Source organism: Pleurodeles waltl, chromosome 9 (genome assembly GCF_031143425.1).
Source record: "Pleurodeles waltl isolate 20211129_DDA chromosome 9, aPleWal1.hap1.20221129, whole genome shotgun sequence".
Classification (NCBI taxonomy): Eukaryota; Metazoa; Chordata; class Amphibia; order Caudata; family Salamandridae; genus Pleurodeles; species Pleurodeles waltl.
In genome coordinates this window covers 516,066,870-516,138,958 of record NC_090448.1, presented here as the reverse complement: position 1 = coordinate 516,138,958, position 72,089 = coordinate 516,066,870, and positions in this window count along the sequence as shown.

Genomic DNA, 72,089 nt, shown 5'->3' with positions numbered 1-72,089 from the left:
ATCTTGCCAGAATTGTAGAGTTATCAGCTTCATGTGATCCAAGCGGGATTTTCCTATACAATTGAGCTTTACAAATGGCTACAAATGAATCTTCAATAGCTCATTCAAATGCTATTCCTGTAGACCTGAAATCAAACAAAGAACTCTGGTGGTGGTTAAATCATTTCAATGCTTGGAATGGCAGAGCAACTTTAGCTTCTGTCCTAAATCTAGTCTTAGAATCTGATGGAAGACTTAAAGGGGGAATGCAAGGTGTGACCATTTCTCCACTGGCAGATCATGGTAAAAAAAAGGATACACTCTGCATCTCAGCTTTCTAGAGATGCTTGCACATTTATTTGGCCTCCACTGTTTTGCAAAGAAGTGTGAAATGTGCCATAATGTCTTGCATGTACAAAGTAACAGCTGTGATATGTATGAATCATCTAAGTGGCATACAATCTAAACTGTGGCAAATGTATTTGGAATCCTGCCTACAGCATAGGGTTTCTGTGCAGTCAGATACTTACCAGGAAACAATAATTCAAAAGCAGACTGATATTCCAGAAATTCAGAGGATTTTATAGATTGGTGTCAATGTCCTTCAATATTCAACAACCTTTTTTTTTCTCTCTGGAATCCCTTAACAATAGATTTGCTTTTGTCCCCATCAAATTGTCAAGTTTCAGAACTTTTCAATTGGAGACTATACCTTATGACCTTAGTGAGAGATGATTTCTTACAGGACTGGTAGGTAGAAAATCATTACGTTTCCTCCTTTTTTAATGATCTCCAGAGTTCTAGCTCATGTCAGGCAACTGAGAGAAATATTAGTCTTGATACTCCATTATGGTAATGCCAGGTATAGCCCACACTACTGAAGAAGTCAATGGAATGCTCAATTGTCATCCAAATTTCCCCCAGTGTTCTAATGAATCATCAAGGACATTATTACATCTTAATTCTACCAGCTGGTACCGATGAAAATGTGTTGATCCCTTTTCGGTGGATTTCACTATAATTGTGAACTTTTTGGCACCTTTAGGTAGACAGAGAAAGTCTTACACAACAGTAAACATTTATCATTCAGTCATATCTGTGAAATATACAAAAGTAAACAACAGCCCTCTTGGCGAACATTCTCTGGTATATTATCTCCTTCGAGGGACTCATGTTACTAAGATTGCTAACTCAAAATACTTTGCAATGTTTACTTGGTTTTCATTGAATTCATATTCTGGGCAAATACTGAAGTCGTATACCTTAAATCGATATTTCTGTGTTAGTGATGCTTCTATGTTTAGTTTCCATCAATAGAATTTCCTTTGTTAGTGCACTGGATTTTTTCACCAGACAGTTCTCTCTTACCTTAGTGTATTTCAGTATCTAACATCTAACAAAAATAAATGTGATGACTGTGGAATATCTGTATTTTCAGATAAACCAAAGTTGTGTGTATGTGGTTGCTTAAAGGCGTATGTACAGAAAACACAAGGTTTGACAATGTCCTCTTCTTCTCAATGATTGATTTCATTCAGAAAAACTAATTTACCTATATCTTCCCCAGCTTCTGCCAGGTGGGTCCATTTAATGATGAATCTTGCTGGTATTGACACTGAGTGGCAGATATATCGAGACTTTGGCTGATGCAGGGTCACACAACATGACTGAAACTGGCACAAAGTATTCTACTTGCAGTTGTCAGGTAAGTGTATGTGTCAGGACATCCAGCCCTAGGACTTTGACATTGCCTCCATGGATGTGTAAAGGTGTGTTCAGTGCCTAAATAGTTAAAAGGATAAGTTCAGAGGACACAATTATTTCATAGGACTTCACTTCTGGTGCTGCCAAAAGCTCAGGTTAGAGAATGCCTGGGTTGCTGAATACTACTGCTGCCTACTGATAGTTTTCACATCATGACTTTCTTTCACCACCCTATACTTCATGCCTCTTTATTTGACCATTCGACCAATATCTACATACCATGATTAGCTCACAAATGTATTGCTTCCTTCCTTGATGAATGGGAACAGACAATGCCCTTTGAGGATTTTCAATCAATATTTATTTAGCCCCATTGGCTAAACTAATTGGTTCTCATGGTTTTGCCACAGCAGCATATGCTGACGATACGCAGGTTGCGGTTTCGATCCCAGGCAATGCTAACAGAGTAGCCGAAAGGTTTAACAATTGTATGAAAGCAATAGCAGGTTGGATGACCTCTAATTGTTTGAAACTTAATTTAGATAAAAACTGAAGTCCTAATTTTTGGTAAAGAATCCACCTGCTGGGGTCACTATATTTGGCCCCCAAGATTATGGTCGTCCCCTGCTCCGACCTCCAAGGTAAGAAACCTTGGGATGACTTTCAATACAGATCTATCCTTCAAGGAGCAGGTTAACACACTTTCATCCTCCTGCTTTTTACAACTCAAGATCCTAAAGAAGGTACTTTCTTACATTCCTTTTGAGCAACAAGAATCTGCTATCTTAGCTGGGGTCATGTCTAAGATTGACTACTGCAATGCCTTATAAATGGGGGAAAGACAAGCAGTCCTCAAAAAATTAGAGATAATGCAAAATGTAGCCGCAAGCCTCCTAAAGAAAGTGCTGAAGTCTATTTCACCAGCTAATGTGCTAGTAGATCTTCATTGGCTATGATTAAAAACCTGTTGACTTTTAAGGTACTGTGCTTGGCCCATAAAGCCTTGTACTGTATCAAATCAGGCTACTTGGCAATAAAAATCAGGTAGCATTGACCGTCTCAACATTTGAGATCGTCAGTATCTTACTTCTTATCAACCACTAGAATAAACAAAGTTTCCTGGGGAGGTTGTGGGTTTGTCCACATTGTTAGTCAACTATGGAATATAATGCCACTTCATCTAAGAAATCAACCTAGTCTTTATAATTTTTGGAAATTACTAAAGTCCTGGTTGTTTACATACCCTCTTTAAGTGTCCGTCACCAGGCCAGGAGCTGTTTTTCCAGTTTGTTCTAGATCATCAGCACTAAGACACCCACGGGTATTCGCACGCTTTATAAATCACGCTTCATAAATCACGCTTCATTCATTCATACATTCATTTTTACTCTTGCAGATTCTTTAAAATAACTGCTTTATCCTTTAGTCACAGATTTTCTACCTCTTCCTCCTTCTATTTTCTTTTCTCTCTCAAAAAAGTTCACATTTCCAGAAATGAGGGCCACTGCCTACTATTTGTAACCAAGGACACAAAGTAAGGACTAGTGGCCATATGTACGAAAGCTTTTTCCCATAGACACAGAATGGGTAAAATACTTTCGTACATCTTGCCCTAGGAGTGTTGAGACTGACTCCTTTTGCCACCTAAATACGTTTGTTGCTATTTTGCATGCTTGAGGAGGCATAACCACTTTCTAATATGCACTGCTGTTATAGACATTGGCCCATATAGGGAATGTGTTGCACTATTGGGGATTATTATTTTTGCAAACTATATGGCTTTGGTGCAGTATATCAATACTGGTGGTCAAATGATCAACAACGGTCATCCTTCCAATGATCTCTCCTGCAGGCTTTCTAAAATATTTATATTATTATTTACATTTTTATTTACAGGCATGGACAGAAACCATCATCTATTGCAGATGAAATGTTACAAAATTGGACTATTTATCTCTGTCTGCATGGATGCTAGGAGGCATGCAAGTACCGCAGATTCTTGTTGGAGTATTATGTTTCTGTATAATGCAGACACTGTTCAAAGTGAGGCTAAAAAAAGAATGTGTTTAAAAGCAAAGAGTCAATCCTGAAATCAGATGCAAGGACAGTGAGGAATGAATACACACAGCCGCTGGAACCGGGCAAGCAACGAGTGAGATAGAAATATATCAGATTTCTTTAAGATGAATTTGCTAGTGTACACATCTATTATTTCTATCCTGTCACTTTTGCAAGGTCATATCAAAGATGTATATTCACAAACAGACCCAGGGAATGATAACATGTAAACATTATATGATTCCATAACACGTTCATTACTAATAGACACATTTTCGACCAATAAACCAGGACATCCCTATGTGCCACACACAGTACATTTACAAATCAGCTTTTTGCATCTGTAAATTGCACTTCAAATAATACCCGGCATGTTTGAAACAAGTTTGCTATAAAAGGTAAATATAATTTGTGTTCATTCATAGACTGCTCAAGTTGAATTCACGTGAAATACTTAGAGGAAAGGATGCCCAGAGGTAGTAATAGTTGTACAGTAGCTTTGGGGTAAAAGGAGGGTCTGGAGAGGTGACATGCAGCAAAAGAGGTCTGCAGACATTTCTGTTTTGTCGTGTAGAGATTTTGAGCTAAGAGCAAACGTATAAGGAAGAACAGCAAGCAACATTAAATCATTTCATCCCATATGATGTGGCTGAATGGTGCTCTGGAGCAGCAATACATTGCACTATTTTGAAGTAGTTTGTGGTCAATCGACTGATGCATTTAAAGATCACGCTAGTTATTTTAAGATCGACTTTTGCCATAGCCAGGAATTAATTATCACTAGGATTTTGTGAACCCATGAAGTACTGTTTGTAACAAACATGGCAAATGGCACTCTTAACCTTCAGTGGCTGAGGATGTGTTTAGGAAGGGTGCCTGCAAAATTGAAAATCCATAATTAAATAATAAACACGGAGCCCCATAAGGGATGAGTTTACATTTGGGCTCATGTGATCGCAGATTTATCTAAAAGACGAAATGCAATGTGTCATAAATTGAAGCAACGTCCACATAAATATATGATTTACAGGGTAAGAGTAACGAATCAAGACTTTCAGAATTTGACCATAGTGCCAATGGAGGCCATAACAAGGAGGAGGAGGCACACTGGACGAGGTTTTGAAATTCGACACAGTTTTTTCAAGAGGTTATGTAGATCTCGTAAGAAAGATTTCTGTTTTATAAGTAGGGCTCAAAAGTCAACAACGTCCAAGACCTAATTTTGTCAACATATTTAGCCACTACATAAAACTTTAAGAAGTGATCAGCAAAAATTGTAAATTTTAATAGTAGAATAGTGTCATTGATGTAGAAACCTTCACCTGGCATATGTAGATGATGAGAAAATGATCCCATGTACATCCTGTCGAGAGAAGATTATGAAAAATTCTCCAGGTTGCCTACAGTAAATCTTGCCTCCATCAGTATTAGGCCCGACTAAAATTTCAATTAAACAAATGTAATTCACGGAATTTCCTGCATTTGGCATTATGCTTTTTACATGAAATTCCACGGAACGGGACTACTATACCACAAATCATAGTTGTAGTTCTCTCGTTTAAAAATAATTCTCATACCAGTGACCTGGAACAACGGGAACAGATGGAATGTGAGTGGCTCTTGTTATCCTCCCAGCTCCCTAATATTCCCGTAAAAAAATTGTTGTTCAAAGATTTTCACTTTTGATTTGTGCTTTTGGATCATTAGAGAAGTAATTTGGTTTGAGTAGACATTGCTGATTCGAGGCCAAATTTTTCGGGACGACATTTTTAAAAATGGCGGATGTGTTGCAGTGATGATGTAATATTTCAGGAACACATATATATCCTTCACATTCAGGAAGACATATATATATATTTCATTTTTGTGTCAAAACATAGGTTTTAGGGGCCATGAAGACAGAAAATAACTTTTCAGAGCAACCCTTCTGCCATTTTCCAAAATGGCAGCCATAATAGAGGAAGAAGAGACTTATACCGAAATTAAACAAATAATATTCGTTTTTAATCCTTTAATGTATACACCAAACAATGTTTATGATCTGAATATGAAAAAAATAATATTTATCACTCCTGTTTTAGACACATTTTCATAGTTCACTTTATTTATTTGTTTTGACAATTGCTTGTGGTACATTTGCAGAATGTTGAATATTCGAGAAGAGCATATCGACAGGGACATCTTTTTGTAGCACAGGTTTTACAAGTACATGTATGTTTAGGTTCTGTGGGTAGAGGTTTTAGAAATTTCATAGGTATTAGCACCCCATGAATATCTTCCCAACCAAATTCACATGGATCTTTCTCTACATATGCATGATCCAAAATGTTTACACATCTTCTGATCAAGTAGAACGCTCTTTTAATGTGTCCATGCACAGAATATGACGTCAGTGGAAGGTCACTTGGCGGGACGGATCTCTTGAACTCACTGTATCGAAGATCATCAAACATATGACAGTCAGAACTTGTTTTCCACACATACAGAAGGTATTTTTCTACGTCTTTAAAGTCAATTTCTTCTTCTGTCTCAGCAAATCCTTTTACAAACTTCACAGGTTCAGCAGTTAAAGCTCAAAGCGTTGTTCAAATTTTGCTCATAGTGTCATCACCCATAAGAATATGTGCCTTGGAGAACACTGGGCATCTCTGGGTAAAGTTTCTTGTACAGAATATGAAGAGGGATTAAGGCCCTGATTCTGACCTTCGCGGACGGCGGAGGCCGTCCGCCAAGGTACCGCCGCCAAATGACCGCACCGCGGTCAGAAGACCGCGGCGGCCATTCAGACATTTCCTCTGGGCCGGCGGGCGCTCTCCAAAAGAGCGCCCGCCGGCCCAGAGGAAATGCCCCTGCAACGAGGACGCCGGCTCAGAATTGAGCCGGCGTAGTTGCAGGGGTGCGACGGGTGCAGTTGCACCCGTCGCGTATTTCAGTGTCTGCAAGGCAGACACTGAAATACTTTGCGGGCCCTCTTACGGGGGCCCCTGCGGCACCCCCTACCGCCATCCTGTTCATGGCGGGTTTCCCGCCATGAACAGGATGGCGGTAGGGGGTGTCTGAATCCCCATGGCGGCGTAGCGCGCTCCGCCGCCATGGAGGATTCCCCCGAGCAGCGGAAAGTCGGCGGGAGACCGCCGACTTTCCGCTTCTGACCGCGGCTGAACCGCCGCGGTCAGAATGCTCGTGGGAGCACCGCCAGCCTGTTGGCGGTGCTCCCGTGGTCGGTGGCCCTGGCGGCCACCGGCCGCCAAGGTCAGAATGACCCCCTAAGTGTCTTTTCTTGCCTGTTCCATAACGTATCCATAACTCTGACATTCCTTGACTTATGAACTTTGCAACAAATCTAAGTAGCATACTAAAAACAGCTATGTCATTTCACAGAACAATGACTCAATCAGAACCATTTCGAACAGCCCACTCGACATGTGGCACAACATGGAGGTCAGCTTCCTCTCAATTTGCTGTTAAGTTCTTCAGCAATATGGCCAGTACCTTTTGAATATATCTCTGCAGGCACCAACTCTACATTGTCAATCATTCCACTTGCAACAATTGAGAATTCAGTGTTCACTGAAGTATCAGCAATGTTTTGGTGACTTTACATCTCTAAGTTCATCTTGTTCAATGTTGACCAGAATTTATCAAGTTACACAGGTATAGGTGTCGAAGTTTTGATGCAGACAAGGTCAATTGTTCCACTTGTAGACATTTGTCTGATTCTCTCTGATTCTCTCACATTCTTTGGCAGATAAGTGTCAAAGACAATGTGCAGTTCTTGCAAGGTGCACAGTGACTTTAATTTCTGTAGAACAGCCTGAACGACCTCTCCAAAGCTTTGCATGGGTGAAATCTTGACCATTCGCAATTGTGACATATAGTCCTCAACAACAGCAGCTTTCAATGAGGACACATTTTTGAATTGAAATTCTTCAGGTGGAAGATTTTTTTTCGAGTTCTTGTATGGGTTTGTGCTTCACTGGTTTGGTTGCAGCATCTTCATCACATAATGCATTTGTTGGAAGAAGATCATGCGACAGAATGTCCTTCATAAATTCATCCCTTTCTTTTTCTACCTTCATCTCTCTATGCGTTTGCTGCAAAAGTTGTATTTTTGTGACCTGTTTTGTAGTGGCTGGTTGGGCGAAACTCTTACTATGGCAATTAAAGCGTGGAGCTTTAGCTTTAGTGATTATGTCAAACAGCTTTTTCTCTTTCAATAAAATCTCTCCTGCTTCAGTTTCACATAGTTTCCAGAACATCTAGTAGACGTTTCTTTATATTGTTAGCCACATATTGTTTGGTCACAAAACAGTCTAGTCGTACAGGCTCAGTCATTTCAAAGGGGTTTTCTTGCTGCCACATAAAATGAAGAAAGCTTTCAACATGTTTATTAAAACGTTCCCCTCTCTTTCCCACAAGTTCATGGTGAGGAACAGTTCATGATGGTCCATTAATTTTGAATTTGTCATCTCTCTGAAAACTTTGCAAATAGAAATGACTTCATGGTGAACCAGCTGCCATTGAGCAAAATTCACTTTTATGTGTCTGACCAACAATACCCTTGGGCTTCACTGTGATCTCTGGATCATCTGTTCCAGTTTTATATCTGGAGCCACTACCTTGAACCTTCCCTCCCTGTGTTTTGATGAATTTTCTGTAGAGGTATGGTTTTCCACCTCTAGCATCTTCACCTCATATTGACGAAACACAGTAAGCAGTGACTCCACAGTCTTCACGTGTGGCTCCCAATCACCTTCCCAGTCAGCATGTACCAAGATTTTCACTAGAGCTATCATGTGTAAAAGATTTCACCAGTACTTGAAAAGTTCTGATTTGTCTTCACAATCTTTGACAAACTCTACAATCTTGTTTTTTAGGTTTTCTGATTTTGAACTGAGTGCATTGAACGTTGCCTGGCTTTACAGTATAGCTTTTCAATGAAGTGCACCCTGTGCCTGCTTCACTTCTGAGATAAGGTATGCAAAACCTAATTTGTCATTCTTGTTCCAGAAAGCATTCTGACACAATGTTTCTACAGCCTCATTATGATGAGCATACCTTGTCAAAAATGAACATAATGAGTTCCCCTAAATACTGACTGGACAGTTTTGTTTTCAAACATTCCATCCTCAATAGGGTATCGCCTATGCCACATCCACTGAGATAACTTGCTCCACACCGCAGCACAACTTTTGTCATGTGGAAAACACCCATCATTAGATAAATATCATCAATCTCTACTGGATTGTTCATAAAAATGTCAGCTACAATACAGAAAACATCTTCATCGCAGAAAATTGATAGGATAGGCTGGTTTTCAAGCTGAGCATCCACATTTTGGAAATTATTTAGAGCTGTGTATACTGTGGCATAGTTTGTGACTAGATATGCTATTACTGGTAAAAACCCAACCTCCTTTAGTGGGCTGGTATTCTGGGAGATCAGAGCATGAAATCCAGCCCACAGAGGAACCGGCTTTTCTTGATCCTTCTGTCCACACGAATAAGTGATATGATAAATTCTGTTAAATCAGCTTTGTGGATCGCATCATCAGGTAGAATAAGGTTCATGTCCTCAGCCACTTTGACACTTTCTGGTAGACTGGGACTTGTTGATGGCTTCTAGTGATTTTGCACATGTTAGTACCTCTCCAGCACCCTTGGAAAGCAAAGAAGACAGTGCGCATTCCAAGGGTGCTGGGTAGGGTGCCCCTGCAATGTGTTTCCACCAGGCTTTCTCATGGCTGAGTCCCCACCATGGAAAGGCTGGCAGAAACAGTAGTTGTAATCATCATGGTGGCACTGGGTTCAGCACCACTGTGGCTGAACACGAGTCTGACTGCCGCCAACCCATCTGGAACCTTGTTAGTCTGACCGCCTGAAGTGCAGCAGTCCAACCGTCAATGCGAGGCTAGCGGTCTGAAGGCAGCCAGCCTCGTAATGAGGCCCTAAATTGTGCTAGATTAAAAAAGGGTGTAAAAGAAAATAAATAACTGTGATATGAAGATGGTTGCAGATGAGTAAGTAGGGGCCATACAAACATAGGAGTTTTTTCTCTACCAGGACATGTAAAACTTAAACCCACGAGTCCTGCTTTTACAATACAATACACCCTGCCTTATGCCCCTTTAGGGCCTACTTCAGTAGTGAATTATATATATAAAAAAATGGTCAAATGAACAGTTTAACACTGCAATATAGGCTGCAGTGGCAGGTCTGAGATGTTTTAAAGTGCTACTTTGGTGGGTGGCACAATGAATGTGACATTTAATTTACCGGACCTGGGTACATGCAGTACCACTTTACAGGCACTTACAAGTAAATTAAATGTGCCAATCAGGTGTAGGCCAATTTTACTATGTTTAAGGGAGTGAACACAAATGCATCAGCACTGGTTAGCAGTGGAAGAGTGCACAGAGTCCTAATCCCAACAAAAATACATAAAAAAGGAAAACATCTGGGGTAGACCCTGCACAAATGGCCAGGTCCATTGATATTTTTTCTTAAAAACAATAGTATGGTGAGACAACTAGAGCTGCCTCCAAGGGCAGGCCTAAAAAGGACCTAAGACACTCTTTGAGAAGTATCTCTCATCAGCGCCCTCTTCTACAAATCCTGATTTTGAGTTCAAAATGGTTATTCCTGTAGTAACAGCAGATAGCTATGTAGATGGAGCTTGGGTTTCCCATCTAGTTTATGCCAGTTAAAAATCTGCATGAATTGTTTGGGCAGATGACTCATATTCTGAGTTTGCATACATGGAAATGTGGAAAAGGGCAATATTATAGCATTATTCCCCACTTTAGGTATGAAACTTGAACTGGTGCAGTATTTATGCCCCCAATGTGATTAGTAAGTTGGTTTTGCGCCATGGGAGGTGGAATGAGGCCCTTTATGTTGTAACCATAAGCTGTGATAATTAATGGGCTGCCCATCTTAACTCTTGGGCTCCAAGCAACTCTTCTTCTTTTTACCAAATGCTTATTCACTGTATATAAGTTTACTGTTTGAAATTTAGATATACTGTCTACCTGCACCTTGTAAATAGAAAAACTCTTGTATGTAATTTTCTTTCCCACAATATTTAACCTAGTCTATTGACTTCTTTAAGGCACTGTGAGGCTCCCAGGGGCATGGATTGTGCTAAGGAAAACTATAAATAAGTACATAAATAAATTATTTAGGAATTCTGATTCCTGCAGGGTTATGGATATCCTCCAGACACCAAACTGGATTAGGAAACCTTTCTTCCCCAGCAATAGCAATCCGGCGCCACCAGATGGTGCAATGTGGCTTCAACTGTGGCTACATTCATCCATTATGTGACAACATTATGAGATAGACGATGCTGAATGTTGCAGTGGGTCCAGTTCCTGTTGTTCTACACTTTATCGACATGCATCCGAAGCTCTCTTTTGGAGCTTTGCCAATGAACTTCCTCAGTTTTCGACAGTGATGGGTCAAGTGTTTCCTCCTAAGGTTTTGTGATATAAACTCTGTCTTATGTGCCCTAAAAATGTATTTGTCGGATTCACATGACATCTACATGTGGTGTCTTGCCTCCAATTACAATTCTTGCCAAATTATTGTGACCAAGACCTGTAGGGATACCTCAAAGTGGTCTCTCTACCCTTCAGGTAATTATCTTGACAGGAAACAATCTACAAAGAGGTCTTCCCACAAAATCCACAGAAATTGCTATAGAAAGGAGAGGGCTTCACCATAGCAGAAAATGTGACCTCTGCTGGTCTCGTCTTCATCATTGAAGCTGATTCTGATACTGAAAAATATTAAATCAAAATTCCTTGCCCCATCTGTCGACCTTAAGCAAGTTTAGGTGTTTCATTGAGTCACGCTGAACATATTAAGCATGGCCCTTCTTCCCTCTGAGGCACTCCCTAAAGTTGTGCCCCTGGCTGCGTGTTTGGTGGTTCCTGCAGCTCTGGTCCTGATGCTTCTTAACTTTGTGCCCTCATGGACTCAGGCCTCAGTGCCTCTTCTGAAGAAGCATACACCTTGTAAAGTGCCACACTCTTTCCTTGAGGAACTCTTTCTCCACCATCTCTTGCACCATTTAGATACTATGCAAATGGTGAAAAAGAGAGTTCAAGTTAGTTTTCATGATGAACAACAGCAGAGCAGCTCCCTAGGGCCCAGTGATTTTCCTTAATGGAGGAATGTTTTGGTTCAGATTCAGTGCTCCAGCTATGCTGGACAAAGGCTAAAGCACACACGATGCTGATTCAGAGGCTGAGAAACTTCCCACTTTCAGTAAGGAAGCTAATCTTTTTTTGGACTTAAAAAAAGATATTGCCTCGATACCTCTCCAGAAGATAATATCCATTACCCCCCCCCCGTCTCTCCTTCTTCATCTTGCAGCCATCTTCTCCTGTGTCAGAGCCACTGTTTTCTTTCAATAAACCACAGTTGAATCTTGTTTTGGCTGCTGGGGAGAAACCCTTTTTGGCCCAGCAGTCCACAGTCAAATTGCACAATGTGCTATTGCACAGTTCTCTGAATAGTATGGTGTTTTAGGCCTTTTATTTTCTAAATTGAACCCTAATGCCTTTCCTCTGGCCCCTTTAGACTGAGAATCTACGCAACTGGCCTCTATGGGCAGAAATATCTTTGCCTGTTTAGCTTTTGCCACGGCTAAGGTCACATACCCTCCTACTCCTATGTTTATGCACTTTAGAAGCTAGCAACGACAACTGTTACCAGCCTTCCTGACCACCTAAAAAAATATTTTTTGAGATCTGGTAATTGATGACCTGAAAGCTTCCAGACAAATCATGAAGCATGGCTAGGACTCCACTGACACAATGGCTCGGACAATGGCCACAGCCTTTACCTTGTGCTGACATACCTGGATGTGATCCACAGACTTCTTAGGAAATGTCTAAGCAAATTTAATGGACATGCTCTTTTAAGGTGAATGACTCTTTGATGAGAAAGCAAATTCCTCCCTGGAGCCATTGAGAAGCAGTGGCACAACGACACGCTTAGTGGACCTGGTCTCCCCAGCAAAAAAGTTCCACCACCAATATAGGATGTTCGGGATCAACCTCAAATTGCAACAGTTGTGCATGACATTGCAAATCCCCCAAACTCCCCAGCAATTGTATTGCTCCTTCTGAATCACAGTGGATCCAAGGAACACCATTACTAGCAGCAGACACTCAAGTTTCCTCCAGCTTCCTCTGGCTTCACTGCTTCAAATTACTTTGACTTCTCTTCATTCTGATGAGGGCAGGGTCTTCCATGTTTCTATCAATTGGGAGACAAGCACAATGGAACTCTGGGTCATTCAGTATTTCCATAAATGTGAGGCCTTATCTTTCCCGTCCTTCTTTCTGAATCACCCTCCTTCAACCAGGATGTGACACCAAACACAATCAATCTTGGAGGGGAAATGTTTGCACTGCTGATCAAAGGAGCCATAGAGGTGGAATGCTTGGAGGAAATAGACACATGATTTTACTGCCTATACTTATTGGCTGCCTCTTATTGTTTTTTAATTTGGCAAGACAAGTTTAAAATGCTTTCCTTTGTGCCTACTTTCATCTACCAATCCTGCCTACTCACAGATGCTACAAAAGTTCATTGTGGCATTCCAGCACTATCAATACACTGTTCTATCATTTGTTCTGAAGATATACCAAGATGCAGGTTGTAGTTGGAGTCCATGTTTTACCACACTTGGATCAAAGGTTGTTCAAAGTGGGGCCCCCTATGCAAGATGCAGAAAATTGTCAGAACACCCTGACCCTTTTGCATGACTTGGGCTTCACTATTAGCATCCAGACGTTTCACCTTGTTCCCATGCCGAGGTTGACTTTCGGAGGTGGTGCATTAATGATTTTCCTCTTTATCAGAGAACTGCAGACATTTTTTATTTGATTCTGATGTAACTGGCTCAGACACTAATTCTAATTCTGCTAGTCCTATGCTTGTTAGGCCTTATGCATTCTGTTGATCTCACATGCCATAAGGTGGGTGAGGAAAGAACCTTTCAGTTGTGATTGAGGAAATGACTGCTTAGCATCAGGGTAAGCTCTCAGCTCTAGTTCAGATTTATGACAGTTCTCCAGGCTCTTCACTGATGGGTGCGCCCATTCTATATTTTGTGGGGTCATCTTTTCAGCCATCTGCAGGCCCAGGCTATTCTTGCTACTGATACCTTCTTTGGGCTGAGGTGCTTATATCGACAGCATCATGGTTCAAGGCCTGTGATCCTTGTTGGATTACCTTCAGTACTTAAATAAGTCAGAACTGCAGGTGATCTGACTTGCCCTGAAGGCCTTCCTCCCTTCCATCTTAGGGACCACCATTTAAGTTCTGTTCTGTTGGATATATGACCACCATCCATTCTATCAACATACAGAGCAGCATGGATTTGGATTGTCTGTTGGGAGGTGATAAGGTTGTGTTGTGGCCATGCAGTGGGATATTTGACAGTTGTGACCCACACTGTGTTCGCCCTCAATGTGAGGCCGAATACTCTGAGTAGGCCTTAGGTTAACTTATGCTAATGTAATTGGTGCAATTTGGAAAATTTGCATTATGCTTGTTACATGAAACTCTCAAAATGTCATCATGATGCCAAGTCCCAAAATGAAGCACCGTTTGTGATAACATTATACTGTAGGTAAACAGGAATAATGTGAACAGCCAGAATGCATTCTGCTGTTGCTCATGCCACTTACTTTTTCTGTAAAAAATGTTTACAGTGAAATGTATCCCGTTTTGCTCTAAAATATAGCACTAAATAACAGATTTGCATTTTGTGTGATCACGTGTAATTTTGCAGAACTTTCCCAAAACTAAGCAAAACAAATTACTTGAATTTTACACAACCATAGCTCTGATTCATTTTTCCCTTAAACAACCATGAGTGGGACTTCACCTTCTAGATTTTGTGCCTTATACTTGCTTCCTAATGGTTCCCAATGGGGAGCCTTCAGATTTAATTGACCCTAGGGTCGTATGAGTTTCCACTGATCTTGCATCTCTCAAGTGTCATGCAAAGCTGAGAGAGGATCAAGCACAACCCAGTGGCTCAGATTGGGCGAGGAGGATTTGCATGCTGATTTGTTGGAACTCAACATTCAGCAATCTCTCTCTGTACAGCACAGATCGGAATTGCTTTTTTACCAGGATGACTAGGTCTCCACCCTAGTCCTCTAAAACTTGGCCACACACTGGAGATTGAGTGATGCCAACTAGAGATCGTCTGTTTGCCTAAAAGAATGGCTGATGTCGCCTTGGCTGAAAGGAAACCTGCCATAAAAGCACTTTATGTGGGCCACTGGAGTGAGTTTATTTAGGGGTGAGAGTCAGAAGGTTTACATCCATTTCAGTCCTGTGTTTCTGATGTTCTCTCTTTCATGCTTTATCTCATGGTTAAGGTATTGGCAGTCACTACTCTTAAGGCTGCAGAGTAGGCCCTTAGGTGCCCCCCTGACAAGCCTTCTTTATTTATGTTTACACTTGTGGTGTGTTTTCTTAAAGGTTTGCTTTATTTGTTTCTTTCCACTGCATTTATTGTTCCACAATGTTATTTGACTTTGATGTTGCCATTCCTTATAGCATCTCTATTCTAATCAATGCACATCCGCCCAGTTAATCTACTAATGCTGAAAACAGATTTCTTGGTGACAAGAACTTTGGTCCACATGTTCATTGAACTTCATGTCTTTTTGGTCTGGCCGCCGATCAAGGTGTTCTATCCAGAAAACCACTTCATGCCTGTACTGCATTTCTGTAAAACAGTTGCAACTGTTTTTCACAGAAGCCTATCCATAACTCTTCCAGTCTTCTTCCCTACTCCTCTCCCCACCAAACAGGAGGAACAACTGCATAGACTAGACCCCAAGCATCAGTGCATAATAGGACAGAATGAATGATCGGTTCCTTGAGGGCTTTGCTTGAGCAAAGAAGTTCAAAGCAGTGACCACAAGTGCCCATTCCCAAAGGGCTTTGGCAGTTCTAATGCCCCAGCCTAGGGTGTCTTATGGCTCACATTTGGTCATCCTTACATACTTTTCTTAAGTATTATTGTTCTGTAGCTCAGGCTGAAGTGATGGGTACTTTTCCAGGGCTGTTTTACTTAATCAGCACTACTCTATCTCACCTCCCAGAGGTCATTGCTATGTGGGTGAAGAATCTGTGGGAAGAAGTATTCATCAGAAGAAAAAGTTATTACTATATTTCTAGTGGAAACTATGGGACTGATTTAGAGTTTGATGGAGGTGTTACTCTGTCACAATCATGACAGATATCTGTCTTGCCATATTACAATTTCCATAGGGCATAATGGAATTGAAATACGGCAGACGGAATATCCGTCAAGGTTGTGACTGAGTAACCCCTTTACCAAACTCTAAAGCAGGCCCTATATCTTCATGCAGATTCCGCACCAATCCCCCATCCCTATGAGTAAGTGCCATTATTAATAAGATAGTAAAGGATGCATTGTTCATGCTGTCTCAGTTCCTCTCCACAAGGTTTGATGAGGTGTTGAACTAGTTCCAGAAACTGCCGTTAGTGTGCAAGTCAGATCCTTATATCTCCCGATGTTGCCACATCATAGTAGGGCAAAGTCTGACACCTTGAGGATATACATTAGTGGAGGAATCTGTGAAAAGATACAGTATGCATAAGAAAAACATTAGAAAAATCATTACCAAAGGTAAGTAACATTTTCTCTAGATTGAAGGGAAATACATTGTATCATAGCCACACAATTGAGAAAAATATATACTAGAATCATAGGCAGTGCAGGATATTGAATCTAAAATCAATGAACCACTAACTTTTCACTCCTCTTCCATACTGCACCATGTGTCAAAAGGTTACCTTAACACCATACTCTAGGAAAATGCTCCTTGTTGCAGTTACCCCCTACTTTTTTCCTGATATTGATGCTGACTTGACTGAGAGTGTTCTGGGACCCTGCTAACCAGGCCCCAGCACCAGTGTTCTTTTACTAAAAATGTATAATTGTTTCCACAATTGTTACACCCCTGGCACACAGATAAGTCTCTTGTAAAAGGTACCAGTGGTACCAAGGGCCCTGTGACCAGGGAAGATCCCTAACGGCTGCAGCATGTGCTGTGCCACCCTAAGGGACCCCTCACCTAACACATGCAGATTATGTGTGTTGGTGGGGAGAAAAAGGCATAGTCGACATGGCATCCTCCTCAGGATGCAATGCACACAAAATACAGCCTGTGGCAAAGGTAAGTTCCCCCTCTAGCAGGCCTTAAGGCCCTAAGGTAGGGTGCACTATACCACAGGTGAGGGCATAGCTGCAAGAGCAATATGCCCCTACAGTGTCTAAGTCCGTTCTTAGACCTTGTAAGTACAGTGTGGCCATATTAAGTATATGGTCTGGGAGTTTGTCAAAACGAACTTCACAGTTCCATAATGGCTACACTGAACACTGGGAAGTTTGGTATCAAACTTCTCAGAATAATAAACCCACACTAATGCCAGTGCTGGATTTATTAAAAAATGCGCACAGAGGGCATCTGAGAGATGCCCCACGTATTTTACCCAATCCTTCAGTGCAGGACTGACTGGTCTGTGCCAACCTGCCACTGAGAGACGGGTTTCGGGCCCCCTGGGGTGAGAGCCTTTGTGCTCTCTGAGGCCAGAAACAAAGCCTGCACTGGGTGGAGGTGCTTTGCACCTCCCCCTGCAGGAACTGTAACATCTAGCAGTGAGCCTCAAAGGCTCAGGCTTCATATTACAATGCCGCAGTGCACTCCAGCTAGTGGAGATGCCTGCCCCCTGTGGACAGTGACCCTGTCTAAAGCAACAAGAAGAAACCATCTTTAAAGGGACTCTCACCTCACTCCAGAAACGTGAGTCCCCACCACCCTGCACCCGACGACCCCTGGCCTGTGTCCAGAGAAACCAATGCCGCAGAGAGGACCCCCAGGTGACTATGACGGCGTGTCCACCCTGAGCCAAACTCCCTGCACCCCCACAACAACGCCTGAAGAGGGAACCCCGAGGTCCCCCTCGCCGCGTCTGCCCGGTGAAAAGAAACCCGACGCCTGGAAGAAGCACTGCACCCGCAGCCCCCAGGCCCGTGAAGAATCAACCACTGGTGCAGCAGTGACCAGCAGGCAGTCCTCAGCGTTGCCCAGTTGGTGGCTGGCCCGAGAAGCCCCCCTGTGCCCTGCCAGCATCGCCTGAGTGACCCCGGGTCCCTCCATTGATTCCTATCACAAACCTGACTCCCTGTTTGCCCACTGCACCCGGCCGCCCCTCTGTTGCTGAGGGTGTACTTTCTGTGCCTACTTGGGACCCCCCAGTGCTCCACAAAACACCCCTGGTCTGCTCCCTGAGGACGCATGTACTTACCTACTAGCACACTGGAACCGTAGCACCCCTAGTCTCCATAGGCGTCTATGTTATTTGGGACCTTCTTTGACCTCTGCACCCTGTATTACTGGTGCTGGGTGTTTGGGATTGACTTGAACCCCCAACGGTGGGCTGCCTATGCCTGGGAGACTGAACTTGTAAGTACCTTACTTACCTCAAAAACTAACCTGCACTTACCTCCCCAGGAACTGTTGAATTTTGCAGTGTCCACTTTTAAAATAGTTTATTGCCATTTTATGCCAAACTGTGTACATTACTGTTTTGATTCAAAGTTCTATCTATACAAATGCAAAGTACCTTACAATTAATGTACTTACCTGCAATCTGAATCTTGTGGTTCTAAAATAAATTAAGAAAATAATACTTTTCTATATGAAAACCTATTGGCCTGGAGTTAAGTCATTGAGTGTGTGTTCTCATTTATTGCCTGTGGGTGTACAACAAATGCTTAACACTATCCTCTGATAAGCCTAACTGACCACACTACCACAAATAGAGCATTAGTTGTATCTATTATTGCCTCTATCAAGCCTCTTGGGGAACCTCTGGACTCTGTGCACACTATCTCTCACTTTGAAACAGTATATACAGAGCCACCTTCCTACACAATATGCTTTAACCTGCAGCTATCACCAAATGTGGTCATTTGGCAGTTTTGATGGGAGTTTCACAACAGCAAAATCGAAGTCGATCAGCTGTTCCTAAGCTGCATCACGTTCGACGTCAATGAAATAAAGAAAAGACAGGTCAGCCAAATTATTTCATAGCCAAACGTGTGTATTTCTATTCGAAGCGATCATGATATGGCAGCTTCAATTTATCCAGACATGGGACTTGAATACACTCGGGCAGGAGACAGACGACTTCAGATTGCCACCCCTCTGCTGCGATATAATCATAAAGTGCAAGGTGTTAAGGAGGTTAATGGACTCACAACTCATTTCCAACTAATTACAATTAACTTGTTGTCATCACTTCCTAATCCGGGAGTGAATGCCAGGCCCACCGCTGGGGGGTGCAGGACCTCAGAGGCCTTCATTTAGCAGTGACCTCTTGTCACTTAGCAGCTGCTTAGCTCATTAACTCAGGGCATCAAGAGGCGTTTTTCTAGAACTTTCATCTTTTTAAGAGGGCTGAATGAACCTAATAAACCAGGAGTCTGGTTAGCAGCAGGGGGCAGCTTCGGGCACCATGGGTGGCATCGAGGTATGGGAACCAGATGCCAGCTCTTTGGTGAGAAACCTGGGCTGCGCCTTTACTGCCAAATTAACCGAGCAATGCAAGGCGATTTAAAGTCAATAGTTGTAAACAATGCCAGAAACTATAAGCAAGAACAAAACCACATGTATTATAGAAATTGGCCAGGTGAAAGTAACAGAGAACTGAATTCTGAAACGACTAACAAACGCTCACTTTTCGCGTCGCAATTCTTGGCAAGGCAACGGGGGTCCTGAAGCCACAGACAGTGAACCAATCTAATGTGTTTTAAGACACGAGTTATTTTTGGAGAACAGCGCTATTTTTAACTAAATAACAATTCTGGGTTCAGTGTGGACCTTTTTCAGAAAATCCAATATACAATAAAAAAAGAAAACATCGGCGGGGTGGTTATTTTATGTTTGATGGAGGCAGAATAATTAAACTTTTAAAAATATTTTTTTAACTGAGAATGCCGTTCAGGCGGTGTTTAGGCCTTGGTCAGCAATACAGGCATATTCACAAGAATCAGAAGGATTTAAAATTTGAAAAGAAGTTGTCGAAATACGAAATGGCGAGTCCGAATTTCGAAAGAGAACTATCGTTTACATACGTTTCATTAAGCGATACAGAAAGAACCGAAAATATTGTTTATGCGTTAGGAAGAGGCTGTGCAAATGAAGGGAAGAGGCTGTGCAACTCAAAATGAAAGAAGAAATCCGATTTCCAAATGAAATTTCCAGCCATACGCCTGATGTACACATAGAAAATGTCACTTATACATGCATAGTTTCCACACAATTCTTAAACGTTGATACATATATATTCGTACGACTTTCCACTGTGAAGTCTGATCACTCCTGTGTAGGCTATGCACTAAGCGACCGAATTATAAAAAAAAAAGTCGAAATCAAGGACTATTATATTTTATCACAACATCTGATTGCATATGATAATTTGTACCTATTTTGGATATTCACCGATTTCTTCTACACAAATATAACCAACCTACAGCTGTCGTAAGAAACAGGCAAAAGTGTCTAGTATTTATGAAGCAATCACAATTAATCCAGTTTTTCTTGCCCTACCGTTGTGTAGTTTGTGGACTAAGGGCCCAAATTACAGAGTGCTTCAGACTTTCTTAAGCAAAGTTAGAGGATCTAATTTGCAATGGGTTTTGTCTTAGTTTAAGACAATGAAAAAATACATTGTCAGTCAGGCCAGACAGTCCTACGTTTATTTTACACCAGAAAAGACTGTGTTAAGACTGCAAAACAACCTTCGAAAACAGGGCACAGGTCCTAAACAAGCATTTACAATACAATGGGTCATGCGTTTAGTCGAGTTAAAGCTATTAGCGTTGTAAACTCTTAACCGGACTTTTCTTGCCGCATAAACTGAAAAGTAAAACAGTTTCACATAAGTGAGCCAACGGCCACCATGAGCGCAAAGCAAACACAAAAGGAAACAAGTCCGCTCTCTGTGAAATTTATCTGCAAAAGTGCAATTATCCATTTATCCATGTAACTGCAAAAGTGCAATTATTTATGTAACCGGCAAAAGTGCAAATATCAATGTAACAGGGTGTCATGGGAACACATTTTTAGTATTCTACTGAAAAAAAAGGCAAGGAGTGAAACAAAGCAGCACCTACTAAAATATCAAAGGGGCTGGTCCACCTAAAACTGATAGAATGCATGTGTACATGGACAAAGAACAGGGAAGTACTCAATAAAAATCATGAAATGCTGGACTTGTTACAGGATACAAAATATTTTATGAAAATGAAAGCATGCCTTTGCCTGGGCACAGAATGGTTTACCATAAGAATGGATGCAGGAAAATGAAGCACCTGGTGTCCCTGCCACTTGAGAATGCTACAGTCATGTCTATGCCTGGGCCTGGGTGGTACTAATGGACAGGGCAGGCCCATGCATTGTAAGGACCGATAGGACCACCATGGGACAGAGTGGAAGAGTCCTGGTTCTCCAAAATATGTACTGGTGGGCCCACTGGCACCCCCAGTGCAATGTAACCACTGGGCTAATGAGCGGGCACTGTATGGCCATAAAGATAGGGTGGTGGGTAGTTATAAAGTAAGGTTTTATTTTAAGATGTAGGATGGCATAGGGTCAGTACACTTACTCTTCAATCTATTTTACTCAATGTAGTGGTAATCTCATAAATGGTAATGTTAACAGTGGTAATCCTTGAAGTGGTAATTTCAGCTGTAGCAATCACAGTAGTGGTAATCACAGTAGTGGTAATCTCAGCAATGGTAATCCCTGCAGTGGTAATCTCAGTGGTAGTAATCACATCAGTGGTAATCGCAGCAGTAGTAATGCCACAAGTGATAATCTCAGAGGTAGTAATCACAGTAGTGGTAATATCAGGAGGGGTAATCTCAGTGGTAGTAATCCCAGTAGTGGTAATATCAGCAGTGGTAATCCCTGCACTGATAATTTCAAAGGTGGTAATCTCAGCAGAGGTAATCCCTGCATTGGTGATCTCCGAGGTAGTAATCGCAGTAGTGGTAACCTCAGCAGTAGTAAACCCTGCATGGGCAGTGCTTAATTTGTAAATTAAGAGGTGCCGGTGCTCAAAGCCCTTCTCTTAAACACGAGGCTGCAGTAATTAAATCTGCCAGCACTGAATACAGAGGCAGCGTAATCCTGAAGCCATCTCGGGCCTCTTCAATCCATTTACGGCCACCCCTGCACCTTCAGTACATCCTTCAACTTTCTACTTTCTCCCTTTATGACGCTTTTTAGTTTTTCCTTCTTCCGTCTTTCACATATGTGTCTTTTGCTCGCATCAAATGCTTGAGGCATAAGAATAAACCCCGGCCCTCACAAATAAGTGCCGGTGCTCAGTACCGGAAACAACAAGCACAAATGAAGCACTGTGCATGGGGTAATCTAAGAGGTAGTAATCACAGTAGTGGTAATATCAGCAGTGGTAATCTCAGAGCTAGTAATCACAATAGTGGTAGTCTCAGCAGTGGTAATCCCTGCAGTTGTACTCTCAGAGGTAGTAATCACAGTAGTAGTAATGCAGCAGTGGTAATCCCTGCAGCAGTAATCTCAGAGGTAGTAATCACAGTAGTGGTAATTCAGCAGTGGTAATCCATGCAGTGCTAATGTCAGCAGTAGTAATCACAGTAGTGGTAATCCCAGCAGTGGTAATCCCTGCAGTGGTAATCCCAGAGGTATTAATCACAGTAGTGGTAATATCAGTAGAGGTTATCTCAGTGGTAGTAATCAAATCAATGGTAATCTCATCAATGGTAATCCCTGCAGTAGTAATCTCAGAGATAGTAATCCCAGTAGTGGTAATCTCAGCAGTGGTAATCCCTGCAGTGATAATTTCAACAGTGGTAATCTCAGCAGAGGTAATCCCTGAAATGGTAATCTCAGAGGTAGTAATCACAGTAGTGATAACCTCAGTAGTGGTGACCCCTGCAGGGGTAGTCTCAGAGGTAGTAATCACAGTAGTGGTAATCTCAGCAGTGGTAATCCCTCCAGTGGTATTCTCAGAAATAGTAATCACAGTAGAGGTAATATCAGCAGTGGTAATCGCTGCAGTGGTAATTTCAAAGGTAGTAATCACAGCAGAGGTAATCTTTGCACTGGTGATCTCAGAGGTAGTAATCCCAGTAGTGGTAACCTCAGGAGTGGTAATCCCTGCACTGGTAATCTCAGAGGGGCTCATTTCAATGTAGTAGATTCCATGTAGCAGTATATGGAGTCTGTTGTAGTTTAGGTGGTGACATACAATCTTTTGTGCTGGGTCCTCGGTCTGATATGTTCATTACATTTGCGTGTGACTAAGGCTCAAACATTTTCTGATTATAACCCACTTCCCTGAAGAACATGTTTTAAACCACTTCCTCCTCAGTGAGAAAAAGGACCTCTCAACTGAGTACAGCACAGCGCCTTCCTGAGGGGCACTATCCTCATCTAAAGGGAAACATCTTCATTTGTTTAGTTTTTACTCAGCAGACTAGGGCCTTATAAGACAATGGGACTCGGATAGAATCTATTTCACAAGCATTTGCATTGCAATGGGTCTCGTGTTTACTCGAGTTAAAACTATTAGCATTGTAAACTCCTAATCAGACTTTTCTTGCCACATAAACTGAAAAGTAAAACAGTTTCACATAAGTGAGCCGACGGCCACCGTGAGCGCAAAGCAAACACACAAAAAGAAATAGAAGGCCGGTCGCAGTGAAACTTGTCGGCAAAAGTGCAATTATCCATGTAACTGCAAAAGTGCAATTATCCATGTGACCGGAAAAAGTGCAAATATCCATGTAACAGGGTCGATGTCATGCAAAGTGCTCGACTTCTGCCCAGCGAGATCACACGGCCTATGAAATAAAGAGAAAAAATAGTGCAGAAACCAAACGGAAAACATGCAGCCTCGTATGTTTTCAATATTTGGCCGGTGCACTCGAGGCGGACTAAACACCGCAAGAGGCATGACGTGTTAATGTCTTCCACTTATGAAATCAAGCTAATTTTAAAAGGCAATCCCACTAACAAACCAAATGGATGGGCTTGGCATGGGCGTGGTTAAAAGCCCAAAGAGAGATTACCCCAGGGACGAATCGCTTTGCGCTCGACCCTAAAAAAGGAAGTGGGGTAGTAACTAACTTAGGCAGTATACAAGTGACATCACGGCATCACAGCAACGGACATCACAACCAAAGACCTCACAGCAACTGACATCACAAGAAGTGATATCACATCTTAACACTTCACACACAGTTTGCAGGTCTATCATGGGTACATTTGAGCGAATTATGAGATTTAACAAATTAGATTTTGTGTCTGGGTTGAGCTGAGAAAGTGACTCAACCCTGATGCAAAATGTGGATCCCAATTTACATATTTTTTTTTTTAAACTCTGCCACAAGGAAGTTGGCAACAAGGAGAAACATACCACTAAATCTATTCTGCAAAATTGGTTGCAAAGTCTACATTTCAAAATATCTCATGGGATTAAGGCTCCTGCTGCACAGATCTTTGTGTGCCCAGTAAATCCCAGGTAACAATAAGAATTACTGGAGGTAATTCGAGGTTAACCCATTTGCTGGGGAGAGCTGTCTTTTATCTCGTCATTTCTTGAATCAAATTAGTGAAGAGGGTTAATTCGTCTCCTGCAAAGCATATGATGCAGATGACAGATGCTTATTTTATGTAACTAGCTAAGTGAGTTACTGCTTTTAACAGAGAGATCCCTTTGTTACTCGAAATTCATAAATTGTAAACCTGCTAATATAGCACAGTGAGCTTGGAAGGACATGTGACTCCTACACCTTGTAACTCTCACCGATTTATGTAACACACTTAGGCAGTCATTACAACATTGGCGGTAAAAGCCCCTTACCGCCGTGCAGAAGACCGCCAACACACCGCCCCGGCCGCGGATTTCCACCACAGCTATTATGACACACATTTCGGAATCCGCCAAAATTCAGACACCCACACAAGTCCGCCACACCAAAGGTCAGTGATAAACTGGCGAAAACAAAACCTCCACCGTCACGGCAACAGAACTACACACACACATACAAAACACAGCCACACTGGACAATTCAAAATACACACACCTGATACACATACACACACCACTCCCACACACCCATTACAATATAAAACACACACCCACATCACCCACAAACCCCCACAACAAAAAATTCAGAAAGAAGGCCAAAGAGAGACAGCACCAGCAAGAACAACAGCATCCACAGGCACACAACACCTTCACCCACACAACTTCCACGCACCTCACACAACACACCACTACATATCAGCACACTTATCACCACACAATCCACCCCACACATCACCTACACCACCCCATGGCACAGCAAAGATACCCCAGGTTTTCGGAGGAGGAGCTCAGGGTCATGGTGGAGGAAATCGTCCGTGTAGAGCCAAAGCTATTCGGAGCACAGGTACAGCACACCTCAATTGCAAGGAAGATGGAGCTATGGCGAACGCAGTGGGACAGCACCCAAGAAATCCGGAGGACATCAGGAAGAGGTGGAACGACCTACGGGGGAAGGTACATTCCGTGGTCTCAAGACACCACCAGGCGGTTCTGCGGACAGGCGGCGGACCCCCACCTCCTCACCCACAACTAACAACATGGGAGGAGCAGGTCTTGGCGATTCTGCATCCTGAGGGCCTCGCAGGAGTAGGTGGAGGAATGGACTCTGGTAAGACAAATCTTAATTATTACATCCCCCACCCTACCTGCATGCTATCACATACCCCCACCCTCACCCCCAGCACCCCAACTCCTCACATATGTCCCAACATCACAAACCATCCATCCCAACACCAAGCCCTCCATGCAACAACAAAGCATGGACACCCATCACTAAAGCATGCCCACTGCACATACCCAAACAACCCCCTAAACCATCATCACACAAGGTCCCACACAGGAATGCAAGCACTGGGGTACACGGTCAATTGCACACCATGACACATACAGATGTAATACCCATCCTTTTATACCCATTCAGGACCCCTACCCAACGTCACCGGACAGGAGGGTCCACACATGTCCACACCACCAACAGAAGAGGCCCATAGTGATGACAGCACCTCTGTCCAACTGGATCTAGATGACCAGCCCGGACCATCGGGGACCTCGGGACAGTCGGTTCCCCTCACACTGGTACAGGCCATCATAGACCTTACCCCCTCTGGAAACCAGTACAGCACCCACCCAGCGGGCCCATACCTCCGTCCCCAGGACACGTCAATCAGCTATGTGTCCACCACTACAGGGAACCCAGGATAACCCACCACCCCAACAACAAAAGGGACCTGGGGGCAGTGGTAGTGGGCACACAGTCCAGGGGACGGAGGCCCAGGAACACAGGGGAACTGGGAGGGCTGCTGTGCGACAGGGGACGGACAGGCCATGGGAACCCACTCTCCACGAGGCCCTCTCCTCCGTCATGGGAGCCTACCACCACTCCCAGGAGACGATGGCAACGGTACTGTCCAAGTTTCAGGAGACCCAGCGCCTGCAGGAGGAACAGTATATGGGCTTCAGGGAGGAACTCAGAACCATCAGCTCCACCAAGGGGCACCATCGTAGGGGTGCTGAAGGAACTACTCAACACCAGGAGGGACACTGTGGCACTACAAGGGGCCCCTGACACTAGCATGGACGATGAACTGCCCACCACCTCCACCGGCGTTAGTGGACAGGACGCCCCGCCACAGGACCACCACACCAGCACCCCACCCCCTGCAGAGGGAGAACCACCCCGCAAACGGTCCCTGAGATCCAGGAAAAAGACAGAGCACGATGCCAAGACCCCCGCCAAGAACTGAGACCACCCTGATTGTCATCCTACTGTCCCACTTTGTCACCCTGTCCATCCTTAAACTGCCCAAGCTCCACTTCCTATGCCCATTTGGGCAATGCACCTGTGAGACTAATAGACTGGACTCTCCCATGGACATTCCTCCGCCATCACCCCTCACCATTTCACTACCTTCTCCAATATTGAGCACTTAAATAAACACACTTAAAGCACAAAACAATCTGGAGTCTGTCTGTGATTTTGAAATAGTGTATTAGCAATTACAGTGACAAAATGCTCTTTCAATTGTAATGTCAACATACCTATGTCACACAGCTCTAGTCCATGAGGAATCAAAGCAGATGTCACACAGTAGGACCCACATCTGTGAAATCGTAAGGGAAAGTGACAACTCAGTGACCATACACTGGGTGAAAACGACAGACAGTAGAGAGGTAGTAGTGTTTAAGTACATGTAGTAGGCAGGTCTGTACTCTTACTTGTGTCTCACTGGAAATATTGCTGGATCACTGAGTCCCTGTTGTTCATGTCTTGTTCCTCTGCTTCCTCGTCTTCACTATCCACAGGCTCTACAGCTGCAACAACACCGCCATCTGGACCATCCTCCTGCAGAAAAGGCACCTGTCGTCGCAATGCCAAGTTATGAAGCATACAGCAGGCCACGATGATCTGGCACACCTTCTTTGGTCAGTAGAATAGGGATCCACCTGTCATATGGAGGCACCAGAACCTGGCCTTCAGGAGGCTGAAGGTCCGCTCAATCACCCTCCTAGTTCACCCATGGGGCTCATTGTAGCGTTCCTCTGCCCTTGTCCTGGGATTCCTCACTGGGGTCAGTAGCCATGACAGGTTGGGGTAACCAGAGTCACCTGCAAATGGCGAGGGACAAGTGTTAGACACACACTAACCTGTAGGGTAACCCCAGACAACCATTCCCACTGACTTGCCTCCAGGTTCACCTAATAGCCACACACGGTGCCTCTGGAGTTGACCCATCACATAAGGGATGCTGCTATTCTGCAGGATGTAGGCGTCATGCACTGAGCCTGGGAACTTGACATTCACATGGGAGATGTACTGGTCTGTCAAATATACCATCTGTACATTCATAGAATGATAACTCTTCCGGTTTCTGTACACCTGTTCACTCCTGTAGGGGGGACCAAAGCCACATGAGTCCCATCAATGGCACCTATGATGTTGGGGATATGTCCCAGGGCATAGAAATCACCTTTCACTGTAGGCAAATCCTCCACTTGAGGGAAAACGATGTAGCTCAACATGTGTTTCAGAAGGGCAGACTACACTCTGGACAATACGTTGGAAAACATAGGCTGGGACATCCCTGATGCTATGGCCACTGTTGTTTGAAATTACCCACTTGCAAGGAAATGGAGCACTGACAGCACCTGCACTTGAAGGGGGATTCCTGTGGGATGGCAGATTGCTGACATCAGGTCTGGCTCCAACTGGGTACACAGTTCGTGGATTGTGGCACAGTCAAGCCTGTATGTGATTATGACATGTCGCTCCTCCATTGTCGACAGGTACACCAACGGTCGGTACACCGGAGGATGCCGCCATCACCTCACATGTCCCAGCGGACGGTGCCTATGAAGGACAACAGCGAGCACAGAGTCAAACAACTCAGAGGTACGTACCCACAGTTTACCCAGAACACCAATCATACACAAAAGGTGGCCTGTATGTGTGTTGAGTCTAGGCCTAGGTATGTGTGACGCAGTTGGAAATGAAGCCATGTGGGCCCCTGAAATGGCGGTTGCCTGACCTCTAAAGTGGGACAATGGGATGCGAGGTAACTGTGCTGGCGTTGTACACCGTCGCGGTAGGCGGTCAAAGACCGCGGCGCAATGCTGCATTGGTTAACATTGGACCCTATGGGTCCCAGGAGCCAATGACGATGTACGCCGGCGGTGACGGTACGCACCGCCGCAGACGTGACTGCCATTTTCTATCTGTTCAATCACTCGATACCTGATCTTCGACAGGAGAGGACCTACACTGCAAGCTGTGACCTCGGTCTGGAAGAGACAATGGCTCGAGTGTCTGGGGAACGGGCCCCTGCCTTCACATCGGAGGAGTTGGAGAAGCTCGTGGATGGGGTCCTCCCCCAGTTCACGCTACTCTACGGTTCTCCAGACAAACAGGTATGTACACAGGGAGCATGTTGTATGGGCCATGCCTGTGTGGAGAGGGCTGGATGTAAGAAGGAAGTGGGGAGAGTGCTGCGTGCATGAAAGATGGTGAATGCATGTGCCACATGGCAAGGGTAGGGATGGGGGCCAATCACTTTGACGGTGCAGTTGGTAATAACTTCTCTTTTTCCCCTGTACATTTCATGTAGGTCAGCGCCCACCAGAAAAAAGATATTTGGCGTGCCATCGCCAAGGACGTCCGGATCCTGTGGGTCTACCACAGACGGAGCACCCACTGCCGTAAAAGATGGGAGGACAGTCGCCGCTGGAGCAAGAAGACGGTGGAGGCTCAGCTGGGGATGGCCTCCCAACGTGGAAGGGGTGCCCGTCACACCATGACCCCCCTGATGTTCCGGATGCTGGCGGTGGCCTACCCGGAGTTGGATTGGCGCTTGAGGGCATCACAGCAGCCACAACGGGGTGAGTAGACTCTCATTCTGCTGACTTTGCGCGCAGTGGAGGTGTCTGGGTGGGGGAGGTGGGCTGTGGGTTTCCCTAGGCCAGGGCGAGTTCCGTAGGCAAGGCCCCTCCGTAAAGGAAAGCCATGTGGCACTCCAGCCCACCTCTGTAGAGTGCCAAGTACACCTAGTCATGCCCCTGTGTCATCTATGTGTGCAGATGTTGTCCATAGCCTTGTAGGCCATTTCCCAGGAATTGAACAGTGGAGCCCAAGAGCGCGGCGTAGTGCAGGGGGCTTCTGTGTCCGTCGTGTCCGCCAACGGTAGCGGTAATGCATGCACTCAACATGTCTCTCTTCTGTCCCCCCCCTTTTTGTGGTCTCCCTGTTCTTGTGTGCATTAGCATCATTAGGCGGAGGAGCAGTGGCACCGGAGCACGAGGGAGCAGCATCCCACATCGCCCTGGAGGGCGACACTAAGGAGTCTGAATTCACCAGTGGGACGGAGGGCGAGGAGAGCTCCACGGCGGGCACAGGAGCTGAGACCAGCGACACGGACTAGTCCTCTGATGGGAGCTCCCTTGTAGTGGCGGCAACATCTGTGCCTCCCACATCTACAGGTACAGCCGCCACCCCCCCTACCAGCACCGCCCTCCCAGCAGCCCCTCAGCCTTTGCCCCGTGCCCGCTCACCCAGGAGGGTGGGCATCACCTTCGCCCCAGGCACCTCAGGCCCTGCCCCAGTCACCCCTGCTGCCCTCAGTGAGGAGGCCATTGACCTCCTCAGGTCCCTCACTGTTGGGCAGTCTATCATTTTGCATGCCATTCAGGGTGTAGAGAGGCAGTTGCAACAAACAAATGCATTCCTGGAGGGCATTCATTCTGGTCAGGCAGCCCTTCAGCAAGCTTTTCAGACTCTGGCCTCAGCACTGATGGCAGCCATTGTCCCCGTCTCTAGCCTCCCCCCTCCAACTTCCTCCACCCCGACCCAATCCCCTGTACCTCAGCCTATCCCAATCACACCTACAGACCAACATGCACACACGTCAACACCCAAGGCTAGCTCAGGCAAACATAAGCACCACACATCCCACAGCCATTCACGCAAGCATCACACAAATGCAGACACAGCAACATCCACTGCCTCCACTGTGTTCCCCTCCTCCTCGTCTCCCTCCTCCCTCCCAGTCTCGCCTACACTCACACCTGCATGCACTACATCTACAGCCACAACGTCCCTCTCCAGCACACCCACCACCACACCCCGCTCATGTGCAGTCACCACCCCCACTACCATTCACACATCCCCTGTGTCCTCTCCCAGTGTGTCTGTGACGCCCCTCCCAAGATACACAAACGCAGGCACACACCCACCCAACAGCCATCCACCTCACGACAGCCTCCAGCGCATGCACCTTCACCCAAAGTCACCAAACGTACACCTCCTACAACCACCACCTCTTCCTCCACTCCCAAACCCCCTCCAGCTACCCGTCCCAGTGTGTCCCAAAAACTTTTCCTGTCCACCCTTGACCTCTTTCCCACATCTCCCCCACCCCGTCAATCTCATAGGTCCCGAACTAGCACCTCAGCCACAACATCTCTGGGACCAGTAGTGCTCGTAGTTACCGGAATCTAGAGTGCACCGGCCACCAGGGCAGCCAGTGTGGCACGGAGCCACATCACAGACAGTCCCCCACCTGTGAAGCATCAGAAGTTGGCCAGTGCCCGGCGGGAGAGGGGGAAGACTCCAGCCACCAAAGCCGCTCCCAGGGGTCCTGGTGGGAGTGTGGAGTCAGCTGTGACACCTTCCAAGGTGGGGAAGGGCCACAAGAAACCCGGCAAGTCTGGGAAGAGTAGCACGGCGGAGAAGACCGCCATCATCCCCGCTGCCCAGGAGGCCACCTCCAGCACCAGCCCAGCTGCCCAGGAGGCCACCGCCAGCACCAGCCCAGCTGCCCAGGAGGCCACCGCCAGCACCAGCCCAGCTGCCCAGGAGGCCACCGCCAGCACTAGCCCTGCTGGGCCATCAATCAATCAATCAATCACAGACATTTATAAAGCGCGCTACTTACCCGTTAGGGTTCCAAGGCGCTGGGGGGGGGGGGGGGGGGGAGACTGCTACTGCTCGAAGAGCCAGGTCTTGAGGAGTCTTCTGAAGGCGAGTAGGTCCTGAGTCTGTCGGAGGTAGGTAGGGAGCGTGTTCCAGGTCTTGGCGGCGAGGTAGGTGAAGGATCTGCTGCCGGAGGTGGTTCGTTGGATGCGGGGGACGGTGGCGAGGGCGAGGCTCGCGGATCGCAGTTGGCGGGTCGGTGTGTAGAAGTTGAGTCTGTCGTTGAGGTAGGAGGGGCCGGCGTTGTGGAGTGCTTTGTGTGCGTGGGTGAGGAGCTTGAAGGTGACCCTTTTGTCGACGGGGAGCCAGTGGAGCTCTTTGAGGTGGGGGATGATGTGGCTGTGGCGGGGTGTGTTGGTGATGAGTCGGGCTGAGGCGTTTTGGATGTGTTGGAGTCGTTGGAGGTGTTTTGCTGGGATTCCTGCATAGAGTGCGTTGCCGTAGTCCAGTCTGCTGCTGAAGAGGGTGTTGGTCACTGTCTTCCTGGTGTCGGTCGGGATCCATTTGTAGATCCTGCGGAGGGTGCGGAGGGTGTTGTAGCAGGAGGAGGTGACGGCTCTGACTTGTCCATGGAGAGTGCGGAGTCAAGGATGAATCCCAAGTTGCGGGCGTGGTCGGTGGGCGTCGGAGACGTTCCAAGGGTGGTGGGCCACCACGAGTCGTCCCAGGCGGAGGGGGATGTCCCGAGGATGAGGATTTCTGTCTTGTCGGTGTTGAGTTTCAGGCGGCTATTTCTCATCCAGTCGGTGACTGCTTTAATTCCTTCGTGGAGATTGGCTTTGGCGGTGGCAGGGTCGTTGGTGAGGGAGAGGATGAGCTGGGTGTCGTCGGCGTAGGTGATGATGTTGAGGTCGTAACGGCGGGCCACTTGTGCGAGGGGGGCCATGTAAATGTTGAACAGCGTTGGGCTCAGGGAGGAGCCCTGGGGGACGCCTCAGATGATGTTGTTGGCTTCTGAGCGGAAGGGTGGGAGGCGGACGGTCTGTGTTCTGCCGGAGAGGAAGGATGAGGTCCAGGCTAGAGCTTTTTCCTGGATGCCGGCTTCTTGGAGGCGTGATAGTAGGGTGCGGTGGCAGACCGTGTCGAAGGCCGCGGAGAGGTCTAGGAGGATGAGGGCGGAGGTCTCGCCGTGGTCGAGTTGGCATCTGATGTCATCTGTGGCGGCGATGAGGGAGGTCTCGTGCTGTGGTTGCGTCTAAATCCGGTTTGTGAGGGGTCGAGGACGTTGTTGCCTTCGATGTGGCGTGTCAGTTGAAGGTTGACGATTTTTTCTGCGACTTTTACTGGGTAGGGGAGGAGAGAGATGGGGCGTAAGTTCTTGAGGTCCTTGGGGTCGGCTTGGCGTTTCTTGAGGAGGGCGTTGATGTCTGCGTGCTTCCAGCTTTCCGGAAAGGTGCCTGTTACGAAGGAGGCGTTGATGATCTTGCGGAGTTGGGGCGCGATGATAGAGTCGGCTTTGTTGAAGATGTGGTGGGGGCAGGGGTCAGTCGGTGATCCGGAGTGGATGGAGTTCAAGATTTTGCGTGTTTCGTCGTCGTTGGATGGGGTTGTCAATGCTTGAATTCGAGGTGGTGACGGAGGTGGGCATGGTCGGGGTGTTGAAGCTGCTGTGGATGTCGGCGATCTTGCTGTGGAAAAAAGCGGCGAGGGAGTCGCAGAGTTCCTAAGAGGGTGGGATGTCTTTGATGTTGGCGCTGGGGGTGGATAGTTCCTTTACGATGCGGAAGAGCTCTTTGCTGTTGTGTGCGTTGTTGTCTAGGCGGTCTTTGAAGGAGGACCTCTTGGTGGTCCTGATGAGGTGGTGGTGTCGGCGGGTTGCGTCTTTGAAGGTTGCGTGGTTGTCCGGCGTGCGTTCTTGGAGCCATTTCTTTTGAGGTTTCCTGCAGGCGCGTTTGGAAGCCAGGAGTTCGTTGGTGAACCAGGAGGCTTTCTTGCTGGCGAGGTTGCTGGGGGGTTTCTTCAGTGGGGCGAGGATGTTGGCGCAGTTGTTGATCCATTGTCTGAAGTTGCAGGCCGCGGTGTCTGGGTCGGTGGGCTCGTTCGGTAGGTTCTGGGAGAGGGTGCTGAGAAGTTGTTCTTCGGTTACTTTGCCCCAGTTGCAGCGGGGGAGTTGGCGGCTGTGGTGGTGTCCGGTGTTTTTGTTGTAGGTGAAGTGGATGCAGTGGTGGTCGGTCCAGTAGGGTTCGGTGGTGTTGTTGAAGGTAACGTGGTCGCTGGTAGAGAAGATGGCGTCCAGTGTGTGTCCGGCGGCATGGGTTGGTGACGTGACGAGTTGTCTGAGTCCGAGGTTCGTGAGGTTGCTGATTAGTGTGGTGGAGTTGTGGTCGTTGTTGTTCTCGAGGTGAAAATTGAGGTCCCCGAGGAGGATGTAGTCCGTGAAGGCGAGTGCGTGGGTGCTTGTGAGGTCAGCGATGGCGTGGCAGAACTGGGCCCGTGGTCCGGGGTGTCTGTAAACGAGCGTTCCTCTGAGGGTGGTGTTGGGGTCGGTGTGGATCCGGAAGTGTAGAAGCTCTGCGGTGTTGAAGTGGTCGTCGGTGTGGGTGGTGATCTTGAGGGAGGATTTGTGGACGATGGCGAGTCCTCCTCCGTAGCCGTTGATGCAGTCCCTGCGGGAGATCTTGTATCCGTCTGGGATGGCGATGGCGATGTCTGGCGTGGATGAGTCGTTCCACCATGTCTCGGTCAGGAAGGCTATGTCCGGGGCGGTGCTGTCGAGCAGGTCCCAGAGTTCTACGGCGTGTTTGCGTGCGGAGCGGGTGTTGAGGAGTATGCAGCGGAGGTGGTTCGGTCTGGTGGTCGTTGGCTTGGAGGTTCGGTTGCAGGAGAAATGGCAGTTGCGGCAGGTGAAAGGTCCGTGGGTGTGCTTCGGGGCGGCTTGGTAGCAGTGTTGGTTTTGGTTTCGGCCGTTGTTGAGTGCGTGGAGGGAGGCGGCGTCGTAGCTGAGCCTGGGCGGGGTGCGGAGCAGAGGGCGAGGTCCAGGGGTTCTGGCACTGGGCGCGGTCCGGGCGCAGACAGGCTTGCCACTGGCGTGCCTCCAGCACGCCTTCGGTACGCCCGCTGCGCGCACCCGCTGCGCAGTCGCGCAGCGACCTGCATTAAGAGGGGGTGGAGGGAGGGAGGAGGAGCTGGGGGCGGGAGGGGTGCGGGGCCGAAGCGGCGGGAAAAATGGGCGAGGGAGCGGCGAGTAGGGAGGGGGGGTGGCAAATAACGCTAGGAAGCTAGAGGGGAGGGGGAGGTGGGAGGGCAGGGGGTGTAGAGAAGGGGAAAAAAGTCAGGGAAGCGGGCGGATGGCGCGGGATTGGGGGTGGGGGGGTCAGAGGAGGAGGAAGACGCGCAAGGGGAGAGAGCGAGATGTGGATCAAGCGCACAGAGGGGACAAAAAAAATACAATGACTACTAGGCAACAGATACTAGCACAGAGGATACGTGAATGAAATACAGTGAATACAGTGGGCACAACAGAGACAACAAGAAAACAGAGACAAAACGAAAAGACAAACGAAGTGAATACAAACACGACAGAAGCAAACCTTACTGCCCACCACTGGGCCACCAGGGATGAGGCGCAGGCGGGGGCCAGCGGGTGGAGGAGGGCCTCGAACACGGGCAGCAGCGGCAGTAAGGGTCAGAGCACCTGCAGGGTGCGCTGCACAGCAGGGGGAGCGTCCTGTCCTGACAACAGGGTCCGAGAACGCCCCTTTACATAATAACCCAAGAAACAGTGGAGCTCCTCCCTCGCTAATAATAAAAACCTGCACCAAGAGAACCACGCGGACAAATAAGGGATGAAGAGCTGCTCCCTGAATAACAAGGTGTACTGACTACACGCACTGAGCTCCTTCCGGAATAACACACTCACGAGCCGCACACAGGCCCTCCCTCAGGTGGTAGGAAGACCGGACGCCATGAAGGACCGCCAGCACTAGCCCCACTGGTCCATGAAGGACCACCAGCAAAAGCCCCACTGGGCCATGAAGGACCGCCAGAAAAAGACCCGCTGGGCCATGAAGGACCGCCTGCAAAAGCCCCGCTGGGCCATGAAGCACCGCCAGCAAAAGCCCCGCTGGGCCATGAAGGACCGCCAGCAAAAGACCCGCTGGGCCATGAATGACCGTCAGCAAAAGCCCCGCTGGGCCATGAAGGACCGCCAGCAGCTGAGACCCTGCAATGGAGACCGACCATCTCAAGCACCGCTGAACAGGGCACCGCCATCTCAAGCACCGCTGAACAGGGCACCTCCATCTCAAGCACTGCTGAACAAGGCACCGCCATCTCAAGCACCGCTGAACAGGGCACCGCCGCCTCAAGCACTGCTGAACAGGGCACCACCATCTCAAGCACCGCTGCACAGGGCACCGCCATCTCAAGCACCGCTGAACAGGGCACCACCATCTCAAGCACAGCTGGCCCATGAGCGGCAAGGGCACTGACGCAACTGAGTCCGGCACAGGGTGAGTGATGCACTCTGGGCACCATGCCCCCTCCAGAACCAGTGGAGAGATACATCCACTACCTCAGTCCTTAGCAGGATGAAGCACTCTGGGCAAAAAGCCCCCTCCAGAACCAGTGGAGAGATACATCCACTACCTCAGTCCTTAGCAGGATGAAGCACTCTGGGCACCATGCCCCCTCCCCAGGATTGTACAGTGGGCAAACCACCCACTGTAGAGACTTGTGAGACTGTGGCTTTGCACTCCCCAGGATTGAACAGTGGGCAACCCACCCACTGTAGAGACTTGTGAGACTGTGGTTTTGCACTCCCCAGGATTGAACAGTGGGCAACCCACCCACTGTAGAGACTTGTGAGACTGTGGTTTTGCACTCCCCAGGATTGAACAGTGGGCAACCCTCCCACTGTAGAGACTTGTGAGACTGTGGCTTTGCACTCCCCAGGATTGTACAGTGGGCAACCCACCCACTGTAGAGACTTGTGAGACTGTGGCTTTGCACTCCCCAGGATTGAACAGTGGGCATGTGGCCCCCTCTTGGATTTGGTGTCGTGCACTCAAGCGGCTGAGGTGCCCCCCCTTTCCCTCCCCCTGAGGTGCATGTTTAGTTGCTGTCTGATGCCCCTGAAGTGTTCTCTCCATCATGGTCGGGGATCTTGTGTGGGCCTCGCCCATACCGTGTGGTCCCAGTGATCCACGGACTTTCTTAGAGCACCACCTGGACTACTATGCTTGGAATATATTATGTACATGGTGTATATATATATTTCTGCCTACTTGCTTTTAATATATTACAATGGTTACACTCATTTTCTATTGTCTTTGCATTCTTCTGAGGGGTTTGGGGGGTGCAACTGTGATGTATTGATATGCATTAGTGTGTGTGTTGTAGTAGGTGAGGGTGGGGGTGGGGTTGTTGGGTGTGTGTCCCCCTGTTTTTTCCCTCCCCCCTCCCCTGTGTCCAGTACTCACCGTGGTCTTCGCCGCCGGCGTTCGTGCTCCTGGTAGAGGAGCAGGAAGACTATTGCAGGTAGAATTTGGAGTTCCGTGTCCATGGCGTCCTCGTTCCTCGTGGAGTGTGTAGAGGTGAGCATTTTCCCATCGGGATTCCTGTTTCCGCCGTGTTTTTATCCGTGGTGAATCCACCCCGGAAAAGGTGGCGTATTGGCCTGTCATAATAGTGTGGGCGGTACATTGTCTCCGGTCTGTCTGTTGGCGGTGACCGCCGCGCTGTTTGTTTGTACCGCCGTGGCGGTCGGAGTGTTAAAGTGGCTGTCTTTGTTGGCGGTTTCCGCCACGGTCGTAATTCCAAATTTTTTACCGCCGGGCTGTTGACGGTCTTACCGCCGCTTTAACACCGACCGCCAGGGTTGTAATGACCACCCTAGTTCTCTTATTTACATATTTATAGGATTTATTGCCAATGTAGTTTATGCATATGTGATGTAAAGTGCTTTGAAACTCTGCATTGGGATGAGTAGCGCTCGTTGCTAATTGTGTAAAGACTGGAACAGACCAACACATCTGGCATTCTTACAGTGCACGCATATCTCATATATGGGGGATTGAACAACCTATAAAGCATGCCTCTCAAGTATTTGTGAAGTGATAACACGCTGTGTGCCTTTGTGTCCCTCTCCTTGCATTTGAATGTGTGAGGCTGGGATAAGCTCCCTGTCAGGATAGTGAAACAAAAGGAAGCCTAATGGCCCCTTAAACTCGGCACTTCTTATGGACCCAGTTAGAGTCTGTTATATGAAAGCTGCCTCCCAACCCCCACCTGCATGTTTGCATGTTGTTGCTCGAAACAAACAGAGACAATGTGCAGGCGCTGCTGAATGTATCTTAGTGTCTCAAAATTAGTACACTGGACAAGTTCAGCATATTTCAGTGGATCTACTTCTTGTAGACAAGTTCAGCATATTTCAGTGAATCTACTTCTTGTAAGGCGCACAGCTTCCACCTTGTGAAACTAGTGGGTGGATACTGTGTACCCCTGACTTGTGCCCTGTTTGTAAATCAGGCTCTGTTTCCTGGTAAAAGACAATTTTAAGCTGTCTGAAGTCCGAATCACGTTATAGTAAATCGGGCCCTGTGTATTAGTCACTAGTTAGATTTTGGAAAACAGTTTACATTTTCAAATCCTTTTCTCTCCAAGAGTGTCTATGAAAGCAAAGAATGTCGATGCAAATACAAAAAGATAACAAAGATTTGAGGGATCATTGTGGAAGTGTTTGTATATTAAGAATGTGGGATTTCCTATTGTCCCCTCTTCTCCTCCCTGTCTACTTTTCAGTTTCCACCACCATGTTTGGGAGACAAAGTTGATAGTTCAATATTTGTTCATGAACCCGATATATCTGACTTACAGTGGCAATGATGTAACACAACATGAGCTGTGCTAAGTGTACATTTAAATAACGAAAAATGAATAAAAATTGAAAAAAATCTGTTTTCTTTGTAGAACCCACATCCAGCTCCATGAAAGCGGAGATGATTAGTGTTCTTTTCACGATTTCTGACAGACAGTCCCAGGGCCTTTACTAAGTCAACAAGTAACTCTTGAGTGCTGTACATCACATATGCTTATAATGTACCAAAAATTGCTTTGATGCACAACATGCATTGTGTCATTTGTTTTCTCTTGGTGCATTACCAGACATTTTCTCTGTTGTCCACCCACCGAGTAGTAATGAGGGATGGATGACTTGTTATTGACCTCCACTGATGGTTTCTCAGTGACAAATCCCATTCTTATGTGATCCAGTCTACCTTCACTATGCTTCAACCTCCATCAGGTTTTATTTCTTGAGCCGTGACTCAAATGACATGATCAGCGAAATGGAAAGTCTGGGTGCCAAATACCAAGACTGCATGGTCCTGATTCCATCTCATGCCCTATAATTCCTCACTGAATGCCAAGGGCATGGGCAGCGCATTACGAGGGTGCTGGGTAGGGAGACCAATGCACTGCCCAGGCCAGGGCAATGCTGCCACCCACAGGGGGCACCAGCACCGTCACAATGCACAATGTCTGCACAGAAGGAAGTGCACATTATGAGGGTGCTGAGCAGGGGGCCCCCTGCACCTGGTCTCTGCCAGCCTTTTACCGCCATGAATTGGCTGGCAGAGAACAAGGTTATAATCAGCAGGGGGCGCTATGTGCAGTGCCGCCCTGACTGACTGCAACCTGCACCTGCCGTCGGCCAATCAGGATCACCGATCCCAGCGGAGACAGCGGCACCTTGGCGGTCGGACTGCTAGGGTTGTTATGTGGTGGTCGGACCATCACAGCAGCGGCGGTCAAGACCGCCACCGCGAGTGTGGCGGTCTAGTGACTGCCAGACTCGTAATTAGGCCTAAAATCCCATTCTGACTTGGGACTCAGAAAAAATGTTTTTATGTAAATATCGTAAATTCTTCATCTAAACCACATATTAACTGCCTAAAATGAGTACACATATAATGAGAACTGTATAAAACTTTAATGTAATAATATTTGAGCTATGTAGAACAAGATAAAGCTGCAAGTTTTTGTATTCTCAACCACACCACATTTTAGTGGATGTGTCAAGCAATAGTTAGTAACATATACGACTAAAGTCATAGAGAAAAGCACAAGTAATAACCATACTGATGCATCTCTATTTATTGTAAGAAGACAATAATAACGAATGTTCTTGATGGTTCAGTACTTGAGGTGAATTTAAAACTTAAGTATTACACAGAGCTAACTTCTCAGTAAATTTTTTAGGCTCGAGCTGGCAAAGTGCTCCGTCCCTGTTGTAATCTCTCTGAGGGCTTTTATCCACACCCATGTCACTACCATCAGTTTGGTTGGTTTGTGGGCTTGTCTTTTAAAATTCGCTTGATTTCATTAGTGAAACACATGCATACATCATGCCTTTTCTGATGTTTAGTCCTCCTCGAGCGCACCGTCCAACTACTGAAAACATACAAGGCTCCATGTTTTCCGTATAGTTTCTGGACTACTTTTTCTTTTTATTTCATGGGCAGCGTGATCTTGCTGGGCAGTAATTGGAGCTTTGCATGACATCGATCCTGTTTCATGAATAATTGCACTTCTGCTGGTTACATGGATACTTGCTTTCTTGCTGGACCTGGATAATTGCACTTTTGGCGATACGTTTGACTGGAAGCAAACTTCTGTTTTCTTTTGTGTGTCTGCTTTGCGTTCATGGCGGCCGTCGGCTTGCTTATGTGAAACTATTATACTTTTCTTTTTCAGTTTATGTGGCAAGAAAAGTCCGGTCAGCAGTTTACAAAGTTAATTTTCCCTAACTCGAGCAAATGCGAGACCCATTGCATTGCAAATGCTTATTACCTTTGTTAATGCAGATGACATGCAAATGCTGCTCTCTTTAGATGGCAACATTTTGTCTAAATTTCTCTTGTGCATGATTTTTGTGGCAAACTGGATGATCATAAAGTCACCCATGAAATAACATGAAAACAGAAATCCTGATAATTTCATCCAATAATTCTCCTATGCCCCTTCCATCTAGTGTCCTGGCTCCGGAACTCGACTCTGCCTCCACACTGGCCACTTCGGTCTGGAATCATGGCGTGCATTTAGATTACAAGCTCTGCCTGTCAGCTCATGCCAGCAAGGTCTTTTCTACGTTTTTCTACTTATAAAACTACCAAATAAGATCATTCTTTTTTCTCCAGCTCACACACATCAGACAGTAGTTGAAGCTATTTTTCTAAGCAAACTTTGGCTGTTGAAATACCTTGTTTCTCGGTTCCTCTGACCACATTCTTCTCAGGCTACAAAATATCCCAAATTATGCTGCACACATCACATTGCAATCACCAAAAGGAGCTTCTATGGAAGCTACCCTTAATAAAGTGCATTGGCTACCCATATAGTGGGTTATCTTCAAAGCCATGTGCATTACTTTTGTGTTTTCTACCACCTCTACCCAAAGTTTCTGCTAAATAAATCTCTACAGGACCATCCTTCACACTCGCTCTGCTCATAGAAAGCATGACTTCTCATTTCAAAGTAAAAACCAGTGTTTTCCAGTTTATTTTGATCAGTACGCTCTTTTGTGCCGTACATTTCTGAGAAAAAAATCTCGAAGAATCTATGTCCAGTATCTACATCCTTGGCTTTAGCAAGCATAGCTGATTTTCAAACAATATTTTGTTTCATTCATGATGTGCTGACCATTGGAATGCTAAAGATCCTTAAAATTTAGAACATTACAAATGTGTTGATTTAAGTCCTTGTAATGTAGAACTAAATTGAAAAATGTGTTATCACTATTAAATTATTTTTTATTGAACTTTAATTAATGATATATATTAAAAGAAATGTATTTTTCTGAAAGTTAAATTAAAAACTTCCCACTTCTGGGGGAATAAACATTTTAATGTGCAAAAAGTGATCTATAGAATTAATTACAATTAATTTAATTATTTTTTAATAAAATTTAGTATTACATTAGGTTTAAAATTACAAAATAGGTTGCTCAATTTTTTCTTAACTAAACAATACACATGTACTGCTTTTACATATTTGAAGCATTAATTTGTATTTATTGATATTTCAATTGTTTTAAATAATTTAATTTAATTTAACATTATTTCCTATGGGGGTTTATTGTAAATCCATGTGTAGTGCTGGACTTACTACTGGTGTTTTCTTTAGTAGTAACTGATACTTGGAGTTTGTGAATGCCGAAAAAGTAGTGAACTTACTCAAAAATGTAAACTTACCAACAAGTGTAAATTATGTTTCTGAATCAGATCCTACAGTTTTACATGTCCCACTTTTAAATAAAAAGCATCCTGCCTTGTGGACTACAAAGCCTTAATTGGAATGACTTAATATTATTAGAAAGAAGGTTTTGACCTGTGTAAAACTTTTACTTTGACAGGTCAAATTGCAGTTTTTAAACCGCCAGTCAGGCTACAAATTTCGGCCTTAAGCAATGTTTTTACACTGTCCCGTCAGTGGATGCAAGATAGGTGCTGTAGTCCACTAGTGACATTTAACTTACAGGCCATTGGTACATTTTTGCACCATATATTGGGGACATATTTAAGCTAAATATAACAATTAAGAATTTGCCAATCTGAACATGTTTAAAGGGGAGCACAGAAACTTTACCACTTGTTAGCGGGGTTGAAGTGCAGTGAATTCTAAAGTAAGCAAAAATATAGGGCCTGGCAAAAGGCAAAATAACAGGGGTGATCATGCAGGAAAGAAAGATATCCTACATAGAGCCAGAGGATACCACCATCAGGAGATGGTGGATGTCTTTTAAGGAGAGAAAGTTAAACTGGTGAGGCATCTGGAAGGACCACATGGAGGTGGACTGAATTAGAATGATCCATGAATCTGCAGGAAGTTTGACTTGGAATGAATTAACAGATTAAGTCAATATTGTAGTGAAAATTATTCGAGAGATAACACAGAGAGGTTGAGAATTGCAATCTCCAGCAGATAAAGAGCTCACAATTAAAAAATATATTTTAGAGAATATTTTGCAAAAATAATTTTTGCTGCATAGAAAGTAACCTCGGAGGAGCAAACCAGTTTTCTATATTTGCTTAGGGGTGTCTTGTTCAGGGACAGGTTTTTAGGAACATAATCTTTCCTCCATATCCTTTCCAGCCTCTTACATTTGGCTTCCAAAAGAATATCATTATATCAGGGAGCCTAAGGTTGTGCTCTTTTTAAGGAGTGAGACAATGGAGTGAGAACTGTATCTAGAGCCTGACTGACCCAAGAATTGAAGAAAGGTATTTTAGTGTCAAGCTATGAATGAGAGAGTGACTTCCTCGTAAAGGCGAGAGAAAACTGAAAGGGTAATATCAAAGGAAATTGGGGCATGGTCAGACCATGCAAAAAGGATGGGGAGCTGCATTCACTTAAGTCGGAGGGGCAAAAATAATTTCTAGGAGATGGCCAGAAGTTGGAGTGTGCCTTATTACTTGTTGATAGAGATTGATCCCAGACATAGAATCTAGAAGATCAGAAGAGGAAGTGGAATTTGGGCCTTCATCCCAGATAAGCAAGTCTCTTAATACCATGCGGGAGGAACGACTCAGGATGAAAGGTGTTAGGATATCTATGAAAAAATTGTAAATCTCAACCACGCATAAGAAGATTGGAAAGAAATAGTGCCTGCGATGGTAGCAGAATAGATCATGGGGAAAAAAAACAAAAAAACTAAAAGTTCAGCCTCTGTGAAATGGAGGAGTGAAATACAGGAGAGAAATTATTTTTAAAGAGGACAGCAAGTCCTCCACTTTTGTTATCACAATGAGAGGATGGATGGCCTTTTAAACAGGCAGAAATGCCATGCCCATTCTAGTGCAAATGATGTCCAAGATTCTGTAAATAAAAGAATATGTTGATTGTAGTTGATTACAAGTATTGTGCATTTCAGTGGCATGCTTGATGAGGGAGTGGGTTGTAACCAGAGCATCTTTTAAGTTAGATGCCTTTGAGAAGATACGTTTTGAAGTATTTGGGGAGAAAGAGAGTTTGCCATTGGGTACAAAAGAGGAAGGGTGGCTATAGAAGGGATGAAGAGGAAAAGTGTGGAGTTCGCTTGTTAGAGACTGAGTGCAGGGAGAGAGTCTTGAAAGTAAATGAGGCCAGAGTCACGTAACCTTGAGGATGCAAGTTTAGCAGGGAGAAAAGCAGCATTATGGATGGCACTAGCTGTGGACAGGGCTTAGACATTTGCAGACATTCTTTTGGCAGTAGTGCTCCAGCTGTGGGTTTCTAATGCACAACTGCATACTCAGTGGCTTTAAATGTCTGCCTTACATGAACAGAGTAGGTAGGTCTCTATGCAAGGCAGAAACTGTTGATAGATAACTGTGCAAGTGTTACTCCAAAACAAATGGTGGTAGGAAAAAGAAATGTCAAAATAGAGCCCAGCAGCTCTGGTGCTGCATCTTCTGGAAAGGGAGAACAAGATTAAAATAAAAAGTTAAAAGAAATGTGAGCAAAGAACACATAAAGTAAACAAAATGAGGGAAGCCTGAGTTCTGTGAGACAGGCTGAATACAAGGAAAGGAAAGTTCGATTGTTCAGGGCAGCTAGCGCAGACGTGCACTCTAATTAGCTCAAATATCATTTAAAGTCATAATATGGCAACATGTCTCCAAGATTTATATTCATTAGGCTATACTTTTTAAACATACAAAATCATAAATTATTAGTGAAAGTGTTAGCACCTGGTGGTGCGGGAAAAGGGTCTGCTAGGTTAACTAGATTAGCTTCAAGATTGCAAGAATACATGTATATGGTGTAGCACATTTCTGGATGGCACAATGTGCAAGCTGATTGTTTGTCTCGGTTGCCGGTTCAGGATTTAGGTGGTACTGATGTAGAGAGCGTCGGAGTAGATGTTGTGGTAGTGAGTATTGAGGAGTTTTTGTGAGTATGCGTGGGTCGCTTTCAAAAGATAAGTGGGTGGGTGGAAAGATGATGTAATTTTGGGTGAAGTAATAGATTTGGTGAAGTACGGGGCAAAAAGGGAGAGTTGTGTAAGCACATCTGCACGACCTTACTTGAAGGTGTTAGATGAACTAACTCTATGTGATGAGGTATTAATGAGGGGCGAGAAATGTATTCCCCCGTTGTGTTTGCGTTTGGACATATTCAAGTTAACTCATGAAGGACATTTGGGTCAGACGTTAACAAAGAAAAGGTTGAGGGAACATTTTTGGTGGCCAGGCATGGATGATGACGTTGAGACCTGGGTTGAGAAGTGCAGGGTGTGCAAGGACAGTGAGAAAAGGTTGAAGCTTGCTGGTCAATCATTTGGTGGTGCTATAGAGAATCCTGGTATGGCATGGCATAGCGTGTGCGTTGATTTCATAGGACCCTTAGCACAAATGGGTGGTCCGTTGAGGTTTGCAATGGTGTTGGTGGATGTCTATTCCAAGTGGTTGGTTGTAAAATTTATGAGAGAAATCACCACAAGATCTACTATCAATGTCTTGGAAACAGTTTTTAGGGATGAGGGCTATCCTTACAAGATCATCACGGATAATGGTATCCAATTGGTTTCAACAGAGATGAAAGACTTTTTGTTGAAGACAGGAATCAAACACTCTTGCACAAGTTTGTACAATCCTTGTGCCAATGGCATTGTGGAGAGGGCGAACTGTTTGGTAAAAGGGGTAATTCAAATGGCTTTTGCTAGTGGTAGTAATGTTGAATCAATGGTATCGGACATGTTTTGGGCTTATCGTACCACGAGAAACAATGTGACAGGCGAGGTCCCTTTTGAACTAATGAGCGGAAGAAAGGCTGGGACAAGAGAATTTCCAGTGTGGATGAGGACTGTGTTGGACAGTTGCATACTTGCTGGAAAGGAGAGTGTTGAGAATGGAAATGTGAGTAGGAAGTGTAATAAAAACAACAATGGTGGTGCGAGGGTGGGAAATCTTGGCAGAATCCAGAAAGGTGATTGGGTGAAAATCAGAGCCAAAGTTAGTATGTGGCAGAAGTTTTGTGGCCCATTCAAGGTAAAGGAGGTGCATCGTTTCTTTGTAGTGTTGGAGAATGGTGAGAAGTGGAACTTGAGGAAAGTGGCAAAATATTGTGATGCTAATTCCGAACTGGTGGGTGAGGAAAATTGTTTTGCAAATGTTCAAAGTAGTAGTGAGAATGGCTGTAGTAGTTATATGCTTATGGATGATGATGCGTTGATTCACAACAAAGTGGAGGGTGGTGTTGAAGGAGGACATGCTAGTCAGTTAGGAGTGAGATGTGATGGAAATTATACATCTTTACGAAGGACTCAAAGGAATCACAGAACTCCGGTCTACTTGGGGGATTATGTAAGATGATGTTTCTATATATATAGGTTGTTGTCATAATGAACAAATTGCTTTGTGTTATTGTACCTTTATATCCTTGTCACATGGGTTTATCATTTGTTTTTTATTTTAGTTTCTGTTTTACCGTGTTTGGGGGGACGTGGTCTTTTGTTGCTTACTGTAAAGGGGAAAGATGTGTTGTATTGTTTTGATCTGGTGAATGTGGAACTTGGAGCGTCGGTGCGCGCGGAGTTCCCTTTACTGACAGTTACTCGGACTGGATGGTGAAGAGAGCCGCATGCAGTTGCACCTCCGAGAATAAATCTTTCTTGGAGTTCAAGCCAAGCTGTTTGAGCAGTTTTTCTTCTTCCAATACAACAGTAACCTAACTGGTGCTCGTGTAAAGCGCTACATTACCTTTGGGTTGAGTTTGCGCTATATTAAAAAAATTAATTTACTTACCCATTTAAAAGACTCCTCCCTCAAATACAAAATACCTGTCTTCTACCAGACAGTGTGATCTCACTCCAGCTTCTGATCATCCTCAATGTACCAATGTTTCAAGTCATCCAGTAACCTGTTACTTACTTCATCAGCAAACTTACAAACGTAAACATCCTGTTGTTAAACAGTTTTTACGATCAGCGCATGCAGTACAAAAGTCATGCATGTTGACAGAAAACTGTGTGCGGTTTAAGGCTGCAAATCTAAATATCCTGATTTCAATTGGAGGATTATAGGGGTCATTTGGTTTAAATTGCGATCGAACTATAAATGACCCACACCCCAATTAGAAACATCCGCTTCTCTGTGCCTATCTAAGAGGCCTTTGATGTTACAGTGGCATGACAACAAAAACACACCCTGATAGATATACATCCCGTATGCACTTCTATAGCATATTGCACCACGCAGTACAGTTTTTTGGTAAACATACAGCCAGAGACCGAAGCATACACATTGCTGAAAGAACTATGGATAATGGGATCGTATCTTAGTTGAAAGCACTGGTACTGTGGTCACATTAGTTTTGTTTCAAATTTACTAGGTTTTCTGGGACTTCAACCATTCTCAAGCCCTATAAACAATATTTTGTATGCATTGTTCTTGACGCACAGAAGGAACTGCTACTTTGTCTAACGAGCTCAATACTCAGAGGTTGTCTTTGTTTTTTTATTTCTTTTGGTAATGAGGGTATATTTATAAGAATTTTTGGTTTCCTTTAATGAGCAGTGGACGTAAATGGGAAATGGATGGAGTGTGACATCAGATGAAATGCAGTAATAGGGGATAGGACGGCAGGCATGACAATGGAACTCAATACATCTGTACAGAGTCACACTTAAAGAGTGGTCAAGGCCTTGAGTGATATATTACATATCGATACATATTTACCGAAAGGCCGGTGAGCTTCAAAAATACAAAATAGTATGAGTAATGTTCATGACATAAAAAATACAATTTAGTTAAGACAACATTTTGATATTGATATGTACCAACTTGGGAGCATTTTTCAAGAAAACTATTGCTAAAAATAGAGGTGTTCATGCTGTTGAGAAAGATGGGGTGAACTACACTGAGGATTTCCATGAAAAGGGACAGGGAATTTGAGAAAAACTTTGATAGTTGGCATGGAGATGACATACATTATTGGGGAGGGATGTTGGTCTCTGGGGTGCTGCAAGTGTGCCTTGTGGAACACCCACAAGCAGAGTGGTAGATGGAGATTTCAGAAAAAACAAGGGTATACGACAGAAGTTCATGACGAAGGAGGAGGCAACACAGGAACGATGAGGTAGGTAGTCAAGGCATCAGATAGGTGAAGGGTGATAAGAATAGCAGGACACTGGCTATAGTCAGCAGCTTTCGGGAAATTACTATGTGGAATATGGGAAAAAGAGCAGTTGCCAGGGTCTTGAAGAAGTGGTTTTTGGAGAGGTGAAGGGAGCATCTGGTGTCACTTAGCCTCTCCCGTAGATAAGAGAAGAGGGGAAGAGGGACACTACTTTGTAATTGAGGAGTATACTGGTAGCCACTGAGTGCTTTTAGGCAGAGGAATGTTGATTGCTCTTCTGTAGAGGAAGGTAATATGTTCAAAGGTATAGGGAAAACATTTTCAGATGAGATATGCAATGAGGTGTGAGTTTGGAGAAAGGTACTGAAGTTGTTAATGGCTTGCTGGAAATGCATGCCAAGCTGAGGAAGGAGAACGTTTTGGTGTGGAGGCTGTAATGAGGGTGGATAGGTACACGTGGCACGAAGTCACTTGGCATGAATAAAAGAGAGCAAGTCAAAGAAAGGGGAGGATGAGTGCAAGGAGGATAGTCTATTATCCCTGGATATTATAGATAATTGTAGAGGAGACTGAAGTGATGTTTTGTAAAAATTCATGGATTGTCTGAGTGTAGAAGAAGGGGTGTGATGGCGATGGACAGGTAATTGGTTGTTCAGCAAAGAGAAAAAATGAATGTTGGAAGGTAAGAAAATGTATTATGGTTGTTGATTGAAAAGGCAAGTTTGTCAAAGGACAGTTTGGAATTTATTATACTTTGATAACTGTGGCTGTTTCCTAATTACTGAGGAGAGAGCAAAGGTGGGAACAAAGTTCTCCCATGTTTGATGTGATCTAAGGTTAGGGGCAAAAAAATGTTGGTATGAAATTGCCCAAATGATAGTAATGGTTAAAAACAGTAAGAAGGTTCTACTGAATGACGTGAAGGTGCCAGCTAACAGTAGTTCCAAGGAGATGGAAATGGTGGAGAGTTCTTGGCAGTCTCTATTGTGGGTGGCAAATGGCTCCTGTATGACCATAATGAGTTTGTGATAAAAGAGGGGGCTGGGCAAATGGGACAGTGATAGATAGATGGCGGAGGACTAGTAAAAAAAAGCATTGGCAATTTTGGAAAGTTTGTAGTAGGAATAATAACGGGGTGTAGGGGGTGGAGACCCTGCATTCAAGTAGCTGGGGAGGCAGAGGATTATGATGTACATTGAGGTGGATGCTTAGAGGGAGATAGACTTGTACTCAAGTTATAATGAAATGTATGCAGAAGTAAGGGTTGAATGATGAGAAAGACTCTCCAAAGAATGATGTTTGCCTTCACCACTCAAACATGCGATGAGTAGTTTGTGAATGATAATTGTATATGTGGGAAAATCAATTGGCTGAACTGGATTTCTTTCATTGGAAGGCAAAGAAAAATAATGTTGAGTGAGGTGGAAAATGGAGCAATGTTTTGTAATTTAAAGGAGAACATGTTCACAGGTGGCCGTCTTAAAAGTGAGAAGAACTTTGCAAAATGTGCTTTAGCCATTACTCCGGAGTCTTCTAGAACACAGGTGAGAAATTTCATTGAAATATTCAACAACTGATGACTGCAGAAAAGTCAGAATACTGCATCCATTAAGAGAGACTCAATAGGATGGGAATTGTTGTATATTTAATCAGCGGGTCCTATATATCTGTAGCCTTTGTTATTGGTAAAAATAGATGAATTATGTTGCCACAAAGCTTAATTTACAGATCATATATGTGCTTGAATGATTTTTAACATAACTGAGAACACAGCTCTTATTTTAATATGAGACACACACTACTAAAATGCTGTTATGAAATATAGAGATTAGATTTAAAATGCATCAATAAAATGTGCAAGGTTTCAGACATTCAAGTTGCAACTAGTGGTGGGTCATACAGCTTACAATGCTATGCTTTCATTAATTTACTTGTTTGGAAATGTGAATGCTATGTGAATTACAACATAAATACTCAAAGATGTGGTATTTCTCTACAGCACTGCAAGTTGGATAGAACATCAGAATATTTGCAGCTGATGTGTAAACACCTAACAGTAATGAAACAAGTATGCCTAGTGCTGTTTTAGAGCAATATTGAACTTTAACAGATGTAAGATGAACACAAATGGTTGTCTTTAAAATAAAATGATAACTACAACCACTCATACTAATTTAGTAAATGTCCTAATAGAGTAAGCAGAACGTACATGCAATCCCTTATCTATGATTGCGCTGGCTGCAGAAGAAAGCATTTGATTTGCTGGAATGGCTGTTTCTGTGATGTGTATTGGAGTAACATCAGTGTCCCCAAGTAGTAATTAAGTGGTTCTGTGCTATAAATCATTTTGTGTATTAGGATTGGTTACCCTTAACTGGATCACCTCCAACCCATTCTTATTAATCAGAGGAATCAAACAGAAGTTCCCCTATCACCTTGCATTTGTGCTCTCTACAATGAGCCCTTCCAGAGGAAGCTTTTCTTTCACTGAGGAAATGAAACTTATATACTTCCTAAAATCAAGGTTAAGGTTATGGAAGATACTAACAATGTTGTGATTACTTCCTCGGATCCCCTTACTTTACTTTCAGTGATCATAGAAGTAGGTCTAACTGTGGACTCTCTGTGTTTCAGGCAGCCTGGCCTCTTTTAAAGTGGTGTTTTTTTAACGTTTTTGCTGTGACTGTGTGAATTGCCTTGCTAGTTTGTGGCACATAAACCAACCCCTCCTTTTTTTCTTTTAAGTAAAAAGGCTACATACATCTTGCAGAGTGTGTTTTTAGGAGACTGTTTTAACCTGTTTGTGTGATTTAAATTGTGTTTAAAAACTGTCTGCCCCCCTGCTTTTTGCCTTTAAAAAAGCCCGATTTCAGAGTGTGCGCCCAGCAGTATTCCAGTGTTTGTTTTTTAAACAATCTCTCCCTTACCTGGAAAGTAGACTCTGCTAGCTTGGAAGTGTGGATTCAGCCTGTCTGTATCCAAGGAGATTCTGAATAGAGCAGCAGCTGCCTTTCGCCCTGCCCACAGGGACTGGACTTAGCTGATTGGCTCTCTGAGTCCCTGTTGCACCTGAGCCCTCCCCCCCACACCTGCTCTGGTCCCTTAAGTTTTTAAGGGAAGCCCATGACAGCCACCTCCATTTTGTGAGCCTCAGCATCTTCCCTGTGTCCTAATATAGCCCAGTGTTCAAGGATTGCAAAAAGACCTAGGTAAGGTGCCTTGAGATTTGTCTGGGTAAATAGTATTATTTTGTTTAAAAAGTGTTTATTTCAGCTACCTGTGTCTGTTTTACTGTGGACTCTATGTGTTTCAGGCAGCCTGGCCTCTTTTAAAGTGGTGTTTTTTTTAAATTTGTTTTTGCTGTGACTGTGTGAATTGTCTTGCTAGTTTGTGGCACATAACCCCCCCTTTTTTCTTCTAAGTAAAAAGGCTACATACATCTTGCAGAGTGTGTTTTTAGGAGACTGTTTTAACCTGTTTGTGGGATTTAAATTGTGTTTAAAAACTGTCTGCCCCCCTGTTTTTTCCTTTAAAAAAGTCCGATTTCAGAGTGCGCTCCCAGCAGTATTCCAGTGTTTGTTTTTTAAACAATCTCTCCCTTACCTGGAAAGTAGACTCTGCTAGCTTGGAAGTGTGGATTCAGCCTGTCTGTATCCAAGGAGATTCTGAATAGAGCAGCAGCTGCCTTTCTCCCTGCCCACAGGGACTGGACTTAGCTGATTGGCTCTCGGAGTCCCTATTGCACCTGAGCCCTCCCCCCCACACACCTGCTCTGGCCCCTTAAGTTTGTGGAGGGAAGCCCAAGACAGCCACCTCCATTTTGTGAGCCTCAGCATCTTCCCTGTGTCCTAATACAGCCCAGTGTTCAGGGATTGCAAAAAGACCTAGGTAAGGAGCCCTGAGATTTTTCTGGGTAAATAGTATTATTTTGTTAAAAAGTATTTTTTCTTTCAGCTACCGGTGTCTGTTTTACTGTGGACTCTCTGTGTTTCAGGCAGCCTGGCCTCTTTTAAAGTGGTGTTTTTTTTAATTCGTTTTTGCTGTGACTGTGTGAATTGCCTTGCTAGTTTGTGGCACATACCCCACCCTTTTTTCTTCTAAGTAAAAAGGCTACATACCTCTTGCAGAGTGTGTTTTTAGGATACTGTTTTAACCTGTTTGTGTGATTTAAATTGTGTTTAAAAACTGTCTGCACCCCTGTTTTTTGCCTTTAAAAAAGCCCGATTTCAGAGTGCGTGGCCAGCAGTATTCCAGGGTTTGTTTTTTAAACAATTGCTCCCTTACCTGGAAAGTAGACTCTGCTAGCTTGGAAGTGTGGATTCAGCCTGTCTGTATCCAAGGAGATTCTGAATAGAACAGCAGCTGCCTTTCTCCCTGCCCACAGGGACTGGACTTCAGTTAACTTGCTCCTTATATAAGTTCCTATTGGTTGTTGCATATGTTGTTGCGATGGGTTGTTGGGAGATGGTCTTTCCATTGGTTGCTGGCTCCAATGCTGGGGTTATGATGGATGGATAGGGCTGAGAATCTGATTGGCTGTTGGTTCTAGGGCTGTGTCTGATTGGCTGTTGGTTTCTAGGGCTGTGATTGGTGGATAGGGCTGAGATTCTGATTGGCTGTTGGTTCTAGGGCTGTGATTGGTGGATAGGGCTGAGATTCTGATTGGTTGATGGTTCTAGGGCTGCGATTGGCGGATAGGGCTGGGGTTCTGATTGGCTGATGGTCCTAGGGCTGTGATTGGTGGATAGTGCTGAGATTCTGATTGGCTGTTGGTTCTAGGGCAGTGATTGGTGGATAGGGCTGAGATTCTGATTGGCTTTTGGTTCTAGGGCTGTGATTGGTGGATAGGGCTGAGATTCTGATTGGCTGATGGTTCTAGGGCTGTGATTGGTGGATAGGGCTGGGATTCTGATTGGTTGCTGGTATTAGGGCTGGGGCTGTGATTGGTGGTCAGGAATAGGACTATGATTGGTGATTAGGGCTGGGTCTCCCATTAGTTGTTTGAATCAGGGCTAGAAAGTGGATTGGCTAGGGTTAGGACCAGCTTCTTATTGGCCAGTAGGGCTATTTAATCCTAGGACTCAGGGCGTCTCAGCCCAGGCGTCGAGGCAAAGGGTGGAGAGGACAAGTGCAGTTCCCTGTTTGGGCCTGTTCGGGACAGGTAGGGACTAGGGGCTAGAGCCAGAAATGCTGCCCAGTTCTCTATTGACCAGGAATGGTTTTAGCCCCTACACATCCCTCAACATGCAAACACATATTCTACAAAGACATCCAACTCATGCATCACAAACTGACCACAGACAGATTGCAATGTCCCATCACCCAAAACAATACCCTTTATACAACACATATACACATATCCTCCACAACTCCAACAGTCAAACACCTTCATTCTCAAAGCAAACACTACTCTGTCCACTCCCACTAACACAACCTGCAATCACCCACACACCACAAAACTACAGTTTACATTTCTCTCAGTCTCAGCCTTCCAGATACACACTCTCTGCTCATACTAACCAACAACACTATCCGCTGTTTGCTCCACACACACCACCTGTCATCATAACAATGCCCAAATCGTGCCTTCAAAAAACACCATCTACAAACACTCTTCTCCTCTCCTCACCAATTACACACAACCATACAATCCCCACACTTCACTCCATCACACATATTACCTTTTCCAGTCATCACAACTAACACTAACTCCCCTGACACACATCCATCACCTCTTACACACCTCATACATTCATCTCCAAAACACATCAACACCCCATCTAATACTAAAATTCCACTCACCAGCACTAACTCACATACAACTCCCTCACCAAAAACAACTACACCAATATCCCCTCTCACTATTCCACAAAAACAATACAGACCACACACATCAGCACATCAAATCAACACAAATTTACATTACACTTATCGTCATACCCACTCCCTCCCTCAGGACTACACAAAGAATCCAAATTCCATCCTATCCTCACCCCTACTTTCTCACTCTTCACAAATACCTACCACAAGCACCCCAACCTAGCAACTTTCATTCACTCGCCTCTCCTCCATTGCACAATTTAGAGCCTTACATCATGATCCACATGCTCCTCCACCACCCCTAACCCATACTCCATCCACACTAAACAAACGCAAACAAAATAAAAAAACATGCCACTCTTAGCAACCTCGCATCCCCTTGTCTAGTACATAATAAGACTACCCTACAAAAAACAGTATACTCTTCATGGCTCTCTCAGCCACCAAGTCCACCACCCACACACACAGACCCAACAAAATGCCTCCTTAACCTGCTGGAAGAGGAACACTATATTGAAAAGCAAGACTATTGTGAGCCTCAAACAGTTATCACAACTAGCAACACTCCTGCTGCAAGCTCATATTATACTACTTATGCTTCTCCTAAACAAAACAACACTACCACTAACACAGCTTTTCTAATCTGCCAGCTCATAAATGCTCGATCACTCTAAAAAAAAGAGCACCACATCTACGACCTGCTCACAGACACACAACCTGACTTACTATTCATAACTGAATCCTGGTTAGGAGATGACATGGCCCCAGTGTTGCACAAAGCCGTTCCTCCAGGCTATCAAACCATCACACAAAACCCTATAGACAAGAGAGGAGGTGGACTAGCTATTATATTCAAACAGGCATTGAACCTCAGTAAAACAGACAACATCTCAACACAAGGTTGTGAAGCCCTCCTCACAAGATGCCACCCTACTCCAACTTCCTCCTGTAACATTCTCCTCCTTTACAGACCTCCACCTAACAACTCCACATTCCCAGATGCTCTTCTAGACACAGTCTCAAACCTTATTACACTATACTCCAACCTGTGCATTCTTGGGGATCTAAATATTTGGTTTGACAAACCCAGTATTCCCCATCCAAAAGCCATCACCACTGGCCTAGTCTCATTGAACCTACATCAGATTGTACACAATCCCAACCAAATCGCTGGACACATCCTAGATGTCATTTTTGCCAAGCCTGAACTAGTTATTATTCATAGCATCACGCCAATCACTTGGTCAGACCACCATTTGATAACCTTCCGACATACAACTCCACAAATCAACACACCCCACAACTACTTGCATACATGCACCTATCGACCATGGAGCAAACTCAATTTGGATGACTTAGAAACACAACTAACAGCCAACACAGATCTAGATACAATTAATTCTGTGCCAAAACTTTATGAGTGGCTACAGGAAGCTTTTGAATTTCTAATACCACTCAGAAAAACTAAACACGACAAAAAACAACAACACCTTGAAGAAACACAGAACTTAAAAAGATAAAGCAACAAATCAGAAAGTTGCAGAGGACCTGGCTCAAAACAATCAACAGTCAAGACAAACTGCAGCTACACAAACTTAACAGAATATACAAATCATCAATCAAAAAAGCTAAAAAAAGGTACTACTCAGACAGAATTCAAAATGCTCAATCTACAACCAAGGAATTTTATAAAATTCTCAATGAATTTCAGAACATTCTTCTATCTACTTCTGCTGCCACACCTGTAAGAAGAATCATCAACAACTCTTTAACTACAGGAACTTTTCCTGTAGACCTGAAAAAGGCATACAAATGACCGTTATTAAAGAAAACAAACCTAGACCCGCAAGACCCCAACAACTACAGACCAATCACAAATGGACCTTTCCTGGACAAATTGATAGAAAGAGCAGCATTCGCCCAGATGTCACAATTCATTAAAGACAATTCTATACTTTCAGACTTCCAAACTGGATTCCGCCCAGAAAGAAGCACTGAATCGGCACTCATAGCAATCTGGGATGATCTTAAAAACACAGTTGACCGCAATGGAGTTGCTGCACTACTTCTCTTGGAACTCTCGGCTGCCTTTGATACGGTTGACCATGACACCCTAATTCAAAGACTCCACGAAGCCGGCATACAAGGGATTGCTCTCGACTGGATTACTTCCTATCTTCAAAAAAGATCTAAAATCATCAACTCACCCCCCTTCTCGTCCGAACCCTACCTCACAAAAGCAGGGGTCCCCCAAGGATCAATCATATCACCTTTGCTTTTCAACATCTACATGATATCTTTACCAGAACTGATCAATGATTTCCATCTCACATGCTACAACTATGCAGATGACACACAAATACTACTTAAATTAGAATGCCCCAAAAACATTGAAAACTCACAAATCTTCAGTTGCCTCAGAGTCGTTGATCAGCTGATGACCTGGAGCCATCTTAAACTAAATACCTCCAAAACAGAAATACTCATATGTGGTGACTGGAAATGTTATGACCCTCTGTGCGTCTGGCCTGACGATCTCGGACCACCTCCTCAATTATCCAAGGAAGTTAAAAACCTTGGAATCACTCTGGATTCCAAGTTAACTATGAATGCCCAAGTGGACAAATTAGCACAAACAAGCTTCATCACCTTGAAGACTTCACGACGCATCTTCCCCCACCTCGGATTTCCACACAAGGTGCAAGCTACTATCTCGCTTGTACTATACAAACTGGATTATGCCAATGGCCTTTGCCATGGATCATCTTTATCTATTATGAAAAAACTGCAACGTATCCAAAACTCTGCAGCCAGGCTACTATTACATGTAAAGCCGCAAGCCCACATCTCCCCTGCCTTGAGAGCACTACACTGGTTACCCGTTGCCAGAAGATGCACTTTCAAGCTGCTTTGTATCACCCACAAAGCTATACATGGAACAGGACTGCTTTTTTCAAAAACAAAATAACCAAATACATCCAACAAAGAAACCTCCGCTCAAGATTGGCACCCCGCCTTAGAACACCACCATACAAGAATAAGACTATAGGTGGTACATCCTTCTCCATTCAAGCAGCCAAACTATGGAATTCATTACCCCCAACTATGAGAGCCACAGATAACTTTCTTGTCTTCAGAAAACTACTCAAGAGTTGGCTCTTTCCCTCATAACCACCATATTCAAACAACTATGGACTGCATATGCCTATGTTGATAAATATTTGTTCTGATTAAGGGGGTCATTCCGACCCTGGCGGTCAAAGACCGCCAGGGCCGCGAATGACGGAAGCACCGCCAACAGGCTTGCGGTGCTTCCTTGCCCATTCTGACCGCGGCGGTAAAGCCGCGGTCAGAAAACCGGGGCCGGCAGTTTCCCGCCGATTTAGCCCCGGTTGGGCGAATCCGCCATGGCAGCGCTGCAAGCAGGCTGCCTTGGGGATTCTGACCCCCTTCCCGCCAGCCTGTTTCTGGCGGTTTTCACCGCCAGGAAGAGGATGGCGGGAACGGGTGTCCTGGGGCCCCTGGGGTCCCCTGCACTGCCCATGCCACAGGCATGGGCAGTGCAGGGGTCCCCTAACAGGGGCCCAGGGCGGCTTTTCACAGTCTGCTTAGCAGACAGTGAAAAGCGCGACGGGTGCAACTGCACCCGTTGCACCGCTGCAACACCGCCGGCTACATTCGGAGCCGGCTCCTGTGTTGCGGCCCCCATTCCCGCCGGCCCAGCAGGAATGTTGGAATGCCGCCAGCGGTCTTTTGACTGCATGGCGGCAGATTGGAGGTTCCCGCATGGCGGACGGCAACCGACGCCCGCCAATGTAGGAATGAGGGCCTATGTGTCTATTTCTAGTTATGTATAGTTCTTTAGAAATATGTATTGCTACTATGTCATAACAATAAAATACAAACACACTCTTTAAACCTGTTTGACTAAGTATATTTACCCATGGTTCTAATTATGTATTGTATGTGCATATGTGTGTATATTCATGTGTGTGTGTATTTGTGTGTGTATATATATATATATGCATGTATGTATGTGTATATGTGGTTTCTGTGCTTGGCATGTTCGTGGGTCATTGCATGGCTCCTGGGCGAGTTGTTATACTAGATATCTATGAATTCCTGCTCTCATCTTATCACACTTATCTACCCATCATCATATGTCATGTCTCTATCAAACTATCCTCCATTCCCACTCTGACTCATCCCAAATCCTTTCCACTACTTTCATCTCCTAAATAACTCTGCCTAAGCTCTTCCCTCTGCTTCCACATCTAACTCACCAATGCTCACTCTACTACCATGACCTCCCACACAACCCTACTAAATTCTCCCTCATTTATCTCACCCTGCTACTATGCTCTCCCTAACCCTTCCACAGACTCTTCCCTCCTCCATCCCCCTTTAATCATCCCAAGCCTTTGGGTTGAGTAAATTAAGGATATACTCCCAATTAACACTTCTGGATTTCTTTCCTCCTCCACCCCTCCATTCCTCCAGTCAATCTAACTAACAAACTCTAATAACTGCAGCTCAAATTAATTCCTAATAATACTAAAACTGTACTCATATTTCCCGATACTAATCCATCATTAATTCTTGTTGGGTTCCAGAGTAGCGTGCTACTCACGAAAAGCGCTTTGACGCCTCGTCAGGGGTAGTAACTGCTATATAAATACTATTACAATACAATACAATACAATATCTAGACTACTGTTGTGGAATCGCATTTTACAGTTCTTAGGTATGCTATGCCTAGTGGCCCCTGTGATACACAATGACAATCTCTGCACAGGCCTATCATTAAGTAAAGAGGCCTACAAATGTAATTCGCTACTGCTAGGAACGCATTATGTTGCAAGGCTTGCCCTCTGAACAGACATCATGAAAGATCCTCGTCATTGCATGCTAGCTGAAGCAATCTCCCTTCTGGAAAGTACCAGTCTGAGTACGTGATGTTCTCAAGTTCTGTCACAAGATGGACCATGTGATATTAGGCACGTAGGCCACCTTGTGTAAAATCCTTTTCTATGCTTTTTGTTACTATATATAGTATGATAGGAAAAACGACCTCACCCATAATGGAGAAGTAGTCATGCGTCAATCATACGTCAAAGCCAAAGAACCAATAAGACGTTGAATTATGTTTGTGGTTTAATACTATAAAAGATCATGTATTACTTCCTTGTATTAGGCTGCTCGAGTGTACACTAGTACAGAGCATCCTCCATGTACATGTCTTTCTATTCTATCCCTAATAAATTGATATTATGTTTATCTAGAAGAGCTGGCTAACGGTCGTTTGTATCCTGAATGGGTGCTGAATAATTAAGCTTCTACACTGTTTGTTGAGATATAAGCTTAGGCTTAATCAGGATAAGACAAAGATTTTAAATGAATGCCACATCACTGAGGGGTGCAAATAAGGCACCTTTGGCCATAATCTGCAATACTTGGCAGCACAAGCATATCCTTAGTCTCATGTTTCTAACTTTTCAAATGTTATACCTGTTTTTGTTTGATGAATTTAGTGCCTACATAATAAAAAAAAAAAAGAAAAAGTAGTTACAACTTCTAAAATCTGCTTATCAAGCGAGTATTGTAGAAACTATCGGAAAGCATTGATTTGCTCATGAATTATGTTCCTTACCTGTTGCCTGATTAATTAGTGAACACCCTAACGTTTTTGAAAAAAATCAATATTTATTTGACAAGATTGCAGAAGATGTTCAGTGTGTCCACGAAGAATATAGCTGGCTTAAAATAGATTTTGACCCACCCGCCTGACCCCAAAAATACACACTTGTGTGGTAAAGACATGAAAAATGGTTATCACAACTGACCCAAGTTTAGGCATGCAGTCAGGGATCACTGGTTCAACACTGCTTTAGTCGTCTTGTTATTATAAAAGATTGGACCCAGAAGAAAATCATATATATATCTGGTGTCCTTTAATGAATTTTATGCTTAGAGTTGAGAGGTACGTTCCATATCCTTCTTTATTTCTTTAATATTTGGGTTATTGCAAATACTTCTTATTTCATAGTTGTCTGTCTTTAATATGCTAATTATTTGCATTACAATATGATTATTATTTAATACAAAGTCTAACATATAGGGACTTACTATTGCTTCATTATGTAGAAGGTAATACTTTTTCTTTTTCTATTTATGCTTATGTCACAATATGACTAAATCAAATGTATTGTACACCCCCTTGAAACTGTGTATCACTGTTATATTCTTGATAATGATATTGATATTGACTGGGCAGCACTCATGTTTACTACATGTCATTCATCATTTTTTATACAAAAAGTCTAGCAATTTCCACGGGACTCTGTGACTTTTGCCTAATTTTACTATTCCTGTTTGTACTAACCCAGGAAAGGTAGTGCTGTTTCACTCAGATCTGTTTGTACTTCTTTCTCTCTAGACCACAAGTACTTGGGTCTCTAGCATATTGGGAGTGTGGCATTTAACAGTGGTTCTTTCACCCAGAGCAAGCTGGTGGATTGTATTCTTTCAGGATTTGTAGTTGGTTTGGTTGATTTTGGTTCTTCGTTTTTGGAAAGTTCATGTGCAATCATTACTACAGGCCTGACATAAGTATTTCTAAAGTTACGTTATGATGATCTTAGCAGTACTGAATCTTACAAATCTGTTTCAAGATACAATCATGAAGTACAATGCCAAGAAGGTACAGTGATTTTTAAGCAAGTATCATATCTTGGCATTGCCTTTGGTCATTTTATATCTTGTGGACTCGACACCTGGGATAATGGGGATGATGTCACTGCTAGATAGGGTGATATTACCCTCAACATTCTGAAAGTTAAAAACATGCACAATATGATTGAGAGATAGACAGTCAAATCTTGCATTTGAGATTTCCAGCTGAAATCTAACCGTTATGGAATTGCACATAAACTCTCATATAAAAATATAAAAAGATATTTTAAATCAATTAATCTTGCTTCTTCCTTTTCAACATATGTTTTTTTCACAAGCGATTAGGACTTTCAAATAACTCAGCTTGGAAAAATCAGGATATAGTTAGGAGTTAATTTGAACACTAGCCCGATCCATGCTTAGGCAGCCATGGGAGGAGAAGGTCCACCTCCCCTACCCTGTCATGCATCGTCACCTCCCCTTTTAGGAGGTAATTATGGCATTGGCAGTTCATTTCTGATGAAAGCCCTTCCGCCAACAGAACATGTTTTGGAAGGCCATAGGGCTTTTTTTTGTTTCTCAAAAGCAAACCGTGAAAGAGTAGGGTTGTTTCTGAAAAACTGCATTTCTTCATTTGGAGCCATTGATCTTCAGAGCCTGGGTCTGCCATCAACAGCATGGCGGACTGTAACAGGGACAATATGCATTGGGGTTCGTGCCATAAATAAGGCTGCTCCTGATGTAAATAGATGCGACAAACGCAGCAGCCCTTTGGCAGGTGGGATACCTTCAGTGATTGACCACCACAGGAGGCTTTGTTTGGCAGTCAATAGGAAATAATAGATTTTATGTTTGTGCTGCAAAATTAGAATTGTTCCACATTTTGTAAGTTATAGAATTTAACAATGTGTCGGGATTCTGTTTCTATGTGTGGTAAGGTCAAGTTTACTGGTGCTCAGTCCATCCGACTTCTAATTCTTGCATGATCTTCTTTGAAATGTTTTATGTTACATTGCTTGCTTCTGGGTTTGATATAATTTTCGTTATACATCCCTTGTTAACGTTCAGCTTCTTCTTTCTCTTCCTGTGTTTCAAATGCTCTCTTTACCTATTTTCTTATTATTACTTTAGTTTGTTTTGCTCCCACCATCCACTAAAGATTGGAAACACATTTTGATAATACTAATTATTTCCTTTCTTACTTCCATTGAAACCATTTGAAATATTTTATTCTCTCAAAGTAATTTCTTTGGCCTCTATCCTTCATAACAATTCTCCTCATAATCTCTATTTTATTTTTGACCGACCCCAACTTCAATCCACAATGTTCTGATGAAAGAACATTTTTGCAATCAGATATTTGAAATTAAAAAAATGTGCTAAATTAATTGTATAAACAAACAGGCCATCAAACTGCATGTGTATCTATACTAAACTAATCATCGACACTTTATGTTCCCAACCCTGTTCATCCATTGCTATATTTTCATATGTTATTCTTTATTGTATGCTCACAAGGCTCCCTGTACAAGTTTCTTTCATGCCTTTCGATTGCTCTCTTCTTGTAGGTTGACCTCTCTGCATAGTAATGAAGCTTTTTGATCAGCTTCTCTTTTTATAACTCCCATCCTTTTTAGGTCGAGCCTTGACAGCAGGCATGTGCTGTCTGGAAGACCTGTGGTTAGGGATAAAGGCATTTTGGTCCCGCCTGCCGCTGCCTGCCACTTCCAATAGGTTGTAAGCAGTGTTGCTCTTGCTGTGCTGCCTTCTAAGAGGTTTGGCAGCCGATACGTCACTTCCTATACTTGGCCGAGGAGCACCGCCTAAGTATAGTTTACTTACACCTTACATGTTTTTCTGTTGTTTGGACTGACTATTTTTCTTTGTTTTCCGCCTCTCGTGTTTGTCAGTAAGCACTCATGTTCACACACACGGTTCGTTTTCCACGTTTGCCTATCACTTGTTCCTTACTTTACATAGTCCGTAATAAAAAGTAGTTGTTTGGTACTTTTTTTGTCCCAATATAAAACATGAAATCGACCTAGCAATGAATCCTCAGGCTCTCCTGGCACAGGGGGAGAGCCGATACTGTAATATTCACTGCACTCGGGAAACCTCGACCCATAATGCTTGCAAGCATTCATTTTACAACACATTTGTGCCCATAACTCAGCCTATGGTGTTCCTGGGGAAACCTGACCACCCCCAAAACATTTAGAATGATGTGCTCTTTCTGTTCAGGCAATCTTGTGGGTCACACTATGTGAGAGAGGGCCCAAATATCATAACCTCTTCCACCACTCAGTGCTTCTTTAAATTCTCTCATAGATGAAACTTTTGTTTTTACGCTGGTAGGACCCTGTGGAGTAGGGGCCTTGTTAGTGCTCTGACAATTCTGTCTTGCCTGTTGATGTATAATGTGCTACGCTACATGCTCCTGATATTGAAAGAATAATTGCTTCAAGGTACTACTGTCTTAGTTGGCTCAATAGGAATATCTAGCCACCACCAGTGGTATTGCACTTTTTGCTAAAGAACAAACACACTTATTTCTGATGAAGGTTTAATCCTTTCATGGAAACCTAGTCCATAATGCTTTAAAGGCATTTGTTTTACAACACATTTGTGCCCATTATTCAGACTGTGGTGGTCCTAGGGCAATGGGACCACCCCAACTCATTTAGAATGATGTGCTCTTTCTGTTCAGGTAATCTTGCGGGTCACATTAGGTAAGAGGGGGCCCAAATATCATAACCTCTTCCACCACTCAGTGCTTCTTTAAATTTTTAAATCTCCCATAGCTGAAACCCTTGTTTCTACCACTGAGAGGAGTTTGTGTTGTAAGGGTTTTGTTGGTATCAGTATTCTGACAATCTTGTTTGGCATGCAAATGTGTAATGCACTATGCTTTACTCATAAGGATAATTGTTCCCAAGGCACTACTAATTCAGTTGACAGGGAAATCTAGCCACCACCAGTGGTACTGCACCTTCTGGTTTTGATTCTACAGGGACATTTAGCCACGACTAGCGGTACTGCACCTCCTGCTATTGAGTGCAGGGACATCTAGTAATGACCTGCGGCACTGCACCCTTGTGCCACTGACTGCACAGTTAAATGATATTTAAAAGGCCTGCTAGGCCTGAAAATATGTAAAACACTATGCCCTCAAGGGGCTGAATATATGATTACACTGTAATAATCTGTATCATTCTTTTTTATGTGATTATGCCCTCTAGGGGCTGAATATATATTTATATGACCATATTTCCTCCAAGTGCTGTTTTGTACGTGGTGCTCTGAGGGGGATGTTCATATCATTACAGTCTAATGTCAATTGTATGTAGGAATGCACAAAAACAGTTTATTTTTGATAAAGGCTAAGGCCCCGATTTATACTTTTTCATGCAAAACTGCACTAACACAAAAAATATTTTGGCGCTGCTCCTGCAGAGTACATCAGTAGCATCATGAAAAATTACGCTATTGCCCCCTACCCTGAGCCATGGTGCACCGTATTTTAAATATGGTGCACACATGGTAGTGGCAAGGGGGCACCTGGGCACAGGAAAAGTGGTGCTGCACTCAGTGCATCGCGACTTTCCATAAATCTTCCCGATTCGCTGTAATAGGACATACTGTCCCAGTCTACACGCAAAGCACCTAGTTAAAATATAGTGAGACAGAATGGGAAAGTGCTCCATGTGTGTAACATGTCTCCACAAATTTTATACAACACTGACAACTGCCTTTGATTGCCTTTCACACAATCAGCTCTTCTTTCTCATTATAAAAGCATCATCCCAGGTGGTATGATAACATGATTTGGGTAATGTGTCCGGTTCGGTATCTAGGTAAAGCGGCAATGCGCTGTCCAATAAGCTGTGGATGGTATTGGTTTTGGAAACCTGCGCTGTGTCTTGCAAAGGGGAGAAGCCATGTCAGAATATGGTCACTGCACCATCCAGTGGTAGATTGAGTGGTGGAATGTTATTAGAGTAATCTTTTTACAATACACCAAGGGCATATTTATACTTTTTGATGCAAAACTGCACTAACCCAGTTTTGCCTCGAAAAGTTTAGCACCGGCTTGCACCATTACTGAACGCCAGCCGGGCACCATATTTATGGAATTGCGCAAGCCGGTGCAAAGAGTGGGCTAGCATAAAAAAATGACGTTAGCCGGGTGGGGGTGGTGGTATGGGAGAAGGGGGTTTTGCACCAAAAAATGACGTTAGGCTGGTTAGAGGCAAAAAAAATGCCTCTAACCAGCCTAGCGTCATTTTCTGACACAAAACCATCCATACCACATGACTCCTGTCTTAGAAAAGACAGGAGTCATGCCCACCACCCCAATGGCCAGCACAGGGGACCAGTGTCCCCTGGGCATGGCCATTGCACCCTGTGCCATACAAGGGGTCCCAAGCTGGGCCCTAATGGCACTTTAATTAAAAGAAAATGTACCTGGGATGGGGTCCCCCATCCTCCGGTTTCCTCTGGTGTGGGTGAGGGTGTTTCCTGGGGCTTGATGAAGGCACCTGTGCACATATTCTATTGTGTTTAACCATGGAAATAGGTCCACAGGTCCCCTAATGCCTGGTCTGACCCAGGCGTTAAATAATGGTGTAAAGCAAGCTTTGCACTATTATTTAGCCCCTCCTCACGTGCATAATTTTAGCACTGGGGATAAATATGGGGCTATGAGGTGAGCACCATTTTTTAGATAGGAACGCTTACCTTGCATCTCATTAACGCAAGGTAGGTTCACACATCTAAAAAAAGGTGCAAACTTCGATATTTGATGTTACACATGTCTAACATCAAAATATAAATATGGAGTTAGTTGTGTGCCAAATTTGTTGCAAATTTGGTGCAAATGGAGTATAAATATGCCCCCAAGATTTTCTCAAATCGACAGTTATTGTTTTCACTCTAGCCAGTTCTTTTGTATAACATGCTTTCAGGCACACTGTACTTTTTGGTTAGATTCTTCTTTTGCCAAATTGTCCAAAACAGGAATCATCATCAGTGTCCATCGTTCTTGAGATTTAACTTGAGTGCTTCAAACACAAATTAAATATTATTTGTCTGCACTTTGCTGCACAGAAAATAAAACGGAACCGTCGTTCTATTTTCTGACCCTTCTTTTCCAATGCCGTGATTTCCCACTTTAGCTAACTTCATTTTCACACTTCCATTAAAGTCTTTCAAACTCTGCTTAGCAGCCATTCACTCCTCTTGAGATAGCATTAATTCTGTGGACTAGCCAGCCCCTGTGAAAGGCATTGGATCACACCGTAATTTTAGCAATTACAGCATTAGATTTGTAATATGAGAGCTGGTCGTGACGGTAGCCTAAATCTCTTGATGAAGGAATAGATTATCTGACCCCCTCAGACCACTTTATGGTACTATTTCGAGCATTGTCGTAATACTATAAGCCCATTACATGAGCTTAAACTAGGGATAGGTTAAGTGAGTGTTATTATTGTGTCTCTTTCTCAGCAGTAATGACCACTATACATCGCATATGATATACTTCTTCATATAAGTTTGCATATATATCTTGATGCAATTATTTAGCAACTAAGGGTCTGATGTACGAAAAAATCCCTTTCAAATATTGGCTGCAAATAACGCACTAAGGGCCACATGTACGATGCTTTTTGCACCTCACAAACAGTGAATATGTCTGTTTGCGACGAGCAAAAAGCACTTCCCGATGCACAAACCCAGTTTTGCGAATCAGTAACATTGTTACCGAATCACAAAACGGGTTTGCGACTCGCAATTAGGAAGGGGTGTTCCCTTCCTAATTGCGACTCGCAGTGTGAAGTAGGATTGTTTTGTGACCGCAAACGTGGTCGCAAAGCAATCGCAGTTACCACCAGTGTCACACTGGTGGTATCAGACTCGCAAACAGGAAGGGGTCCTTCTTTTGTGAAGGTCACTGAAAACATTTTTTCTGAGCAGGCAGTGGTCATACGAACCACTGCCTGCTCTGAAAAAATTAAACAAAAACGTTTTGTTTTTTTGTTTTTGTAATGCATCTCATTTTCCTTTAAGGAAAACGGGTTGCATTATAAAAAAAAAAACGAAAACTGCTTTATTGAAAAGCAATCACAGACATGGTGGTCTGCTGTCTCCAGCAGGCCACTATCCCTGAGAGGGCCGCCATTCCCAAGGGGGTCGCAAATTGCTACCTACCTCATGAATATTCATGAGGTGGGCATTTGTGACCCCCTTGCGAGTCGCAATTAGTGTCAAGGACACTACCCTACATTTGGATTTGGGACTCGCTACATGTGGCCCTTAGGGGCTTATTTATAGGCCGGCCCCTAGCGCCACTGGAGCATCACTTTTCTTGACGCTCCTGTGACACTAAGCACTGCTCTGTATTTACAAAGTGACGTTAAGCCACATTTTGTGGCTTAACGTCACCTTGTAAATACGGCCCCTTCCCACACAGCACTGTGCGTGGAACGGGTGTTCAATGGGTGTTGCTGTGGGTGTGCCACAGCAAAACCCATTGCATTTTGATGCTGCCTCAGATCTATGAAATTTCGTAAACCTGAGGCAGCGCAAAAATCTAACCCCACCCCCAGGGGTGGTATTAGCAGTGTGCAACAAGGAGAAATACTTCCTCCTTGTTTTTTGCTTTTTCTGCAGCACGCAAGGAAAGATCAAAATGCCAGAAATGATTGTTTATGTGCGGGAAGGTGTCCCTTCCTGCATATAAACAATAATTTGAAAATTAGGCTTTGGCACTTCTGTGTGTGCTGCATTGTGCAGCACACACGGAAGTGCCAATGCACCAATAGTGATTGTTTATGTGCGGGAAGGGACACCTTCTTGCACATAAACCATCACACTCCTCAATGGCAGATATCCTTGCACGATGGTGCAAGGATGCCGTCGTTGGCGCTGGCAGCAAAATTTAGTAACAGCGCAGGGGCCAAAACAGGAGTGCACCGTATTCACTTAAATATGGCGCATCCCTGTGTTTCTAAAGTGGCGCTTCACATCCAATTTTGGGCCCAGCACTGCGCTGCGCCACTTTTCCATAAATTTGGCCCTAGGGCATGATTTATGAAAAGTTAGCACTGCCTTTAAGTCATTTTTTTAAGCAAAAGTGGTGCAATTTTATTTTATACGTTTACACCAATTTTGCTTCAACAAATGACGTAAATATGGCGCTAACTTTTCATAAATCTGGTCCTATGTTTTTGCATCTTACATTGAACTAATGGATTGTGTCACCAATTGTCCAGTCACAGAGGGGTTGTAGAAGGACCTGCCTATTGAATGTTAATTAGGCAGGTTGTTATTTGCGTCCCACTGTGATTGGCTAAAAGTGCAGAGATTGTGTCCTGCAAGGAACAGTTGACCATCATCTCCGTGTTTACATTCCCAATTTGTTTTTACTGCACCTCAACATAACTCCCTCACAAGACCTTTGCAACCATTTTGTGAACTCTTCTGTAACACAATCACCTTCATAGACAGCAGGGGTTCTCAACCCACCAGGGTCCTGAACCAGCCCCAGATCACCCCTAGCTTCAGGGGCCCGGTCAGCCCTGCAGCCATGCAATAGCACGACCAGGCGCCTTTAAAAAATTGCAGCTGCAAGGTAAAGCTGGGAGGAAGTGACAGTCAGTCGATGGCCAGCAGGAGTTGTCCCAGGCTGAAGTGGATGGTCCCAGGATGAGTATCTTGTCTTGTCAGAGTGGAACTTGAGGCAGGCGTCCATCATCCAGTTGGTAAAGGCTTCCATCCTGTTGTGGAAATTCTACTTGGAAGTAGTGGGGTTTTCAGTCAGTGAAATGATCAGTTGGGATACTGTCGGCGTAGGAGACAACGTTCAGTCTGTGTTCTCTGACGATGGATGCGACAGGGACCATGTAGATGTTGAAGAGTGTAGGGCTCAGAGAGTAGCCCTGAGGAACCCTGCAGTTGATCTCAGGTTCTGAAAGGTAAGGCGAAAGTCTGATTCTCTATGTTCAGCCAGACAGGAAGGAAACTAGGGCTTTTCCACGGATGACATTTGTGTGGAGCCTGGAGCAGAGGGTGAGGTGTGAGACTGTGTCGAAGGCGGACGATAGGACCAGTAGGATGAGGGCTGCTGTAAGGCCACTTTCGAGGAGTGACCCGATGTCATCTGTGGCGGCGAGGAAGGTTGTCTCCGTGCTGTGAATGCTCCTGAAGCCTGATTGGGAGGTGTCCAGGATGTTGTTGTCCTCAATGTGCTTACGGAGCTGAGTGTTGATGGTCTTTTCGATGACCTTGGCTGGGAAAGACAGTAGGGAGATGGGATGGTAATCTTTGAGGTCCAGGGGGACAGCCTTGGGTTTCTTCAAGAGCGGGCGGATCTCGGCATGCTTCCAGTCCTCTGGGAAAGTGGCTCTCTCTATGGAACAGTTAAGGGTGTGTTGGAGCTTGGGTGAGATAGATGAGTTGGCCTTGTTGAACATGTGGTGGGGACAGTGGGCCGTAGGGGCTCCAGAGTGGATGCTGCTTATGATGGTGCTGGTCTCGTCTGTGGTGAGGGTGGTCCAGCGGTGTAGGGTCTGCAGTGGTTCGATGGGATGGATCTGGGGGGTTGTTGGAGGGCTCGGAGGGTCTTGAGATCCAAAGCTGTTGTATATGTCTTTGATTTTCCAGTGGAAGATGTTCGCTAGTCTGTCGCAAAGGTCATGAGATGGAGGGAAGCTTGCTGTTTCTGGTTGGGGGTTGGCAAACTCTTTGACCGAGGCAAAGAGCTCTTTGGTGTTGTGAGCAGTGGTGCTGATGTGGCCCTGCAAGGTGGCTTTCCTGGTGACTCTGATGAGGCGGTGGTGGGATTTGGTAGCTGCTTTGAAAGCCTCAAAGTCTGAGGTGAGGTGTTGGTGAAATGGATACAATGGTGGCCAGACCAGTGAAGTGTGGACGTGTTGTCGATGGTGATGTTGTTTCTGGTCAGAAAAAATAGCTTTGAGCGTGTCCTGTGATGAGTGTTGGCGAGGTGACCAGTTGTTTCAGTCCTTTTGTGGCAAGGTTGTCAAGCAGGGAAGCAGTGTTGGTGTCATTGCTGCTGTCAATGTAGTAGTTGAGGTCGGTGAGGAGGAAGAAGGTCGAGGAGGCAAGAGCGTGAGCATGAGGGGAAATGATGTTGATGATGAAGTCTAGAGGGGGGCCAAGTTACCTGTAGATGAGGGTGCCACAGAAGATTGACCCGGGTGTGGCATGTAGCTGGAAGTGGAGGTGTTCCATGATGGGGGAGTGTTCTTCTGCATTGGGTGTAAAACGGAGGGAGGATTTGTGTATGACTGCCAGGCCGCTGCCTGGGCGAGAAGGCAGGTCTTTGTGGAGCAGACTAGTCACTGGGGATGGGTAATGCAATGGCGATGATGATGACGATGTTCGGTTCAAATGCTGGGTTTGTCCAAGTTTAATTGAGAAAGGCGATGTCCGGGCCGGTGGAGTCCAGACGGTACCGGAGTTCTATGGCGTGTCTGTGGAGGGAGCGAATGTTGAGGAAGATGCAGTTGATATGTTCCAGGTTGGTGTTGGATGGTTCCGCAGTGGGAGGATCAGGTGTTTGGTGTAGGGTGAGGGTGCAGTGACAGTAGAGGCAGGAGACCAGTCTGTGGGTGTCTCTGGGTGATGCGAGGCACCAGGCGGCGGATCATCCTGTGTTCAACGCATAGAGGTTCTTCGCATTGTAGTGATGGAAGGTCGGAGGGCCAGGGATTGTGGTGCTGGTTGTGGTCCAGGTGCAGACATGTGCCAACGGGTTTGCCTTTGGCCACCATTAAGAAGGGGGGAATGCCGGGGTCTGGTCAGGTGGATACGGGAGGGCAGGGTTGGGCTGCAGGGACAGCAGTGGCACGGGAAAACGTGGGGAGAGAGAAAGAGAAAAGAAAGAAAGAAAAATTAAAAATGAAATAAAAATACCAGAAAAATAAGCAGCAGTAAAAACAGGAGCAAAAAGCAGAAGTAAAGTGAGACAGAAAAATACGTACATGCTGATGACCACTAGGCCACCAGGGATGAAGCACAGGCAGGAGCCTGCAGGTGGAGGTGGGCCTCCAACTGAGAGTCAGGCAGTCTCTCAGTTAGCTCGCAGCAGAGGCAGCAGCAGCAGAAACCAGGTAGAGGTGCACAGAGGAGGGCAAACAGACGCTGACCAGGAAACAAGAAACAAGATAAAAAACAAGCTAAAACTCAACATCAACAAGACAGTAGTGATATTTGGAATAAAAACATCTCACCATAGAACCTCAACTGGTGGCTGGCTGAACTCAGACCCACTCCTAGCACTCATGATTTTGCAAACCTCAAAGTATGCAAACTCAGAATTCTTTCATATATTTAGCCCTCAATTCTCAAATAAATATTGTAATTGGCTGTGTATGAAATACCATAGATGCTTGAAACAATGATTGAAAACAAAAAGCTTGATGTATTTCTCAGTTTTATTTTAATGGTACTTAGGTGATGTACAATAAGATTATGATCTGAATAACAAATCGACATTAGAATTTTGTTGTAGTTCTGTATTTGCTCCAGTCAAAAACATTTAAGTCTTCATTACGCAAAATCTGTAGATGGGGTGAGTAAGCCTGTTATTGGGCCCATAGGAAATTAACCCCTTCTGTGCCGAGGACGTAGTGGTTACGTCCTTCGGCACAGTGCTGCTGTGCCGAGGACGTAACCACTACGTCCTCGGCACACAGCCCAGAGGGAGCGCTCTCGCTCCCTCTGTGTGCTTCCCCCCACCCCCCCAAAGTCAGGGATGGAAGGGGAAGCCCTTCCCCTCCCACCCCCGACCCCCCCAACCCCCTGTGACGTCAGCGCGCGAGCACGCGCTGATTAGTCACAGGGTCTCCCCCATCGCGCTGGAAGCAGAGCTTCCAGCGCGATTGAAAGAGAAATGCTTTTGCATTTCTCTTTCAATCCCATGGGGGAGGCCCCGAGAGGCTTCAAAGGGAAGGAAATGTATTTCCTTCCCTTTGAAGTCTCTCACAGGGTTTCAAAAGCCGGATTGCTTGCAATCCGGCTTTTGAAACCCCACTAGACACCAGGGATTTTTTTTTTTTTGAATGAAACTTTCAAAAGGGAGCGACCCCTTGGGCAAGGGTCGCTCCCAGGGGGGGCATTTTTTTAGGAAGGCCTTTTCTGCCCCTATTATTAGGCCGATCTGCCGCCAGGGGGGGCAGAAACCTCTAGGCACCAGGGAGATTTTTTTTTTCTTCTTTTTTTTTGTGATGTTTTCTTTTTTTTTAGGTGGGGAGCGACCCCTTAGGCAAGGGTCGCTCCCCTAGGGGCAATATATATTTAGGCCATTTCTGCCCCCCTTGGGGGCAGCTTGGCCTATTTTGATGAGGCCAATCTGCCCCCAAGGGGGGCAGAAACCATTAGACACCAGGGAGTTTTTTTTTTCCCGTGAATTTCACGCAACGGGAGCGACCCCTTGGGCAAGGGTCGCTCCCAGGGGGGGCATTTTTTTGGGAAGGCCTTTTCTGCCCCCCCTGGGGGCAGATCGGCCTATTATTAGGCCGATCTGCCCCCAGGGGGGGCAGAAACCTCTAGGCACCAGGGATCATTTCTTTTTGTTATGTTTTCTTTTTTTTTAGGTGGCGAGCGACCCCTTAGGCAAGGGTCGCTCCCCTAGGGGGCAAATTATATTTAGGCCATTTCTGCCCCCCTTGGGGGCAGATTGGCCTATTTTGATGAGGCCAATCTGCCCCCAAGGGGGGCAGAAACCATTAGACGCCAGGGAGTTTTTTTTTTTTTGCGTGAATTTCACGCAAGGGGAGCGACCCCTTAGGCAAGGGTCGCTCCCTGGGGGGGGGGGGATTATTTTAGCCCATTTCTGCCCCCTTGGGGGGTAGATCAGCCTATTTTGATTCGGCTGATCTGCCCCCAAGGGGGGCAGAAACCACTAGGCACCAGGGACTTTTTTGTTTTTTTGTTTTACAGATGGGGAGCGACCCCTTGGACAAGGGTCGCTCCCCTGGAGGGGCAAAATGTATTTAGGCCATTTAGGCCATTTCTGCCCGCTTTGGGGGCAGATCGGCCGATTTTAGGTCAATCTGCCCCCAAGGGGGGCAGAAACCACTAGGCACCAGGGATCTTTTTTTTGCGCC